Source organism: Hirundo rustica, chromosome 9 (genome assembly GCF_015227805.2).
Source record: "Hirundo rustica isolate bHirRus1 chromosome 9, bHirRus1.pri.v3, whole genome shotgun sequence".
In the NCBI taxonomy this organism is placed as follows: Eukaryota; Metazoa; Chordata; class Aves; order Passeriformes; family Hirundinidae; genus Hirundo; species Hirundo rustica.
Genome location: NC_053458.1, coordinates 20,380,908 through 20,452,996, shown reverse-complemented (window position 1 = coordinate 20,452,996; position 72,089 = coordinate 20,380,908).

Here is a 72,089-nt window from a genome sequence, read left to right as displayed (position 1 = left end):
GTATGACATTGTTTCTACTGTACATACTTTAAAAATGCCACGGACAATTTTTAATGATCATGGAAGTGCACACTTTGACGTGATGCCTTTTCCAGCAACAGTCTTGATGCTACACTGGCTGGCTGTCCTAGTTATAGGGCACGTGTCTGCTTGGCTCCTGGGAGCAGAGGGCTGCAGAGAAGGCTGAGATGCAATATCTCTTACTTCAGTCTTCTAAATGAATGATATAAAATCTAGACAGAGGTTAAGCATCAACTTTTAAATACAGATGGGCAAGCGGGTGTGGATTGGGCTGAGAAGTGTAATTGCAGCAAAAAAGACAATATATTACACAAAGTGCTAAGTAGGAAGAGAAGATGCCAACCTAAAATTTGGCTAATTTATAACAAATATCAAGATTTTCTAAAACTTTAAATAGAATATTTTTCAATCTCCATCTCTTTCAGAAATGGAGACTGTACAACTGCCAGATCCACAGCTTGACCTGCTATTATTTCCTTAGGAGCCTTCTATTTGAACACAGCATCCTTCAACCATTCAAGAGAAGACCTTGAACTCTGCTTCTACTGATAGCAGAGGTTATGCTGAGAATACTTTTGATAACACTTCTTTTCTTCTTGGGATGCTTCTAGAATATATCTGCTACCTGTTTCCTTGGAGACTGACATGCAGTCAGCACAATGGCTCTATAGCACCTGTAAATCAAACTTCAAAAGGAGACACTGTCCTTGTTAGAGGAAATGGTATGCATGGTGGGAAAAGAGGAGAGTTTTGCTTTCCCCTTGTCTTCAAGAGGATAAAATGGCTGTCGTGCTATAGAAAGATTATGTCAGATGGTAAAGGCTGGGTATTCTGTGTAGCAGCCTTCAGACTGACTGGAGGTTTTTATCAAAAAATACCATTGGACTGCATTTAATTTGTAGAGAACAAGGCTTTACTTTGCAAATAGATTTGTGCATGCAGTAGTTACAGAGATAATTGTATATTTATCATTAAGAGTTTAGATGTTAAAAGATACGTTAGTAATTCTGACCAGCTTGTGCATCTTTTTAGCAAATTCTTTTATCACAGATCCCATAATCTTCATGTTTCCCTTTTATTTACCCTTCCTACATGAAGAGATGGGGCCAGTACCCTGTGAGGAGATGAGCTTGGGCCTGGTTTCTCCAAATCAAACACTTTATCTTTCTCCTCTGTCCTCTGCAGTATGGTTAAGGGATATGTCCTAATGGTTTCCTATTCCTTTCCCTTATGTCAATGTTTTAAAATGTTATTAGTTTTGGCAGTTATAAATTTGGTCAACATTTAGCTTCCCAGCTCTCACACAGAAACAAAATTAAAGGACATATTTGCTTTTAGATTAGCTACCGATTCAAAAAGTGTTGAAAATAAATAATTGGAGCCTCAACTTAGGAACAGGTGGTGTATTACAAGGGGGGGAAAGGTTTCCCATTGGAACAGACACATGGGAATTCAGATGAATAACACTTGGTCAAATAATAATGATATCTATAATCCTTATTATTCCCACTTTAGAACAAGTAATGTTTATTGCCAGTGTCAACATCCAAATTTCCTGTGACTTCACTTTCAGTGTCAAGTTTCCGTAGAAAATCCACAGCTAAAATTTGCCAGCAGTAGATACAAGCAATTTAACAAATATATCAAATGTCCTTCACAGTCTGAGCAAATTTTAAGAGCATGATGCTCAAATATTTGATTAGATAGTTCTGTGGGATGTTCATGTGCTAAGCCTGCTGACTGAGATCCTTCTGACTGCTTACCCTTTGCTTTGTAAGGGAGGGGGACAGGGGAGCCCCCAGGGTGAGAGTAAGTGGTTATTACAGCTTTTCATGGTATTTCCAGGTGAAAATAGAGTCAACTATTGTGTGATTTTATAATGCATAGCTTCAAAATCTGCTAATTAACACCTACAACAATGAGTAAAGCTACAGCTGCATGACATTTGATCAGATGTGGTGCATAGCCATAGGGCAGTCCTAATTCTTGTGTTGCTTTCTGCAGTCTCCCATTATTCTTCAATGGTATTAGGACATGACCATCTTTTCTTCCCTTCTCTCAGGCCCCCATCAGCCACTCCTTAAGTCATCTAGGAGTTTTGCAGAATGAATCTGTTTCATCCCCTGAGAGGCTTTAGCGTGTCTGCATATGATGCTTCATGTCTGCAGACTGAATTAATCCTCACTGATTTTCCTCCCACACCCTGCAGTTTTCAAAGTGCCTCACTGGCACTGGGTGCAGGTATCAAATCTCTTGTTATCAGGTCAGCTTTGCCTCAGTTCCTAGGCTAGCAATGGTCTGGCTGGAGAGTATTGGACAGTAAATCTCACAATAGCCATGTTGCCTGTGAACTATGTGGAATGTGTTATAATTTTTAATCAACTGCTAAGGCTGTCCAAGGCTCTTTTCTACAGAGAGGACTACACAGCCGGTCTACCCATACATACTCTACATCTCCTGTGACTTGGTTTGGGGACACCTGAGCATGGTCATATGGCAGAGGTTTATCTGAGTGGATGCTTGGAAAGATCCTTTAATGTCCCTTGGATGAAAACAGCTAGGAAAAAACCCCAGAGCTCCAGAAAACCTCAAACATCTCATAAACATCTTGCAGCCCCACGATGAGGCAGTAGAAGACAGTAGGGTATAGTGAGATGAATGGTTTCTCAGCCTGATTTCAGCATGATTAGTGGCAGCCATTCTTGCCTCACAAGAACAACGAACAAAGCACAGCTCAGCCCCCACTGAATCACCAAGCTGCCCCTTCTCAATTACTCTCTGGGTGTCATTCAGTCCTACATACTTATTTCCACTATAATTTTATTTTTGTTGTCGGTTGCTACAACACTCAGTGTGCAAGCACACTCTGTTGCTAGGAACTCTGCTATGTGACACTTGCCAGCATTCTACAAGGAAGAAATAAAGGTGTTCATCATAAAATAGATATTTGGCAAATCATTGACATAGGCTGAAAACACAGAGCCTCAAACACAGCTTGTCTATTACAGTCGAATAAGGCATAACTGATGGTTTGGAGAACCTGTTATAAGTGGTGCACTGATGAAATGTGAAAAGCTCTCAAGAAATTAATTATATCACTCTCTGCCCTGATTTTGTAGCTACATGTATCTAGACTATTTGTGAACTTGTATGCACACTCTTAGTGGTCAGAACAAAAAATTCTATTATTTCCCTCCATATTTTTATGTTGTTAAGTATGAAAATAATTTGCACATTGTAACACACATGCAACTTCTTTAAAAAACTTTAATTAAACATTCAACATAAAAGGTTTTTGCTTTCCCTTCATGTACAGGCTAAACTCTCATTAGTATTAATAGAACTTAAATGTGTTCCATGATGAGAAAATGGGACGACAGTTTGTAGGGGAAAAACTTGAAAGAAAATACAATTCCTAATTATAAATAGATTTATATTAATATATATTACAGATATGCCATGAAACAAAAATCTGAAACCCACAGTTTATACTAAGTAAACAAATTATTTTAAATTGAGTACTAAGATAGTAGTAGCTTGTTTCTAATTTCTTGTTTTTCATATATTTTGTAGTACCCACAGATCTTATCTAGATGGACTCTTTGTTATATTTAGTGCTGTATAAGTAATGTAATGAAATTACTTACCCAAAGATATTGAAGTATTAATTTTATTTATAGCCCAAATCAACCCTATTGTCTACAACATTAAGTTCCTCCATAAGTATTTGCTATTGATTTCTTATAAGCTTCAGTGAAACATTAAATAAACTAATTTTCCTTACTGGGCCTGGTCATATGAGTTATCCACTAACATTTGTCCCTGTTTATTAATTAGCATCCCTAATGTGCCCTTGGATAATCATGTATAGAGGAAACAGCATCTGTCACTTAGCTCAAGTCAAAGTTGACAGAACAAATCTAGTTATTATAATTGTTAGGTAAATAGACACTTCTATTCTTGCAATTTTTCAATTCTATCCTGCCAGAAAATAGGCATTTTTTTTCATCTAACTGAAAACTAGCTGAGTAGGACTAATTCAAAACTGATTTCAAGAGTGAAGAAAATTTATAGTATATTTTACAGGATGTAAGAAAATAAAATTCTGGCCTGAATCAGGAATTTCTGTAATTTGAAAATACTCCTCTGTGATTGGAATAAAAAATCTTGTAATGATGGAATATTTCGGAAGAGTAAAAAATACTTTTCAATAGGTGATGAACAGAATGACAGTTTATTCCTATAGTAAGAGATCCCTTTACTTTTCCATATCTTAACATAAATTCTTTAATGTTTCAGATGCAGTTTGATTGCTGCTATGGTTACTGTTGTCACTTGTGTGTGTGTATATGATGATTTGTATAATCCATGAAAGGACAGCAAACCTGGATTCGTAATCTGTATGAAATAATTTATCAGTTGGCCACAAAACTTACCACAATGGAAATAAATACATGATACCACTTTGATTTTTGTATTAAAGAATTCCACAATTCTTTCCTTTGTTGTGGCTTATTATTCATATCAAGTGTGCAGAATGTGGATTTCTGAGTAGGGAGCTTTGACTCTCTGGACGCTCTGAGGGGGCCCAGGAGTCCCTGGGGAGAACTTGCAGGGATGGGACAGGGACAGCCTGTGCTCCTGCGGTCATGTGTGACAGACCAAGGGCTGTGTAGCAGTGAGAGACTGGTACCAGCAGCAGCAGCAGCAAAGGAGGAGCTTTGGCACTTTTTTCCCTAGCAATTGCAAGGTTGAACTCATCTGCCTGATTGCTGGACTAGATCCAAAGGAAGAGGAAGCCTTCACAGGCCATATGTTCTGTTTTTAAAAAACACCAGATCAACAATTGCTAAGTTATTCCTGTTTGAACTTCAGGGCCTTCTAGAGAGCTTGACATGTCTGGGTGACTCTTGCATGACTTCAGCTATCACAACTGATGAGCCCAGCAGAACCTCATAGTTAAAATTTCCCTTCCTACGCTGCATCCATGTTCTGCTTTTTGCTGGAATCTATTGGGACTCTGTTTCTTTTAAGCTCTTTTTTATCCCCTATAACTGTCTGACAAGATGGTTGCGATTGGGTGGTGCTGGTGGCACATACCAGCTGTGGGACCCCTCCACTGATCCTCTACATCCTTCCCTGTTTCCACTTGATCCCTAAAGCAAGAAGTTGTAAAAGTAGCAACAGAGGGACATTTTAGCAATTCTGCTCTACCCTGCAAGTTCAACTAAACCAGCAGTATGATCCACTTTAAACTCTCTTGCTTCTTTATGTGTTACAGGGCTGGGACAGAACACCAGAACAACAAAAAGAAGACTTCTTTACAGCCAGCCACCAGCTCAGCTGGTAGCAGAGATGTGCTTCACTTGATCATTGAAGCCAGCAGTGACTCGGGTCCATTTCTGAACAGATCTGTCCAGCATAACTCCAAAACTTCTGTTTTTCAAAAGGTTTCAGTATTAGTCATGAAAAAAATGGTAAGACAGAAAAAGGAAAGAGCTCTCATTAAAAGTGTTCATAGGACTGAAGTTCTAAAGTATTTGTATTCGTGCCCTCCCTGCTGCTGGTTGTCCTCTAGAATCAGGACAAGCTAATTTGCTCACTGTTTGCTGGGGACAGAAAGTAATATAAGTAAAGTAGAAAGTTCCAAAGAAAGTTCCATCACTGACTTACAACCAGTTCAGACACTTTTTACAAACTGTTTATGCTATTATTCCCAATGCCAATTGATTGAACTGCATAATTCTTATCAATGCTGGTGTAACTAATGTTTTCTCCTCCAGGCATATGTCTGTTGGTGTTGTGAGCCTTGGCCATTAATTTTTTGGGTCTTATTTCTTTCAATGAGTTGCATATATATATGTTTGACATCCTTTTGGAATTTTTTCTCAAAATGAGGAGGTTTGGTTTAAACGGATATGCAGATTGTGAAGCGCAAGTTAAATTTACAGTTACTGCCCTTTATTTTAATAAATTTGTCCTAAATACTTGGGATTTAAAAATTTCCCTTTAATACCACGTGGTTAATCAATCCATATAGCTGCTGGGTTTCAGTATAGCTACTGAAATCAAACTGACTTGCTTTTAAAAACGAAAATGTCAAGAAATGGATCAGAGGATGAACAAATGAATATTTTGAAACATTTTTCTGGGAAATGGGTTTATGACCAGAGAGAAACAGAACAGAAAGAACTTTCATACTTTTACAAAAAACAGTATTTAAATTATAGTTAAAAGCAAAACAAGTTGAAAATAACGATAAAAATAAATAAAAATTAAAGAAAAAGGAATGGGGGGGAATCAGTAAAGACAAAGTATTATCTAATCCTCTTGATTTTCTAGGATAGCAGCTGGTACAGGCAAGTGTGATTTTTACCCTCTTCGGTAAGCAGCGATTGCAGAGTTAATTAGTCTCCAGTGTTAGCAAGTGGGTGGCATTTACTTTTATAATAATACATCTGTCTCTGAAGTGGAGATAACACAGGTCATGATTGTGTACCTTATCTTTTGAGGCAGGAACAGTAAAGACTCTCTAAATGGGTTTAAGCAGAAAGTTAACTAAAAGCATTTTGGTGTGTCCCAAGAATGTCATTTGTTCTAATTATAGAATGGCAAATATCAAGTAGAAAGGATGCTGTGCTGGGGTGGTGGTGGTGACTCAGTGCTCACTATTCACTGCAGAGCAGGCTGTCAGAAAGTGCTACTTTTCTGACTCACTGCGTCTTGTAAATGAAGAAAGAAACACGAGCTATATTCATATTATATTCATCAGTGCCATGTTATTTAATTCTAACAATGTCTGGAGGATTTGCTCAGCTACTGAGCCCTTTGAAGTGTTAGGCCCTTGCTTAGTAGTAACAGTAGTAATGCCTAAGAGTTATTGGCATTTTAGATATAACCGTGGGTTTAAGTGCCATGCTTAAGCGATAAGAACAGTTACGGCAGAGGAAGTGTCTTATTATAACACAAACAAAATCTCATTTTTGGCTCTATTACATGAGTTCCAAATAAAGAGAGATGCGCACACACAAACATTAAAATGAGTTTAATAGAGGATTTGCCATAAAAATAATTCTAATCTGATTCCCTTCTGAATGCTTGGCTAATTAAACAAAAAAACCCCAAACTAGTCACCCAGTGAAAAAAGCATTAAATGTTATTCTTACTGAGGAATATTTTTTTCTAAAGAAACTTAGTTGTTATCTCATTTCCTTTTTGCATCAGAAAAAGACTTCTAAATCTGTAATAGTAATTTTTTAGTAATTTTTAATGTAATGTAAACACTGTTAACATGTATTTTAGGCTTTATATGCAAAAAAAAAAAAATTGTGACTATTATTTCAATGTTTGCTCCTATGTAGGGGATGTTGAGCAAGACAAGACTCATCACCGACATGAAGTAATGGATAATTCTAAAGTAATGGCTTCTTCTGAGCCTTTTAAAATCAACTTCCAAACCGTTTTGCTGAGTCATACCTAGAGTAACAGGGAACTTTTCCCTCTGATTTTAGAAACTATGGATAATTTTACCATAAAATTTTTATAGATAATGTGTGGAATTCCATTTAACTCTGCTTTTGAAAACGAGATAGGTTTATTTTAGTTTTTTGGGTTTTTAACAAAGCAGCTTTGTTAACTAATTGTATGTTATGTTGAAGAAGCAGTAAATGGCTGAGTTGTTAGTGATATATATTTCTTTAAAATTTTCCCTTGAAAACCCTATCAGCTCTCCTTAATTTTCTTTTTTTCGTATGCAATAGCTCTATTATTTTTGTCCAAATTTTAGTGTTGTCCACAATACCCAATATGCTGGAAGACTTCTTTGGAAGAGGTCTTTGGAACAAATATGTAAGCAATTGATTTCATTTTGAAAATAGAATGTATGGAAGGAAACTGCAGAACAGATGGAAGAAGTGCTATTACAGATTTGCAAACAGTGCAATCAAAGACATAGCTAGTTAGTGCCTGGCAAGATTTTGGCTGTGGTTTTTTTTGTCATTTGAGAGATCTCTTGTTAAGGATGGATAAAGTGTTTTTAAAAGAGATGTTAACACCAGCATATATAATATTTTTTTGTTGTTGTTTTGTTGTCTATTGTTCATTACATTCCATTGAAGCTGAATGTATTGGTTTGGTAACAGCAACATATTTAAAATACAGATGGTTCCGTGAATGGAGCCATTCAGCAGACTTGAAATTGCTGTTGATCTTTCAAAACTGACACTGCTCTATCCCTAATCAGTAATTTTCACATACAAGACTCAGTCTACAACTGAGGCATATTTTTACTTTCTAGTTTCCGGATTCTTTAGAGCCACTTTAGAAAAATAAATTCAGCTGCATTATTTTGTTTTTATTCATTATTATCTGTAATCATCATGTGCCTGTTGATCTGTGGAGCTACATTGTCTTATGGTCCCAATCACCTTTTATCAGTCTATTTTCTTTAATGAAGAAACAGAGATATAATTAACAGTGACTTAGGAAGAATACAGGTCACATATGCAGACACATACACACACACAGAAGCTAACTCCCAGCAACACTGGTTCTACAGACACAAAGGCAATAATGTATAGCAACAATCAGCAATTTCAGGCTTACCCAACAAATATGACAGATAACTTTGATCCCAATTTCTAACAAATACAGGGAAAGGTTAACAAGTATTTTGATCGTGTTGGATCAAAGCAAAGGGAAAATTCTCAATATGTAAGCAGTTAACTTCTGTGTATTTTGATTGTCAGTGATTTGGTCATAAATCATACAGTAATTTAATGTTTAGAAATAATGTGCTATCACCTTAACAAGCATAGCATTCCATGGTGTTGTGCAGTATTTTGATGTTGCAATGAAGTGTGGTTAACACTGAGGTTTGAGTGCATAATAGCATAAATAGGCTTTATTTTCCTTTTTAGCAGTAATTTCAGTTCATTTTTCTCTGCTGTGCTTATGATTATTCTACTGAAAAGAATGACAAAATGGTGGCACCACAGTATGATAGACTGCTAATATAAGGCTGCTAATATAAGGTGTCAGAAGAACTGCACTGAGTTGTGTTAGCCAAACAATTTCAGAAATACGCTGCTGGCCAAGGGCATTTATGGATGTGTAACTCGTGACTCTGAGTTTTTCAAAATGAACTGTGACTATAGTGTAAGTGAACATGTACTTGTGGATGAAAGCTGTTCCTCTACACAACTAGAAAAAAAAGCTGAAATTTAGTTCATAAAAGCTGATTTTTATGTGTAGTTCCCAGACCATAGAGCTATGGAAATATTGCACCGATTGTTTAGTACACTTAAATATATATATAAGACACGGGGTGGTGTTTCTCTTCTGACCTCTGCTCTGAACTCTTAACTATACTCTGTAAGTTTACTGCATAACTTGAAACCTTTTCTAATTTGGAATAGAGTTTCTTCATGTAGAAATGAGAAGTTATGGCAGATTGAGAAGAAATTCACATTAGGAAAGTAGTTATTTTCAATTTGCCTTTTTGGGTTATTTTTACTGTGTTAATAAGTTGAAAATGGGCTCAAAACTAGTTCTAGATCTTATGCTATTGAAATTTTTTTTGTTTTGGTTGTGGCTCTGTTTGGGATGGGTCTAAAGTTTCATTGATGTACTTTTTGGTTTATTTTCTGAGGAAAGAATTTTGATGCTGAGCATGGCAATCCCTGCAGTGGGTAGAGAAGGCACTTAGAGCACCAGTGGTCAAGGAATTCAGACAGGATGGTGTCTTTCTTCCACTTGGGAGTCTCCATGCAACTCTGCCTGCAGAGCTGTAACATGGGCACACCTCTGCCTCCAACTTCAGTTTATCTTTCCTTAAAAAGGCAAAACTATTATTATTTTACTTGAGCAGGAAGTGGCACGGTGGACTTAAGGGTTTCTGTGTTGTTCACTCTTCTTGATCTCAAGTATATATTTGAGTTAGCTCTTCTTTCATGTCTAGTTTATGAAAGAGCAACTCTGTGTTTGTATGCTGTTCTAAAACATCAGGAATGCAACATTTTCTGTTGCATGTAACAGAAATTATTCTTTTTGGAAATTGTAGTGCCTCAAGTGGTTCTTGTTATGGATACACTCTCTTCTCATCTTATGTCCGATCCCCTCATAATAAAAACATTCTAGCAAGAGCCTACTCCCTCAGAGAAGAGAAAATAGCGGCAGCTCTGTGAATTTTCCTGTAGTTCTGGGGTCTGACTGTTCTTGTCAAAGTGTTAGGATATGGTGATAACAGGATAAACCCCTGAGAGATGTTAAAATTCTATCAAATTGATGTAAGAGTTTTGTACAACATGTGTTTTTAGCATGTACTTCACATCAGCTTTTTTCCTTGTGCGTGGCTTTGTTGTAGATGAAGCATGTTCCAAGGCCCTGGTGCTGCCACGTGCTGCTTAGCCAGGAGCTGTGGCACTCACCCATGCTCACCCAGAGGCTGGCAGTGCTCGTGGCTTCAGCCAAATCACCCTTAGGAAAGGGAGATCGAGGCAAAGGTAAAAATCACACAGTAGCTCTTTACAAAGGTGTGCCAGCCTGGCCCTGCAGCTGGCTCGGGGCAGGGGTGGCAGCACACAGCCTGGGAGGGCTCTCTGAGCTCCTGGACACTGCTGCAGGGTGTGTGTCCGTACCCTCCTGCTGCCTGGGCTTCCCTCCCAAGGAGTGGGGGCCAGGGCTGTGGTTCATGTCACTACTCATAATTTTATTGCACATGATGCCTTGGTGAATTGGCAAATTCACACCTGGTAAATTCAGGCTGAAGCAGTGCCTCTGTTGCCCAGGAAAACCTGCAAAATAATTTATCCAAACAAGGAGAGTTCTCCTCTTTCCTCCCCCTCCCCACTCCAGTTTTTACATGGAATATAAACACTTAAATAATAAGTATGCTTTTTAAAAACATTATTAGTATAAATCACATGCATGTGCTGACTGATTCTGTTACCTCATTTTCAGTACAAACCTCTTAAACAGAATCCCAGAGCATGCATTTCTGCTTTAATCTCTCAGTAATCAAGCAAAAATATGTATTTTACAAGCTTTCACAGACAAATGCTTAGATTGAACTGTAATTTGCACGCTAGTACCTGAATGTGTTGTTTCTGACTTTAATGACTTACTTTTATACTATTATTCTAATTGTGTTTGCAGTATTTTATCAATAATTTTCCATTAATATTTTTATCATCCTGATACTGAAATTGATGGGACCTTACTGATATCTGGTACTTTGTCAACAGAGACTTTCCACTTTGTGATAATCACCATTGACTGATGACTTCTGAGAGTAAAAGAATACAGGCTTTACTAGATTTTTGTCAACAGTTCTGGTAAGGGTTTTGGGCTGTATCATCTTGTCTGACCATTGTAACTCCACTGATTTTCACTGTGCTGCTTTGACCTGCACGGTCTGGGAATTTTTGGTATTTTTTACCTGAACAAAAACATTACAGTGATATCTTAAACAGGTGGGTTTTGATTACCCTTCTGGTGATGCTAACAGCCTGCAGGAGGTCGGCTGTCAGAGCAGGGGACTGCTCAGTCAGAGGCAGCAGAATTCACTTCCACAGCTGTTTGCAGCTAGCAGGGAGAAATAAATGATTTTAGCCAAAGGTAATGCAAGGCAGAAGGCTAATGGCTATCTATTCCTCACCATGAGTACTGAAGGTATTACTGTGCTGAGTGCTCAAAAAAAATTCCCTTGCTCAAGTAAAACAATGCAAATTTTTTGAATTAACTTCAGTAGAGTTTGGTTTATTGACCTATGGCTTCGGAAACTTTTCTGCCTTTTCTGACTTTTTAGAAATTCTCAAAGGAAAAGTCTACATCTGCAGTAGATATAATATAAATTTTAAATAACTATTACAACACAAGTCTCTGTAACTGCAGACATGGATTTTGATGCTAATCTCTGAATATAATGAACTTTTGTCTGTTATTTTGCTCTCAGATTGATGCTTAGTTCCAGTATCCAGTAGGGCAGAAAAATAACTTATCAGCATTCATTAGATACATGAAAGTAGTGGAATATTTCTTGTTGCCCATGAAAGTGGCTTTCTAAACTAGGAAAGGATATGGGGAAGGAGAGAAGGCAAAACAGAATTCAAATTGGATAAGGAGCCTTTCACATAGGGGTTATTAGTTATCAAAAGCTATTCTTACATGATGGCTCACCGGTATTCTAAATTTAATACCATATCTGGGTGATCTCATAATTTCTTCTTACTTAATAATGTAACATATCTTATTTTTGCTGCTGGGACCTGGGTTTCTTAGTTGTAAAAGGTTTTTGGGGTGTCTTTGTCCAATTTTTCACCAAAAAAGGGAAACATTGTTTTTCAGGACTGTGTTTTCAAATTTAGACTGCTTTTCTTCACAAATCTTATGAGACAAGCTGGTCTGCAGAGGAAAGACAAAGTGAACAAAGAGTCTTTCCTCTGCTCTTTGCCTCCTCGACGTAATGGCAGTGCCATGCCAATTTCCTGTTTAATTCAGAGATGTTTGTAATTATAGGTGAGGTGCCACCCCTCCTCTCGTTCTACAACTGAACTTTGTTATAATTTGTTTTCACCTGAGGTGATTTGCTTGATCTGAGTCAGAATGGATATTTTTGGTCTCAGTTGCAGGAGCTCTGTGCTTTTCACCTGCATTTCCTCAAACCAACACCAAGGTAAAACTAGTTAGAACAATTGCAGCTGTATAAAACTCATAATTGTTTAGCATCCAGAACAACTGAAAAACTGAAAATCAGATGCTAGAATTGTGTGGGACTTGTGATTTCGTTTTCAGACCTTAACCCATGATCCATATTTTCTTAAAAGTCAAACCCAAGAATTTTGTGCTATTTCTAAGGGGTGGGGGGAGGATGTTTTTTCAAAACTGTAATATCTTGCAGATGTCCGGTGAGTAACATCTATAATTTCTATAACAAATCTAAAATTTTTCCATAACAACTATATAATAACATCCTGACCTCTAAACACACCAGTGTCTATCTTTGAAGAGCACAAGACTGATGGATTGAAAGAGGAAAATACGTTATTACTTTGCAGAATACTACTTCAGTAATGGTTAAATAAATTTCCTTGTATTGATCTGGACATGAAAACAAACACCAAGATGGCTTTGTTAAGCTAATGTATGAATTTAGTGTGTGAATTCAATTAACAGAGTCATAAACAAGCAGGGAAAGATTAGCTCACCCTCATTTCTAAGGTTATAGATGTAAGAAGCAAAAGACTTAAAAGGAATCTAATTTTTGCCCTTGCCATAGTTAAGTCAAGGTAGAGGAATTGTAAACACACCATGAACTTTAGACAATTCACTATATGTGGACTTCTGAAATAACATTATTTGTATAGGAATTTAGAGTTCTGACTTTTTAAGAGACCTTTGAACCTTAGAAATTAACTATGAAAATCCCCATGTTCCTCCTTACTGTTAAAGCGACTTTCTAAACTCTGTTTTTTTAAATTGAAAATTTCCACTTCTTAAGTGGAAAAAAAGTTCCATACCATAAACTTGATCCATCAGCTGTTAAATTAGTGTTGATTCCTCAGGTAAATGCTGTAATTTAAACCAATTATCTTCATTAGATTTTAAATGTCAGAAATAACTTAGAAGCTGCTTAATTGTTGCTTTTCACTAGAGAAATACTGTGAAATCATAGCTATGACTTCAAAAATATGGTATAAGAATTATTTTGACTATCTGGACTAAAACTGAGATTACAGGATGTGTTCTTTCAGTCAGTTTTAGGAAGGAACATGGAACTCTCTCCTCATGATATATAAAGGAAAATTTTAGTCACTGAATACTCTGTTTAAAGGATGCCTTCAGCTTAAACGAGCCCAGGTCTAGCACTGTTCTACAGATCTTACTCTAGATTCATTCCTACTTCTTAGCCTTCCAAAATATATATTTGCATATGAAAAAAATACATTTTTTAATCTAGAAAAGCTTTCTTTACTGTTTTAAAGAATTGTTTGCTGTATGAAAATTTTTTATGCAACTGAGCAGAATGAAATGAAACATAAGAATATTTTTGCTTTAAGGGCAAACAAATTTGATATTCTCATAAAAATTTTCCATAAAAGCAATGAAATGAATGATCATACAACTGTCACAGAAAGAAGGATTTTTAGTCCACTCTTAGTACATATAAACCCCTGTAGAGCATATTTGTTATGTTTCAATGGCTCCAGCACATTGTGTTTGGAGGGATTATTTCAAGGGAAAAAAATCTCATTTGAAAGGTTTTCTGATGTCAGGGATCATTGCCCAGTTAAATTGCTACTGATGAATGCTTGTAGCATACCCAGGAATTCCATTCTAATCCAAGTAGGAGAATTAGAATTTTAGCCTAGTGTTCCAAAGAAAAAAGAAAATTTACTTTTGTTATCATTTTTAGCTGGTATATTTGTGGGTCGTTTTAGCAGAACAAAATTTGGTCTAATGCAGAAGTCTAAATTACAAGGATCAGGTGCCAACTACTGAGATGTACATTTGGATATGGTAAATATACCTAAAATTAAAATATCCCTGAATATGAAAGAAAATATAATTGGGCTTACATTATTTATTATTTTGAAGTGCAAATGATGAGGCTGAAGAATCTGTATTAGTAAGCCTGGGTCTAGCCATGTATACAAAATAAGGAAGAAAAAAAATCTGAAAAAGGAAGGCATAGTAAGACAAAAAGTCCACATGTAACCAAGAGCTAACTGTAATACTATTAAATCTCTTTCAAAATATAACATCTCTGTTGAGGAAAATTTAAGCCTTCCCAGGATGCACAGTTTGTCTCCATTATCCTTTCATGTCAGTGATACCTTGGTTTGCAGTAGTAACAGCAAAAGTGCAGTGTTTTAGGACACTTAAATGGTTGTTGGCATGGTTCAGACAGAGATTTACTCGAGAGAATCAAGTGCTGTAGAAGTTCTTTGAGGTTTAGTTTCTGTCCTGTTTTACTTTTGGAGGCTCATTCTATTCTATTGTTTGAAGAGTCACTTGAAAGTGACTTATGCTCTAAATTCACTCTTAAATCGTTGGTCATGTCCCTTCTTTGAGATGCACAATCCAAATTAAATGATTCCTGCTTGCCTATTTGCCTGCCATCTATACTGCAGTAAGAAAACCTCCACTGTCTCACTGGTGGTGCTTCATGATGTATCAAAATCTTACCTGAGATATTGATGATTGACAAAAATAAATAAGATACAGGGAGCAAAGGAAAGTATACACCACTTGCCCTTCTAAAGAAACCTTGAAGATTGATTGATTAATGTCATTAGCTAGAAGGAATCCCATGTCTTTGTTTCCACTGTTGACATTTTTTAATTTCATTGGCTCTTACTGTTCTTACCTGCCTTGGTGCAACCTAGAAAAATATACTAGTTTTTTGCCTGGTACACTACTTTTTGAATGTTGGTTGCACATTGAGTAGAGTTTTTCAATAAGTTGTCTGTAAAAACATTTAGCTTTCCTGTCTAAGTGGTTACAGCACACTTTCTTTAGGACATAGAAAGTTATAAAGGTAAATTACATTATTGTTTCCCAGATTAAATTATTGCTTTGCAGATGGAATTTCTGCCATCTGCAATCTTCAACCAGAACAGTTCTATGGTTTTTTGACTCCTAGGCAACATTTAGTTCATGACAAAATATTAGCTTTTGTCCGAAGTTGAATCACAAAAGAATCATTTGCTGCTAGTACACTTTCAGCTCTGGAAACTATAACTGTGTGGATTTGAAAGAAGAGGGAAACAGCATTTAAACTATTTTTCCTTGGACTTTATTGTAAGCAGTTTTGTTTCTTAATAGCTCCTTGCAAGAAAGAATGAAAAAAGCCAACCACACAATTAGAGCTAGACCCTCAACCTGATATTGCTCTTGCCTTTTGAGCAGGCTTACTCTATTTTGCCATAAAGGTCTTTGGTTTTATCTTATTTCCTTCTCATTGTATTATTCAGTTTCTGATTTCTCTGAAATGCTGACTCTTTTCCACTCTATTAAGTTTAACAAAGCTATGCTTAAAGAAAGGCTTCCATCACGCCATGTTGGTTATAAAGAGGAGAGGAATCCCCTACCACAGGACAAAAGTCCTGCTGCTTTTGTTGAGCTGTAGTCTGTGCCAGTCCACACCCTACACTCAGAAAAAGCAATGCAGAAATGACAATAGTCAACCAACTCTTCAGAGTAGGTGATGGAGTCTGTGAATGTCTGTTCTGGTCAGTGGACTGAAAATGGCTCTGAGGAGAATCTCTGCTCCAATCTTGTCTCTGGTTCTCTGCAGGCATTTATTCACTTTTAGCTCCGAACTTAGCTGCCTGTTAAACCCCACTGTTTTCTGCAACAAATCACAGAAGAGGCGCAATCAGTAAACCCCTTTCACTCCAGTTGGCTGAATTGCTATTTGCTCTTAGGTTGATAGGTTGTGGGCACAAATCTAAAGTTAGGTTGATTTCAGGGTCCAAGATGATTTTAATTATCCTTTCCTCCCCTTCTTCTCCCTCATTCTCTGATATTTCTTGTGCTTAATGTACTTGAAACTTGTATCTGGGTATTTCACACTTTTTAGGCAGTTATTCTAAAAAACTTCCATTCAGTGCCTAAACTTAGTGATTCCTAATTTCCTCTACCTTTAAATAATTTTCACATTGACAGTTAAAAATTCCTCTAACAATACATTTATTACTCCAGGGGAGTATTTTCTTTGCCCAGGACTTTCAGGATCAGGAGCAGAAACACGGGGTTGGTGGCCACAATCAAAGGGTTGCAATAGCCCTGAGACCAGGCAGACAGAAGAGGAATTTTCAAACTGCCTCACCTGTTTTCATCTCAGTTTGTCTGTACCCCAGTATTTTGTAGTTGTTAATGCTTTTCATTTTATCTAAGGGATTTTATTAGAGCAAATCTTCAGTGATACCTATGATGAGAATTCTAAACTTCCTCTATTTCTGAACCAATTCCTTTATTAATACTGTGATACTTCAAAAGGTTATTTTATGAAGTTTTTCTGTTGGTTATATGCTTTCAGTCAAATGGTATAAGGAAATACTGCACATAGGGTCAAATTGTTTGTGTCCATGGGGCGGGGGGGGGAAGAAATATCACAGGGCTGATATCCCACTGTTCAGTTTATTATCAGGCATTCTTAATAGTTCATTGTTGAATGCACTTTCATCTTCTAATTTTTGGACATTATTGTGTATGAGTCATACTCTGCTTCCTGTTTTTGGTAAATGTCAGAGCATAACATTGGAAAAAAGTTGAGGATTCTTTGGTCCTGCTAGGAGATTTCTCAAGTCTTTACTTTCTAAAGATTTGTGGTTAATTGACAGTCTTTGAAACGGAAGCTCTGCAAATTGCTAACTAGAAGCTCGTGTTTCAAAAGTGTAAAGTAGGACTCAACAAGTGTTAGCAGAATAAAAAGCTAGTGATTGAACCACTGATGTGTCCTGGAATCTGTAAAAAATGTGATGTGTTGGTAAAGAGGAGTCTGACTTAATAATACATTAAGGATCCTTGAACTGAAATTCATTTAAGAATCAAGGCGCTGAAGTGAGCAGATGGATTCTGTTTTCATATTACCACCTGAAATTTTGTATGATTAATCTGAGAATCTTTGAAAAGTGAGACTTTCTGGAAGTATCTATTAAAGGGACTCTGAAAACCACAAAGTACTTTTGTAAAACTCTATTGGGGTATTTGATATTATTTATAAACAGTGGTTACAGTAAATCAAATGCTGCAAAGCACAGAATGCAAGCACAAATGGTGTGTGTATTAGACTTGGGTTTTGTTGTAGACAGTCCTGCCTGTCTGTTGGTGTTGTATCTCTTGTCGACCTGTTGTCGACTTCATCCAAAACCTGCTTATTTAGTTGAACTGAATTTCTCCTCTGGCCTGCTGAATAGCCAAGTCACACGGCAGAGATATTTAATGTGCTGCCTTCAGCCTGTTCCGTTAGGCTGAAGATTTACGCTTGATCCAAACCTCAGATGGTTGAGTGGATTTGAAAAAAATATCACTCTGAAGTCCTTATCTTTGCTTGGTTTTGTTCTTTACATTTTCCTTTGGTTTCTGGCAATCATTCTTCTGCACGCTGTTTGCACCTTCCTCTGCTGCAGAGCAGTGGGGATTCATTCTCCTGGAACCCACCGGACCAGCGGGCACAAAGACAGACACTCTGCAGCTCTGCAAAAACAGAGAGTGAAATATCGTGCTCCTTAAAAAAACAAAAAACAAAAAAAACCCAAAAAACCAAAACAGGGTAGAATTCAAACAAAAGAAGATATGAAGCAGTTTTTGTAAAAAAAAAATTGTAAAGTTTCCAGAAATGGGGAACTAAAAACCTTGTTCAAAGCAGGCTTTTCCAGGTACTATGTGAGTATCGATTTGCATGCAAGCGTGTATCTCTTATCACTTTATGCTATTCATAAAATCTCCCAGGCCATCACAGAACTTCAGATCTGGTCTTCCCGACCCCCATTTGTTCAAGCAAATGGAAGAGTGAACAAGACAGACCATAAAGATGCTGCTGCTGCCTATATTTATCATGTTTGTAATCAAAAATCTTCACAGTAAACTTGTGAAAATATCTCATGTTTCCTGGATGTGTTCCACATTAAGTGTAGTACTTCCTTTCATGTTCCTAAGACAAATTATTATTTAGTGTGACCTATGTCTTCCAGCTGTGATATTCTTTGCATCAATTCCTTCTTCAGAGATGCTCCTGTGACTACTTAATAATGGGCTAGGAGAGAAATTCTCAACTAGAAAGTACCAAAAAATTTCATTTCACTTATTCTATTTTAGTTTAGTCTTCCACTGAACTACCCCTTTCTCCAACAAGCCATCGTGTAGGGGTGAAATTTAATAGCTGATATGAAAACAAGCATTGGTAATCTTATGACAGCCCATGAGATTAGGAACAATGAAGAGATTAATTTGATGAGGTTTGTTTATATCTTCTCTGTAATACCTTTTCTGGGAAATTCTAAAGGTTTTTTGTAATCTATGATTAAATTCAAATCTATCTCCCACTGGGTTCCTGCCTTGTATTTTCTGTTTACTTAAATAACGTGTTTTATGTAAGAACTGCTTTTCCATTTTTTCTTTAACCTAAATATTTCTGTTGAGTTGTCACTGTGGAGTGAAAACGTACTTTGATAACATGACGCTACTTTCACCAGCATGGACTGCTTTAAAATTTGAATTTAGAAATGTTTTACTTTATTATGAGGAAATTATGAATGCTGTGCCACACAGTGCCAATGCCCTTCCTGTGTCCCTGCGGGCTGGAAGCAGGAGCTCAGCAGCGCTGTGCCCATCGGTACCGGAGTGGCTGAGCTGTCCTGCTTGTGAGCTGCACGTAATCTTTGGGTGTGCAGCTGTGGAAGCATTTCCTAACTGCTCTGGAATCTCTCCACTTCTGGATCACCCAATAACATCTTGCTTCTTGCTCAGCTGTGTGCAGAGGTTGGTAAGCATCCATACCTTCTAAAATAAAGGTTAAAAAAAAAAAAAAAAAAAGAGGATGAGAAAAATGGGTTATCAAATAGAAGAGGAGAACATAAGATGATTTTTTTTTTCCCCTGATGAGTTATGTCTCAGAAAGATATTTGGGTGATCAGTGAAAAAAAGAAAAAGTTTTGTGAAATTCCATTGATGAAATTTGTGTAGAAAATACTTAATCATGAGAGCTGCATTATACCTTAAGACAACCAATTAGCTACATCTCTTGAAAGACCATATTAAGTTACAAATAATTCTAAAATATGCATCTGTTGGTATGGTAAATTTGAATTTTTTTTTTCACGTATATCTTTGATGTGAACTAAAAGAAAAAAATAACAAAAAGAACCCCATAGTTTGCTTTTGATTGCTGCTTTCAGTGAGAAAAAGCTGTGGCCAGTAATGCTAAGTGAATGTTCTAAGTCCAGTGAAACAGGCAACAGGATGTGACATTAATTAAATTCATGAATTTTTAAAGAATGAGTTGATTCAAACATCAGTTTGCAGAATGACATAGCAAAAGAGTCCAAGAGCTCTTCCCTGAAGGGGAGCATAAACACTCAGTGGAGACTTTGCCTACCAGAGGCAGGGAGGAGGGGAGGGCTAGGCTGGGGTAATGGATGGTAAATGAAGTGTGACTTCCATGTACTCCTGGCCTCTGGTCCTTCAGCCTTTGAATGCAGGACGCTGTTTTCCATGACAAATGTTAGAAACTTGTTGGTAGCCCAGGGTGTTTTAGGTGCCAAAAGGCTTGCAAATGAAAGATGGCAAACCAAACATGAAAGGGAGCATGAAACTATTAAAGGAATGTCAGTTAATGTATACAAGTACAGAAATAAAACCAAAATTATGTTAATACCTTCCTCACTATTTTTCCAGGAAGTAGACCCTTACTCATCTGTCCTTTCTTGAATATGCTTTAATTAAAAGTGTTTAAATAAATAAATAAAAAAAAAGCCCTAAGCATATGTTGTGACTACTGATATTACTCTTAATGCATTTCTCCAGTGGCAGTCACAGCTGGATCATTGGTACATTTTCAATGAGACCACAGTTCTCATTCACCAGTTCTTGTGAAAAGGGGCTGCACTGATTCCCCGTATAGATTAAATGATTTTACAGCAGTTTCTAGGTTATAACAGTGCATATGTCTCTGCTTGTGTGGAGGCTGAATACTTTTTATTTCGTTAAAAAGAAAAAGAAAAAAAAAAAAAGGAAACTTTTTTGGAAAGAAATGCTTTATCTGACATTTTTCTAATATATAAATGAATATAAATAAATATATAATGAAATGCATAGCAGACTTTTCATGTATATCAAGGTCAACATTAATATTGATATTCTAAATTATTTGATCTCTCTCGGCTAAAATTTGTCTTCCTTGGCTTATGATTCTATAAAATAAGATTGTTTAGCTTTGAGGAAAAAAATTTAGTGTAGTCTGCCCATTGAGACAAAATGGGCTCAATCTTATATTTTTGTACCCAGCCTCCTAATTCTGAAAATAATAATTAAAAAAATCAATTATTAGCTGCATAAAGTATTTAATATATAAGTGGTACAACATATACTAAGTTTTATAAGCTCTCCTCATCTTATACTCCGGTGCTTCACAATACTCAAGGCAAAAATCTTTTGTACAGAAGTATAGCATATGATATATTTGTATCATATGAAAAAAAACAAAAAAGGAGAAGGAGCCATTTGAATTTCTGGTGAATACTTACTGCAACTCTAACAACTTTCCTGGGAGCCTATTAGCACTTGCATTCTCCACAACAGGACGTTTTATGACTTTGTTCTAGATTCTCATTTACTGGACTGCAGCTGGTTTGCTCCATATTTAGCAGTTTAACTATTAACTGTCACAGCTCCCACCCTGTCTGAGTATGTAACACTGAGAGCATTCAATAATACACTGAGAAATCTCCATTACTGAGCATAAGGATCATTAACATAGCACAAGTTTAACTAATAAAGTTGAAAACAACTAATAAATCTACCTGTTTTTATTGTCAATTAAAATCTGCATCCATCCTATGACATTCATTAAAAATTAAGTGGATAGATACAGTTAGAGATAATCACACATGCCACTTATCCCCGAGAACATGACAGGCTGTTAATTCATAACAGGACCTGAAAGCCTAATTACTTCTATTGCTGAAATTGATGGGCTTTGTATGCACTGCTTCATCACAGAAATTAATGTGAAACAAAATTTCCTCTAATTTATTGGCACTTCTGAAATAAAAGAATACTAGTTAAATATGCAGAATTCTGCATATGTGTGCTGTTGGAAATTTCAGTATTAATTTCTGCAATCTTTCATAAGCATATTTTAGCCTAGTGTTTAAGTATACATAATTATTTCATTACCTAATTACCTACTATGTTATTGACGATGTAGTAAAATTAATTTTTCATTGGTGAATATGTTCACTGACCATACATTCTGTGTTTGAGATATGGAATCTCAATAATGGTGTTAAATCATCCTATAGTGAGCTAAATACTTTATAAAACACACAGCCAAGGCTACATTAATATTCAAATGTTAATGTTTCTGCACCTGTGATGTTTTTGACATCCTTTGACTACCTGTTAAGTACAGTAAAGGTAGGAATGCTCCATATCTAACTTAGTCATTTTCTCATATTCCTGTAAATTCAGCAACATTGGCGAAGTTAATCTGATGGCAGCATGACTGATAAAATTCTGCTTTTTCGATACTAAGGACATGCAATAGAATTCATATTAACTTGCTGAAGTGAGTGCACTCTAAAATTATGTTGGTGTTTTCATTTTTTTACTCTCAGCTTAGTGTAGATTTTTGAATGTATTTTTTACATCTCGTGCCAAATATTTTCCAGCTCTTTGAGGTTTTGTTTCTGGAGTAAGTGAATAATTTGCTAGAGACATCACTGTCTTCCCCGGTAACTATCAGGAGTGAAGAGTCTTGACACTGTGCTGTGTAGCAGGGATTGCGTGGGCATTTTGATATCTGTTGTAATAAAAACTTTAAATTAATGGTGGTGTTTAAGCATTTGGGCAAGACCAATTGGGCTTCTCTTCTGAATAACTTGGGAAGTGCTCCTCTTGCCCTTTCTTCTATTCTCTCTGGCCTACAATGCTGTAATTCACAAAATGAGTGTCCATGTTTTCAGGTTTTACAGTACACTTGGAGAACCTACACTTTACAGCTCACAAAACCGACAGTTGGAAATAAAACACCTTGTTGAAATAAAAAATGAAACAGGTTGATTTTATATTTGTAAAAGTTGCCATTTCCCATATTCAAGCTAGGCCAGATATCTCTGTGCTAGGATATCCAGGCTGAATGGAATCAAGGCACGTGGTTTGGTTGTTGTATTGCATATTTGTATATATAGATATATAAATATTTATAGATATATAAAGATGTGCTTTTGATGAGATAGAGTTGCTTCCCTCCTCTTTCTAGCAGCACTACCTAATCTGCTTTCAATCTTTACTTATTTATTACTGTGGTCCAGAAAGCAAAAAATTCACTGTTACTCTTATAGTTTTATCCATTCTTCCGAGAGAAGGAATTGAAGGTTTATTATTGAAGGTAGTTAATTTATGAATGACGGCTAAAGGTGGGTTGGCTGTTTTTATATAAACAAAGGACCCTGAGGATCAGTGGAGGTTTTTCAAAGACCAGTCAAACACATCTTGTGGGTGGTTAATGAGTCACTGTAGTTGAGTATTACAGGACAGTGGTGCAGAATGCTTGATACTATGGTGTCATTTTCTTGAGTCCCTTTAGAACCATGGAAATGGCTTAGAGTATTGTTTCGAGAAAAATGATTGACTCTTTCCACAAGTCAAATCACTTTTCTTCTCCCAGAAGAGAAAGAACTTGGGGCAGCAGCTTGTTCTCAGATGCTGCAAGAATCAAACTGAGTATTAAAGGTGGAAAAAGATGTCTCTAGGTTCAGGGGAGGGACAGAGGTTTGATTTTTCTTTGTACATTTGGTTTTTAAGACTGTAAAAAAAAAAAAAATCAGTTTGTATTACCAGAATAATTCACTAAAAAGGAGATGCAGAAAGGCAATCCCATCCTGGTTTTATTTATGTTGTAAAAATTAGTTGTGTTCATACACTTAGGGTAAATCTCAAAACTTGTCTAAGAATATGCTATAATTCAGTTGGCAGTTTCACAGATAATTGAGTAGACAATAAAAAGGGAGATGTTTTCTCAGTCATATTTAAAAGGTGTCTTTGATCTGTTGGATTTTAAATAAGCAGGAAGATATTGCTGTGATTAGAATTAACTTTATTCAAATTTAATAAATATTGATTTAAAATGTAAAAGATTTGACATTACCCTCTAGAAAAATCATCAAAAGGATTTATACTAAAAGCTCCCTAACACTTATGATGGAAATATCTTTAAGAGACAACGTTGTAATTCTAGGGAGAAGAAGGATGAAATACTTGTGCAGAAATCTAATGATGACTTGATGAAATTTCTAAAATGTGATACTACTTTGGAATTTGAGCAAAGATGTTATTCAGTTTTGAGGGGGGGGGTGGGTGGGAAGAAAGAAACAAAATAGACTGTTCTGGAAAAAAGTTTCCAGTATTTCAGTATTTCCCTTGTAAAAGATTCACAGTAGTGTAGGTTATGATATCAAGAGAATTTTTTTGATGAAAAAGAGATAGAAAAAAGGCTTTGTAAAGATAATATTGATTTACCCATAATTTGATGTTTTTATTCAGATTGCTTTATCAAAAAATATATATGAAATTTTTTCAAAGTAAGAATTTGCAATAAACCAGATGTATTGTTAGGCAATAATAACAAAGTATAGAAATATCAAAGGAAAAGGAAAACCTTCTGTGATAGCTGACAATTCCTTTTTCCATTTAAACAAATGCAGATGGCAAGAGATTTGAGTGGGAAGGATGGGTCCTCAGTAATGGCAATTAACAATTTGGATTATTATTTGCTGGATTTGCTATTGACTGCTCCTCTAACCATGAGCAGATAATTTCCCATGTTCCAATTTCCCTTTTTTTGTTCCCATTTCCATGTTACTAAACCACAATTATTCTGTCTCTTCTGTTCTGTTTCATTTTATAGGTTACAAGTTTCTGTGCAGAGGGAATATGCTCTACAAATATGATTGATTTAATGGAACCTGGGAGTTTGTAAAGGCTATTCTGATATCAACAAATAATTATAGTTTCAATAATCTTTGAAAAATACGTACCAAAATTTAATGCTTTAAATTTCACTATAATTAGTTTTACTTCAGTGTTTCTGTGAAAGGAACCATATAATAAGCGATTAACTAAGACATTTAGTACTGAATTGCTTTTTCACGGCTCCTCGCTTCCATTAGAGAAAAAAAAAGTGATTTCTTTGGCTTCTCTTCTCTGGATTCAAAATGGATAAACTGTATTGATAATTCTTCATAGCTTGTAGTGGTGGGTTACCACTGATTGCATGGTCATTAGCCATTGTAACTACGGTGGTAATGCTAAACTTAAGATCCTCCTATTTTGTTCCTAGATTGCCTTTATTACACAATCCAGTTTTAGAATATGCTTATTTTGTCCAAACTGTGAATATTTTATCCAGAGAGCAGAAAGATTTTTGAAATTATTATAACACTCCTTCACACTGCTTGAATGCTTCAGTAAGTCAGATTCAGGTTCCCTCTATTGGCACTACATTCTGTTTGCTGTTATCTATGAAAAATAATGTTATTTATGAATAGGATTTCTTGGTGAAAGCAGACTCAGCACTTTCTGCTAAGCCCACAGTCTGCCCAAAAAACATTTTATTTCCACTGTAGCTCAAACTAAATCAAGACACTGCAATGTTGGAAATGAGCATATCTCTAAAAATGACCATGTCTTTAAAAATACTATACATTTGTGTGAAAAATATTTTAAATGGAATTTTCTAATCTTGTAGCCTCAGAGATTTGACAGCAGTAAAACTCTTCCAGCTACTCTTAAAGATGCTAAATTGCAGGTAGATCCTGGAGCTATTGTTAGATACACAAAAGTAATGACATTAACTTGATAAATACTCATTTTACCACAGAAAGTGAAAAACTTTCTTGGAGCCAAAACAAAAGCAAAATTTCTATGCTATTATGACAAAAAAATCTGAAAAAAGCAGTTGCTCTGAAGAGAAAAAGGTGTTCACAAGTACTTCTGCACTTCCTGCATTAAGACCCTGGAACATTATTCTTTCTTGCCCTACATTCCAGCCTGGCTGCACTCAGAAGTTAAAAATCTCACCATAAAGATCTATTTCACCAGCATCTCTGTCCCCTCATTATAGTAAGGTATCTTTTTTCTTTTTTTTTTTTTTTTTTTTAAATTTTCTTAAAATGAAAAAAGGACAGTGCATTATTCCTGTATGGCACACTACTGGATTTTCTCTTCTGCTATCAAAGCCTGTCCCAGGCCCTCCAAGTGTACCCTGGGACAAAATTTATTTAAACTTCATAGTCTCTGGTTTAATACAGCTGAGTGCCAAACATTCCTTCCTCCTTTCACAACCCTCTTCTGTCAGCTTCCTGTCTCAGAGTTTTAGTTTGAGCTTGGAGCTCAGCTGATGAGATCCATACTTCTGCCTGGAGTTGTGTGACTCTGGGTCTGGGTCTTCAAGTACTACCCAAGTAAGAGTAATTTGTTTAAATTTACTTTAAATGTCACTCTCCCTTGACAAGAATACTAATCAGGTTAAATGACTGTGGGTTTATGCACAAACCCACTGATTATATACTAATTTCTGTCCCTTTGCTGAAAGTCAATATCTTCAAAGTTGAGGTTGAAAAGTAGAAGACTCTTAATAAGTAATGAGAATTCTCTACCTCTTCCTGCAGTGCTCCCATTATTCCACATTATTTAACTTCTTTTTTTCTGGAATATTAATCCATACAACTAACAATTTTTTCTGATGTAATCTTCTGGAAATGTTTCTAAGTATTAATAGTAGGCTTCAAATTGTAACCTAGGGGATTTTATTTTCTCTTAATTGTCATTGATAATTGCATATGTGTGGACCAGTATCAGGTCTAGCTACAGCTGCAGATGTATAAAGGGGTATAATTTAAAGGGACTTTATGATTAGGAACCATTTAACTGAGGATACAGTTTCCAAAATATTTGTAGGGTGAAACTCATTTCTGTGTTAGCATATTTCCATATACATTCTTTTAAAAATCATGAATTGGTAAATATCTTAATTCTCTGCCTCAAAAAGATCTTAAAATTTTGTTCTTGATCAAAATGACACCTAAAGAGCAATGAATGTGGAGCAGAATCAGTAGATTTTTCACCTTGAAGGAACGATGGCATAAGCTTGGATCTGTACTGAGTAGCTGCACGTGCACTTTGGTGTCTACGGGCAGCAGTGTGGCTCTATCATATGCAAATGCAGGAGATTTTGTGTGATAAGGGTTTGACCTGATTGGGATGCAAGAAAAGCCAGCAGCAGTGCAGGAGTCAGCGTGAATTACAGCTGGAATGAAAAATCAGGCTGGCATTGGAGAGGGCACAATACAAGGTTGTTCTTCCCCGCCAAGGGCCTCTGCACTTGGATTGGCCATGGAGCAGTGCAAGTTGTGGGGAATGTTGTGCATAGAGCCAGTCGGGAGAAAAGCCCCACACGAATGGAGAGTTTACAGCTTATTACTGCCTCAGTCTCAATGGCATTGGGATTTGTCATCTGTTAGCTGGGGGCTGCTAAAACAAGGCTCTGTCTTTGGAAAAATTGTCCAACGGAAGAAGGTAAAAATGTAGATTGAGGTTAAAGAGTTTTTCAAGGAAAATATTCTAGAACTGAGATATTTGCTTAGATGAATTATCTACCTTGATTTGCATATTGGACCTTATCCAAAATTTCACTTGTAAACTAAAACTTTCACTTCACTAAAACTCCATGAAGTCCATTCTAACCTTAATCCAGCTGGGAAAAGCTGTGAGGCTAAACCCAAGGACTTTAAACATTTTTGACATATGAAAACAAACAAACAAACAAAAACCCTGACCCCCCCCCTCAAAAAAACCACAAAAAACAAAAAACAAAACAAACAAACACAACAACAACAGCAAAACAAAACAAAAAAAACCCACAAAAAACCACAAAACAAACAACACACCAACCAAAAAAACAACAACAGAAACCAAAATCAAAGAAAACAAAAATAAGTCACCTCAGAAACACAGTGTTGGTCTGACACGGAACATCAATGTTGATGCACTTTGGTGAAAGGAACACTAAAGAAGAATCCAGCAAAAGGATAGCTACTGCTTCATTACAGTAAAAGTAAAAATAAAAAAGCAAAAACCCAAACAAACATAAAATAATGAATTCTTTCTTAGTTCCAGTGAAAGATTGGACTTGTTAGGGTAAATGACAGCATTTCAGGAAATGCTGATTTTGATTCACATCATTATGACATTTATCCTAGTTAAAAGTCAAAAAAATCTGTTAATGGCCCTTAATAATCCTGTTATTTTCCATCACAAATTAACACAGAGCTTGAATGTAAAGGAAATATTTCTGCAACAACTCAGCAGGAAACAGTAACAGCCTACCTTAGAGTTCCAGGCTTGCAGAGAGTAAAGCACTGACTTAGACAGTCTGTTCCTGTTTGAAATGTGTTCTTTGGGAATTAATTGGAAAGCACATTCAATGTCCAATAATGAAAAAAAAATTCCAACTCAAGAGCTCCCATCATAGTTTGAAGCCACATTAAATTCTTGGGTTCTGTTCTCTTTCCAAGGCAAAGCACTCTTGTATTTTTGCCAGTAAAACCAAACTAAGAGATTCTTTACCATTTTTTGAAATTGTAACCAGTACAAGCTATTGCTCTGTGATTTTATATGAATTCTACTGACATTAAGCCTGATATCAGTGGGAATCATTGCATCAGCTCAGCTGGGACCAGCATAAAGCCCTGAGAGCATCTTTGAATCTATCATAACACAATGAAATATATGTATACCCGAAGAGCCTCAGAAATGTTTCTGGAATTCTTTTATTATGGGTCAGTCTCTTCACTATTAAAGATGAGTATAGAAAACCAGGAGAAATTAATTTTTTGTGCTTCATGCTTTTTTTTTTTCATTTTATTTTGTATTAATGCCTGTGATAGTTACTGAATAAGACACAGGAGGGTCAATCTGTGTTTTTCTTCAATAAATTCTGTAGTGGTGGCACATTTTTCAGTGTTAGTCAATGAAACTGCTGTTTCAGAATAATATTTTTGCATGTAAAAATGGTGCTTACAAGGTTAAAAAACCCTGAAAAATTAAAAAATCCCGGCCAGCCAACCAAACAGAACCAGATAAAGAAAAACCCAGAAGTGGGGTTACAGATAGATACCAAATCTATTACTTTTTTAACATGTAAGTAATGCAAACAGAGTGATAACCTAAAATGTTCCTCCCAGAAAATCTTGTTAAGAGCAAGGAAATATGTTATACCTACAGTGAACCTTTGCAAACCCAGGGTTAAGGAACAAGAATCACCTCACTGTCTTGGTCCACTCACATTCTAATATTGGGAAGCTAGTGCATAATCTTCACTCTCAAAGAGCAATAGACAGACAAGTTTTGATAGCAGGCTGCATTGGAAATATATTCATTGCTTGTATTAAATAGGATCTGATTTTAAACCTTATATTGAATGTAAGTGTCGAAAGTGACAGCCTTTCCTTATTTCAAACAAAGAGTAGTGTCCTTCTGCTAAACAAAACAATATATATATATGAAAATAATATTACTTTTCACTTTGTTTTAAATTGAACCAAATTTAGGTTTTGTTTTCCTACACTTGGATGTTGTAAGTACTTAGCCTGTCGGTACTACAGCAGAGGGAAATACCACACAAAGGCCTTTTTTGTTGTTCTGCTTTCTGCCTTCCCAAGCAGTCTGCCTTCTGCATGAAAATGGCTCCAGTTTCCTCGGCAATATTCTTAAGAGAGCTCTTTCCCACAGGAATAGAAGAGCATTTAAACACATTTCTATCCAACTCACATTCTGCAGATGGGACAGTTACCTACGATAAGTGAGGTTGGGATTTGTCCTACAGGGAAGAAGAGAAAAAGGGCTGTGTAGCCGGATGGGTTCTTTGATGGGGTTGGTCTGTTTCTGGAAGTACTTTGTAGCTACGCCTTGCAAAGCCTTGCAGCACTGTCAGGTACCTCTGGGGAAGCACAAGTCACTCCTTCCATCCTTCTGGAGCAAGTGAGGAGAGGCCCACGGTCAGATGTTCCCACTCCCACGCCTGTCCTGGCTGGGGCTCCTGTGAAGGTGCCTTGCTGAAGAGAGATGAAGATTCTGCTTCTTCCCAATGATCCCAAATGGACACAACGCAGAAATTCTGGCTCAGTCTGTGCCGTTTCTGGCCAGTTCAAAGGTAAAAATGTCAGCGTTGCAGTTTGAAGCACATTATAAAGGAACAATCGCTTCAAAATAAGCGGAAGAGACTACACGCCTGATTTCTCACTCTTCCTTCACATGTAGCCCATAGTGGGCAAAATGAACTTTAATTTTAGGTATGACGTGCAACCTTAATACAGAATCAGAGTTCTGGGAAGTATTTTTGGCAAGTGCTGCACCGTATCAGTTTCACACATGCACAAGCTTTGTTGCAGTGTTCGCAAAATAGATATGGATCTTGCCTGGGATAATCAATCTGTTTAACTCTTCATCAGCTATGGTTGTTAAATTGTGGGTTATTGGTAATTTTACATGCCTATTGTCATAACAACAGATTTGACACCAACGTGTGCCGGACACTTGTACTTTGCTTTTCTCTTTGGGGCATTGAAACAAAAGAATTTAATTTAATTGTAATTTTGGGCTTTGGACAAGCAATTAATTTCTAAAATTGTGCATTAAACATAAATCATGGTGTTATTCTTTCTTATAACCCAGACACCTGATTGCTTTCCTCAAATCTGTGCTAATTGCATGTTGTCACTACTTAAAAAAAAAAAAAATAAAGAGTTTGTCAAACTAATTCTCTTCAATAAAATACAGATAGATCCAGATTTTATCATCTATCATTTATGCAGAAAGCAAAAACCATATGGCAGTAGAATAAAATTCCAGGATATAAAACCAAATGAAATATGTTTACTATATTTAATTACCCAGTGATTCAGCAATGGTTTACATTGACTTTGGTCTGGGCCTGACAGGGAAAAACATTACATATTGAAATAGAAATTGTAATTATTATTACCATGATAGATATTGATCTATTTTCAGGTCTTGTAGGTAGTGAATCATATTTGACTTTTTTTGAATGTAGATAATTGTACTATTCATATGTTAATACAATTTTTGTTGTATTTTTTATACACATTTAGTCCATGACAGTATGAACGAAATTTTGAATATCAAAACATTGGTTAAGGAAAGAAAAAAATTCTCAGAAAAAATAAAATTAAGAAGTAGTTGTTGTTGTTTAGACTGGGCCTATTGCTATTTTATTTACTATTGTTTATTAGTTTAGACTGGGTCAGGTTTTTTTGGTTTTTTTTGTTTGCTTGTTTGCCTTTGGACAGTTGGTTATAGGAGTTCTGTATCATTTGGATTCCAATTACATTATTATAATAATTGGAAACATACATTAGGTATGGGGACTACATACATTTAGAAAAAGAAGAAAGCAAAAGTAGCTTTACAAGATGCAGAGGAGAGGAGTTCTCTGAATTTCCTATGAGGATTCTTTTTCCCTTTCCTCTAACAGCGCAGGAAAAATAAATAAATAAGGTGTAGTAGAGAACAAATAAAGTCTAATTATTTGCTGGATCATATGTCAGAAAACATACAAATGTGGTTTCTAATTTTTGGTTGGATTTTTCTAGCACTTAAGCCAAAATGAGTGTTCCCATTTTCTTCAGTGGAAACTAGAATAAGCCCAGAATTTTAGGTTTATTAAACACTTTCAGGAAAAAAAAAAAAAAAAAAAAAAAAAAGAAGGATGCGGCATCAGGTACCATCTGTGCTATTCAGCACAGAGAAGTAATGTAAGATGAAAATCCAGGGATGGGAACATTTTAATCAATGTAGTTAGTATAAACGGTATTGGAAACATGCAGTCAAGCACTTCACGGCTTGGAAGTGGTGAAACAAAAGCTGCAACCTTAAAATTTCCCCCTTTTCTGCTTGTTTTGTGTGCCTACATAGTAATGGTATCCCTGTTTATGTGATTACTTACAATTTCCCCAAACAAGACTCCTAATGCGATCAGTATTCTATTTTATGACTAAGATATAAAGATAGATGAGAGATCTGGGGTCGTACCAGGACATCAGAGATCCTCAAAGACTTTCATTTTAATTGAAAAGATGGACATTTTAATCTCCAAGCCTTAATTCTGAAAGCATATTTTATAGTAGTAACTGCCTTATTGTTCAAAAGTACATATAGAAAAGGTGTTTCAAAGTTAAAAATATGATTATTTTCAGTAGAGTTTACATATTTGTGAACTGTCAATCTGATCAGATCTTGTAGAATTTTCTGTGATGGACTAGATTTTTTTTAATAATATTTCCATTTAATCTTGCTATATACCTGGCTCTTGTATTTAAATAGTCATAATATATTCTTGTGCCTATGTTAATATCTTTATTTGAGTGAGGGAGAAGCATACAAGATAAAAAACATGGATGTTTCTGGTGTCATACAAAAATTTAAAAATTAAGTCTTTGAAGTTGATAAATAAAGTCACACCCTCCCCAAGAAGCCACCTGTCATTCCCAAATGCATACCCTTCATTTAAAGGAAAATAAGAAAAAGAAACTGTATTTACAACAAATTAATTCACTTCTATATTATTTTTCTCCTATGGAAATCGTTTGATACAGAGTATTAGTCTGTTAAAAAAGGATTGTTTTGATGTGAATGATGTTTCAGTTTTTCAAACATAATTATGAACTGGTTTTTGAAACTAGAACTGCAAATTAACACAGCCTTCTAAGTAATCAGCATTTTCTTGACTGGAAATGAATGCTGAATCACAAGTCAAATAGGGTGAGCTTCTGACTTCTGTGACTTGAATCACTTTTGACACTTTTCTTAGGGAACCAGTTCCCCCATTTTATTATTTAAAAGAATTACAAATGGTCTTGAAAAAAAAAAAAAAATCACACATTTGTTTTGGCCTTATTTGTGACTTAGAATTTAGCTGAAAGCAGAGATGTGTTTTGTTCTAAACACATCTTGGCAAAGAATTAATTTTCAAGATTTTTGATAGTTCATGGAAGAGATCTCATGAATAAATGTCAATTTTCATAGTATAATATTAATTAAAAAGCACACAATACGACCGAGGATGCTGAATATGTTAGCTAAAGCAGCAGTCATATAGAAACACTCATTTGAGATGACTGTGTGATATAGAAGGTCTATTTGTTGGTCAGTGCACATAACCAGCAGCAACAACAGTTTATGCTATTTTTATTGGCTGTTTTATGGCATCAACACGAAAATATCCAAAGAGGATTGTGAGGTAATTAAAGCTAGGAACAGCTTTGCCATGGAAATTACATTGTAGCATAGCTAAGCAGCAGAAAGATTGATTGTTTTGTAACTTGATTTGATAGCCTATTTCTGATCTTATTTAAGTTTGTTTTTTAATCCATTTTCTCTGGGACAGTTATCAAAGAGAGAAAATTGGACTCTGCCAAACTTCAGATAAAAAGTTCACTGGGACTTATCCTTTTTCTGAGCACCTTCTTACAATAGAAGATAATTCTTGGAAACTAATAAATCAGTTTTGAAACTTTATCGTGAAAACTTGGAGCATTATCTGACCCTTAATCTGTAGCAAATTCTTTTTCCTTCCCTCCCTAAATTTTCAAGCTGAGATTTTACCTGCAAGGTCGACTTGAAAAGACACAGCAGTGTGAAACCCAGTCCTCTGATATTAGGAGGGAAATACGCACACGTGAAGGGTTTGTAGAGAGCTCCATCCTGCAGATTCTTCTTGACTGGTTCAACAAAATACAAGTTCTAGACTGTTACTGTAGCACAGGCTATAAGGAGGCTTTTAATGATGAAATTACTTTGATATACAGTAATCTTTAACAGTGTGCATTTTTTAGAACAAAGTGATAAGAAAGGAATAATAATAAATTGGAGATAGAGATTTCATTGAATGCTGACAGTTGCATCGTACAGAATAAAACCATTTCATCTTATCTAGTTTGCTTGGAAGACTAGGAAGCTAAAATAACTTGGAAAGATCTTTTAAAATTGCACTTAAAATTAGCCTACTAATGAAATAAAAATATCAAATTTTACTGCGGAAAAAGAGCCAGTTCAGGTGAACTATGAATATCGAAGCACCTTGGAATACGTAGAGCAGGAAGCCAGAGCTGGCAGCCAGAGGGCATTTTGACATAAAGGTCCTAGGATCTCTAAGAGATGGTATTTTCATTGGTGAGACCTTGTGCTGCCAAGAAACAGGAAAAGGGAAGATCCAGAGCAAATTTATTCAAAGTTTAGGTCCCTATCAATGTCTGTGACTTGAATAACCTTATTATAGAACATAACAATTTTGTTAACTCAGATGACCCTCCACTACTGCAAATACTTAGATCCCTGATAAGAAGCAGGGCTATAATACATAGGTTCTCTCTTTTTGACTTTTAATTCCATAGAGATTTAATTTTATTTTACCTGATTTCCTACATGAACTACTTCAATATTCTAAGTTGTCTGGGTAAAGTTCCAGAATTGATCTCTTAGCCTCAAAGAATTACCTTCCATTGTGAGAAGGTATTCCAGGTAAGAATAATCCAATTAATTTTTCATCTAAAGCTTGGCAGTCTCCAATTCTTACAGAATATTCTCCAGATTTTCCAGTATCCTAACTAATAAGAAGGCAAAGGAAGTTGTCCTTCTGGTTAGGATAAAACAAAATTCCAATACTGATATAAATATTTGGTGAATGTCTGTAGATTATAAAGCTTTTGAGTAATCTGCTCAGAATAAGAAATAGTAATCTGAGGACACCACTCTGGCAATTGAGAAAAAGATTGCATTTGATGTTTATGAGTCAACATAGACAGAACCCCCTTTTGATTGCCCTCCTTCTCTGAGGTTTCCTGCTTCTGGCAGATGGTGAGGAGGAACAGATCCATTGCTTCTTGTGATATGGAGGGTGGATCCATTTTTCTGTGGTATTGCAATCTTTACTTTTTCTTCCCATTATAAAACCACTGTGAAAGCAAAGGAAAAAGTCTTCCTTGCAATGAACTCCACAGCTTTTATTTTGTTAGCAAGTTGTCTACTACTCAGCTCAGACAGCATAACACTGTGAGAATTTAAAACTGTATTCTACAGCTACTCCAGTGGGTTGTTTTGATATGCCACATTAAGATTTAATTTATGGAAGGACGTATAGGTATATAGGCTTGTTTTCCTCAGTTTGTGTCTGGAAAAAAAGATAACTAAAAGATGGTTGGAAATAGGAAAAAAAGCAATACTCACATCTGTTGGATTTTTATTCTTATCCATGCCTGCACCCCAAATTTAGTAATCCCAAATTCTTTATACAAGCCTATTGAAATGGCCTTTTCCTCTCTTTCATGTTTATAGGTATGCTCATATGTATACATGAAAAATAATATAATCACATAAAAACATGAACAAATTTTCCAAACTTTCAGCTTTTAACAGCACAGAGTTATTAACTTCTTTTAATGGTAGCTTTTTCTCAATTTCTTTTACATAAATATTTTTTGCTGCACTTTATTTTCCTTTCAGTTGCATACTTTAGCCTTTTAGGCTTGTTTGTTTGTTTGTTTGTTTGTTTTTCCCCACACCCTCTTCATGCAATAAGTATACACCTTCCCTACCCCTTAAAAGCAGAATGACAAAATGTTAAGAGTTTTATTCCCATCTATTTTTTCACAGCTCCATTTGAAGACACTGGCCCTGATTTACTACAGTGTGTAGGCACTTATGCCTGTTCAGCTAAAAACTTGGGAATTAATTTAGGCATTAAATAACATCTATGTGTTTTGTATCTGGCTGGGTGTAGGCAGCAGAAAGGTGAATGGTTCCTGTTTGTATAGTGCTTTTTGTATTTGCATAAGAGTAATATAAAAAATGGCAGTAATAGCAAAACCTGTTGGTTTACAAAATAAACCAAAATATTCTAAAAATATAGTATGTCAAGGCATAACCTACCATCTGTAGGCTTTTTTTAGTCTAGCTGCTAGTCTAGTCTGAACACTACAGAGCTAGGTTGCATTGACATCCATGGCTTGAAAACAGCTTCTCTGCAGACTATGACTTTCAGAGTTATGATGACTATCAATTGGTTACATCCTGCTTGCTCAATACTGAGTATTGTGCTCAGGAATAAATAATTCATGCAAACAGTACCTTCAAGAGGAACCAATGCCATATTTTTTTTTTAACCTGCAGGAAAGATGTGTTTTGCAAGTTGCCTGAAAATATTTGTACACAAATGTTTACACATCGAAAGGCACAGTGAGAAACATCTGTCTGTATAAGGAGAGCCACTACCAGAATGAATGAAATTCAATCTTGACATTTCTGACAGTCAGAGCAGGATCAATTCTGTCACATTTTTATTCCATAATGACCTGCCATCATTGTTCTTCCAAGACTGACAACAAAAATGATCCCCTTTGAAAAAATGGCTTGAATATGTGAAGTCCCCATTTAGACATCCCATGCACCCGAGGCAATTGAAATTCGTGATTTCTTGTCATAGACTTTTTAAAGGTAGCAAACCCTCCGCTGCAGTGCGTTGCCTCTGCCACCAGCACCATGGCAAGGAAATATTAAGCTTTTTAATGATACTGTAAGGTTTAATTATGTAGCTGGCATGTGAAATCTATGGTGACGGGTGAAGCAGGGAGGGAGAGGAGTGATTTTCTCTTGATATCCATGCTACCATCTACAGCTACTAAGAAATTTCAGTAAAATTATTTGACAATAAAGAAGGCTAATGAATGTTCTAGAATCCACATAGCTAAAATTAATATTATGTCAGGTACTTCCTAGGATTTGGATTATTAATAACCTTCTAAGTTACAATAACTTTCTAAAAAACTTTTTGTTCTCAAGGTCACTCAGAACTCATTTTTATCATCAATTTTTTTATGAGACTGAAAATTCAGTTAATGAAATCTAAGCTAAGAAATGAAGAAATTTCATAATGATCTTTGTCTCAGATGTCAACTTTTTTCAACACAACATGGTACTTATTTGAGTTCACCCTTTTTTAGCAGCCTTGTTTTTCTCCTTTAGCTGTTTCTGAGAGTGCTCTAAGTCACAATACATGTACATCTACACTTCCTTTCTCCTAAATATTTTGTATTTTATTTTTAACAGGAAAATTTGTAATTTATTGTAGGTTGATCACATAAATCCTGTCAAAGGAAACTATTTTTAACCTCATAAGAAAGTCAAATCTCTGGAGTCATTAAGGGACGATTCAGTAATGCTGAATGTACCACAGTTTGTTAAATTCTTCTTCCATGCATCCCCGCTGCGTGCTGATACATTTCACCTGTGTCAAATATGGTGCAGACCAAATTTTTTTGTTTAGTAAAACAAAAATAATTATTGTAATAATAATTTCAAAAATGCGTTTTGTTTACTTATGGTGAATTTTTGGGTTTGAAAGAATAGCACCCCTGAGACTGCCTGCTCAAGTTGTGGTTTATGATGATTGAACTAACAATTATTTAACCTAATCAATCTTCTTTTTGTTCTGAAAGATTCATTCAAGGCCGTTGTTTCTGATGGGATAATAAAGTCAGTGTTCATTAATCTAGTTTGCTATAAAAATTTCTTTGCACGTATTTTCATATCTATTCCAAGGGAACTAGTAACTTTAATGCTCTTGAGAACCTGATCCCTCAAGGTGCAGATATCAGAGTGATTTGTAAAGTGGAACAGACAAATTAATACATTTCAGCCTTGACAGATATTGAGTTTGTACCAACATCCTGTTCCTGGCATATGTCCACCCCAACCATTCTATTAATTCATTTCCAGGAATTATTCTTGTTTCAAAACTAAAATCTATTTTCAGTACATTACTATACTTTAGCTCTCTTACGAGAGAACAAAAATATCATATTCGTGTACCAGCATCTGCACTTTAAAACAGAAAATAAATTTGAATACAATAAAGCAAGCAATATACCATAGGTCTGATTGAAATGTAAATTTATTTGAAAAAAAATATAATATTCATGTTGTTCTACAATTGGGACAGGAAATCTCAGTGAGATATGACTACCAAAAAAGAGATTCTTTTACATGTAAATTCTATTGATATGTTGGGGGCTCCTTTATGAAATGTTAGTTTTATAGAATGCATACAATTTGAAAATGCCATGCTATAGCTAGAAGGTGTCACATATCCTGAGATGTGGTCTGAGAATAAGTGTTGTCCTCAGGTTAGCATGTAACAGGTTATGACAAACCTTCTCAATGTCCTGGAAGGACAGACCCATTTCCTGGCTGGAATATTCTCTATATTAAAACCTGATTTATTACAAATTAGCATATATACCTTTTCCCTTATATTCACTTATCCTGTCTCATCCTGTATCATTGACTCCAAGAGACATATTGCACATTTCAGTTAAGTATGCTTTTTTGTGGTCTTCCCTGGGAAAGGGCATAATAAGTTTAGATTAATTGATGGCTTTTGTCTGATGGCATTCCTGACTCTATTTTAAAAGTAAAATAAGGTTATTTACAACCTCACTAATACAATATTTTAAATTGTTTCCTGTCTAGAGATTAGACATCCTTTATTGTAGCATTCTAGGATTTATTTACTCATCTGACCCAGGGAATATTGTATGTTGCTGTACATGATGCATGCTTCTGTTTGAGGAACTCATAACGAGTAATTTTAATCATCTGAGAAGCATACAAACCTCCAAAAAATGTGTTGTCAGTAATCTCTTATGCCCTTTAGCAAAGAGTTTATTAATCTCTTGGTCTGTGCATTGTAAATGCATATGGATGGACTAGTGTGTGAAGGGCATCACATACTGGAGCTGATAAGAAACCCTGATCTGTATCACAGAAGGATGAAGCCACCTCATAACAAAAAGCTACATCACTATATGTTTTTTTTCCAAAATATGTATTTTAAGTGAAGATTGCCTGTTATTTCTTCTTCTGCATGTCTTTTGTTTCCCTAAGATTTTATAGTTCAATGTTTTGCTTGTAGACATAGACACTTGTAACTATAGTTCTCCCTGGTTTTCACATTTTGAACAGTTGCTTCCATTACAGCTAGAAGAGGTGCATTCTCCCTTTTACCTACTGCTCAGTGTATTTGTGATGTATTTTGATGCTATCTGACTGGTTTAGGCAAAGATATTTGTAAATAAATGTTTGTCCTTAGTATATTAACACATGAACAGCAGTGTTTGTGATATTTGAGTGTGATTAGCTCTTGAAAAATTCATCAAATATATTGAGATCTGCATCACTTGTTAAAAATTCATAAAAAGTTTTGAAGGGTGAAAAATGGTTTGACAAGTAGGCAGGCCACAAAGAAACTGACACATCAAGGGAGGAAGATCAAACAGGAATAGAGCAGCATATTCATACTGGAGGCTGAGAGCCTGGCTGCACTCCAAGGAGGTTGAAAGAACAAGTAGACATGAAATATAGAGAAAGAAGAGAGACAGGAATCTCAAGGTGGGGAAATGAAAGACCATTTGACATTCAAAAAGGATTTTTTAAACATCTTTGACTTGCAGTCAATAAATTCATCTCTGCTTTGCTTATTTAACTAAATGCAAAACTTTTCTTATAATGGAAATGTACAAGGCATGAAATTTCCAGGAAATTATCTCCTATCTAGGAAGGGATACTCAAGGGATTTGGCAAGGGTCTCAAAATAATCATTGTGGCTTTCATGTGGGGTTGTGAGTCAAATAGGCTCTACAGTGAAGTCATCCCTGCTACCTGATAGCTGTGATTGAACCTTGAACCTTAATGATTTATGTCTACTACTCTAAACATAAACTGTATCCTTCAAACCTTGCCTATTAAAAGATCCCATTATTTTTATTGTATTTCATTAAAGGTGCTGTCATATTTATATAGAGAAAATCCATTGGTTATGTGTGTGTGAATATCCCTAAATTTGAAATTACTGGGAAATGAGAAAGAAAATATTTAATTAGTTACATTATATTTATTTCTTATGTATTAAGCAAGCATTTAGCACCATGTCATAAAAGAGCTATCTAGGTAAGTGTCAATCTGAAATATATTTAATGATGTTTGACAATGCTCTAGTCAATGGCTGTACCTGCCAACCTTCAGGAACACTCATCCATTCATAACATTTACACACATATGGGATGTGAATAGGACAGAAAATGGGTCTTTTGCCTTCCACACTTCCACATATCTGTTATGCGATTGATGCCATCCATCAAGGAATTTCAAAGGGCAATTGGTAAAAGAAAACATAAGACATTCATCTCAAGAGGCCTGATTCCATTTTATTAGATTCTGCCTAGGTTTTTCTCATGCTTTGAAGTGGAGGTAGCAGCAAGGGATCAAGCAGTAAAAGCCTTTTAAAACTTCAGCCTCCTCTCCAGCTGGGTTTTGAATCAATTCTTTTTTCACTGGGCCAGCAGTTGTGCTGCATGAGTGTAGAGCACTGCAGTATTAAAAACTTGATAAAACTTAGCTTGCCCTTTCTTATTCCAGAGAAATTTTTACAGGACAACACAGAAGACAAAGCACCAGTGAGGTTACAAATGTCAGAACACCTGGTTTGTTTTGGTTTGAAGAATTTAAGGTGGGAATCTGGAAGAATATTCCAATATTTTACTCTTGAAGGTGAATTTCCCCCATGTTCTTTGAGATTCTCATGCATTAGTGACTGTGTTTGTCTGCTCTGGGCAATTCTCGATGTGTACACTAGGATGGGAATAAATAATTTTATCCCTGGGTAAGTCGGAGAATCCTATTATGAAATGCTTTTGAAGTTCATTTCTGTGGAAGATCTAAACGAGACAGAAAATTTACAAGACCCTCGCAAATTTGGAATGAGGCATTATAATTTTGTCTTCTTTCTCCTGTAAATCTCCCAGGTACTGCTAGAGAAAACAAGGCAGCCTGCAGTCCCAGAAGCTATTTAAAGAAGAAATGTACTCTCTTTCTGACAATAACAGAACAACGAAGCCATATATCTCAAGACAGTTTGAAGAAATCTGCTTTTGTGTATTGTGTCTAAGTATTAGAAGGTGGAATCCTTCTAGTGTGCTTCGTAGTTGCTCTGGGGTTTCTTTGCTGCCCGGCCCCAGGAGGTGCAGGTGCGCTTTGCGCCTTGTCCGAGGGGCCCGGCTGGGCGGCTCCGAGCCCGTGCCTCCGGTGCGCTCAGCTCGCCACCCCCAGCTGCAATTAATGCCTGGTTAATTGCCTGCAGCTGGGAGGGCGAGATCCCCGAGCCTGCCTCACAACTGGGGGCGATGAGCAGGGGCTGCTGTGACCGAGAGCTGGGGCTGCTCCTGCGGCCCGCGGTTCTTCACACGCTCAGGTGAATTGTTTTTGCTGACCATCAGGGAGGTGCTCAGTTTTAGTCCTAGTGAAGAACGAGTCCCCATGTCTGTCGGAGCCCATCTCGGCTTGGCCGCTCCGCCTTCGGGTGATGCCCTCACAGCTCCGCGGGGCCTCCGCCTCTGCTCACCTCTCTGGAGTTCTTGGCTTTTCTCGGTGTGGTGGTTCTTACGGTATGTGTGTATGGATGTTTGTATAAAAAATATAAATACACTGAGAATATGTATATATGCATTACACACAGAGGCAGCTTTGGATTCCCAGGGCTTTTTGAGCGTGGGGGCGGTTTTCCTGTGGGATGCCGGCGGGAAGGCGGTGATCTCCCGGCCCTGTGCGGTCCGTGCGTGCCGTGGTTCTGGGGGCGGTTTTCCTGTGGGATGCCGGCGGGAAGGCGGTGATCTCCCGGCCCTGTGCGGTCCGTGCGTGCCGTGGTTCTGGGGGCGGTTTTCCTGTGGGATGCCGGCGGGAAGGCGGTGATCTCCCGGCCCTGTGCGGTCCGTGCGTGCCGTGGTGCTGGGCCCGCTCCCGGCGCTCCTGTCGCCAGCACCGGCCCGCCCGAGGCCCGCAGCGCCCCGAGCCCTTGGCGCGTCGTAATGGCTCTTCGTGTCCTTATTGTGGCTCGACAATGGCTGTTGTGCCCGATCATTATCTCCCGTTATCTCTCTTAGCGATTCCTGTCTCTTCTGGGCCTTTTATCCTAAATAGGTTTTCCCGACAAATCACCTCCACTAATGTGTCACTGGGAGCCGCTCGGGAGAGCCGAGTCTCGGGAGCTTAGCGGAACCCTTGCGAGTGCTTTTCTTGTAATTAACTCAGCTGTGTGCCCGGTTACCATTAGAACACGATGATTGGTAGGCCGAGGTATTGTAGAGTGCTGCAATATTTTTACAGATTCTGATTTATTTTCCTCTGGAGGAGTGGTCCTGTTGCGTAGGTCATTTCTGGCTGGAATGACAGAAGCTGTGCTCCGGTGAAGTGATTTACCACAGGTACAACCATGTGTGTAATGTACTTCCAGCCTCTTTGTCACGTATGCTGCGTGTCGTGAAATATTATTGTTGAGTGCTTAATATACCAGTGCACAGCGGGAGATAATATCAGATTAATTACACTGGTGGTGTATATAAATCATGGCTTTGAAGCCGCGGTTGCTCAAGTTCATGTTATGCTTTATACTCTGCTTTTAAGGGTATCAGGTGAGCTGCTGCCTGCACCGCTCAGGTTAGTTGCTTTCTATAAAGATCAAGTATTTGCATATCCCAACTTTACTAAGGCTTCCCATCTTTGGGATTAAAAAAAAAAACAAAAAACAAAACCAAAAACAAACAAAAAAAAAACCCCACAAAAAACCAAACTGTATAAACTTGTTGTAGAAAAATATATTAGGCTACTGCAAAGCTGGAAGCAAGACTACTATTAAAATGTAGTTATGGATGATCATGTTGTTGGGCTGGCTGTGAAGTGTGTGGTGGTGGTCTTCTCTTCCAATGAGTTTCATTTCTCACCGTTAGAGCCCTCTGCTGCATTTGGAAGGCTTTTTGTTCTAGTTACTCTCTCCATAATCTGCATCTGACCTGCACTTCAAAACTCTTCATGAACACTTTGTGTTCAGCTCTCCTTTTCCAACAGCAGTTTCTGGTTGTTAGAATCTCTTTTTCCTATCGAAGATGTTGAGATGAGTATCTCTTACTGCAATTCCTTAGGTTCCTTTTTGCTTTTCCATTCCTTAAGATTTTGAACAAAGCTGGCTCCCCAGAAGCTGTGAGCTTCAAAATACCTTCATATCCCTCCCTCCCTTGTTTTATCCTTTCAAGAACTGCATTAATATTCCAAACTTTCTAGTACTCCTTTGATACGGAGTTTAGGCTACTGAAAAGGGACAGATAATGGGATTTAGGTCTTAGCTAGTGTCTGCTAAAAAATCAGTATGGAACTTGTTCACTGGAGAAGGAGGAACGTTTTGGATGTGAGAGGGAAGTCAGGCCCTTTGTGTAGTGCTTTGTTGCATTCGTTAGCTGGTCTCAGAAACGTGCTAGAAATTGATACACATGTCAGTTTCCTTCTTAAAGGTGTTTCTGTTTTGTTACCAACCACACAAGACTAGCATATTTAGAAGAATTTACATGTGTAATATGCATTTGATGCACGGGCTTTGTAATGCTCTACTCACAGCTTCCTCTTGCTAAGAAATTTTAATGTGTTTTTTACATGGGCTGTTACACTGGCCCCTTTATCACCCTAACAGAAAATTTCAGGCATCCATACCTAACCCTTGTGCTTAGCCCTGCAAATAGCAAACACTTGTGAGTCAGTGTTTGGTTAAATCTAGTCACAACATGTATTTTGCAGTACACGTAGTCTTTCAGGGAACCCTTAGTGTGAAAAGAAGGGGTGAAAGCTTCATACTTTGCAGCAGGCAAGGTTTTGGACGTTCTGTGATCTGCGTGTTCATGCCTAACCACTTCATCTGTTTGCCACTTATCTTCATCCTCGTAACTTTTGGTTTTTTCTGTTTTTTTATTTTGCTTTTTCTTTTTTGTACTTCCCAAAAAGACACGACACTTTTGCAATTTATATGACCAAAACATGACCTGGTCTGGTCTGTAACTATCAGTGGCTCCTTTAGGTGAAGATTTAAAAAAATAATAACAGCCTGTATGTGTTATGAGAGTTTTCTTTCTGTTGAAGTCCATAATGGCCAAGGCCATTAATAACAAAAGTATTTTTCTTTTCAGATTTGGTAGGATCACATCCGAATTCTGCTAAATCGAGTTTGCTTCTTTCAGAAATTTTTGTGCCATAATTCCCTGGAATTTAGATGATATGAACCATCAGACTCAGTGCAGATTTTTTTTTTTTTTGTTGAGTTCATAAAACAAAGTGTCTTCATATTGAGGACAAAATTAAGCCATTTATGCAGTCAATATCAATGATGTAATATATCCAGAGGAAACTTAAAAGTCCAAGACCATCACCAGTCAAGAGAAAGAGTAGGATGGGAGCTGACTCCTCAGTACACGTAGCTAGAGCTTCTCAAGTGTTTGGTAATAAATTTTACATGTTTCTATGCATTTAAACTCTTTTAACACACTGAAATAGAAGCTTCACAAATGTCAAAACTGGGCATCTTTGTTGGAGATAGTTTTTTGTTCTTGAACAAATAAAAGGGTAAAACAAGCCTTATAATGATTGTTCAGCATGGTTTGATTCTGACTCAGGCCTGTGAGTTCTTTTGGCATTTTTACAGTGTGTTCAAAGAGAAGCTGTCACGCTCTCTTCTGGAATTATTTGCAGGTAGAAAATACTGGGACTACTTTAAGGGTCCTATGGGATCCTTCAGGTATACATTTGATTTTCCACTGTTACCTGTGGATTCTTGATGCCTCTTGTGAAACTCCTCCCAGAGGGAGGAGGGTTAATGGCACAACCTGATTCAAACTGACTTGTCTGTAGAGGTTGTTTGGTTTTGTTTTTTTTTTATCATCTCACGTGAACAGAACAGATGACAGTAGAACAGCTTGTTCTGCTCTTTTTTCAATGAATAATAAAGTGTTGAAGTTTTATACTCTTTAAAACAAATTCAGGAAAAAAATGGCATTAGCGATTTTGAAAGTTCGAACTGGTTGTGATGTTTCAGATCTGCGTACGTGTAAGATATATGATGAAGTATTCTGATGTTTATTCCTTTTTGTGCGGAGCTAATCCTGGCTCTCCAGTATGAGGACTCACTGGTATTTTGTGCTTAGGATATTTGATGTTGCAAATGCTTGCCTTTGGCCTTAACTTCTGTAGCCCTGCATAACAACATGCCAATATGAGAATCCTTTGCATATTGGAATTTACCTTGCTGCTTTGATAATTATTTTTATGTAAAACTATTCTAACTTTTCTGTGCAATAGGATTTTTCTTATACCACGCCATACTTAGGAAAGAATCCCTTGATGAGAATGCAAAACTATTGCTTCATGAAAGATTGCTTCATTATTTCTTGCTGGTATAAACTACCAATTTAACTTTCCAGTTCCAAACCCAAATGATCTGGGTGCCTTGAAGCCTTTTGTTCTGGAAATGAGGGGTTTTTTTGACAGGATGGTGTTTGGTACTTTTGTGCAAATTTGTGTTTTAACTGCTTTTTTTTTTTTTTGATTTTTCGAGATACAACTCCTCTCCTGTTTGTTGTGACCTTTTCTGTTTCATTGAGTTTGCTTGCATTCCAGTTTCCACTCTTCAAGTGAGAGTGTCTGTTTTCCAATGCTGATGCTTCATTTCAGCATCGCTGATTACTGAAGTTATTTCATCTGTCAATATACAATGTATCTATAATATCCCTCAGACTAGGACTGGCACCTCTGATTTTTTTTTGTCATCCTGCTGGTGACTTTGTCCTTGTAATGATGTTGCTTGATTTACTATTATTAGCTCTTATTCAGGCTTCAAACTCTATTTCAAAACTGTCTTCTTTTCTTTGAGCTCAGGAAATGACTGTTTTGGGGAGTTTGTTTCTTTTTACAGGATAGGCTGTAAAATTAATATGCCTAACGTGTAATCAGTGCAGTGAAGTGAGTTTTTTGGGTTCAGTGTTTTTAGACTTTTGTAAGATGTCATTTTTGTGAACATAAGTGTTGCTGTAGCATGCTAACAATTTGCACTTGTGTAGAAAGAGTCACTCCAGGATGGCCTTGTGTGTCTAATTGTGAATGTTCATGCATGGAGAGAAAGGTCAGCTGTTCTTGTCTCATCAAAATGTAGTAGTTGATATTGCAGTGTTAGTAAGTGGGTGCCACTAAACCGTGCCAGTAATAACAAAAAGATGCATAGTGACTTCTTGTGTAGAGCAAGCACAGTAATTTGACTTGACTCTACGATATGTGTCTTGTGTTAGCAGAATGCAAGCACTTCCTGACAGTAGCTGATGATAACTGCAGATGTGGAGCTGCTGAGGAATAAGCTTTCTTCAAGGATAGAAGAGCAAAACTAGAATTCCTGGAGGTGAAATCTCAGACAGCCTGTCTGATGTGTTCAGAAAATACTGTTTACTCATTCAAGTTCCTTTAGCTTGGCGTTGGAGGCAGCTTTATTTTCTTAATACTACTCTTGAAATTAAATAAGTACTTTTTTTAGAGAGTGCTTTTTTTTATACCTAAGTCGTGCAGCATTAGTATTATTGCCTATGCAGTTAAAAAATGCAAAAGCAAAGTTACACTCATGCTTTGCTTCTCCCTAAATTCTTCTGTGTCTGCTTGAGTTCTGTTACAGAAACATTCAAATGGGGCACATTAGGATTTTTTAATGATAAGAATGTCATAGAAGCAAGTCTGTTACTTACATGATAAAAATTATGATTCAGTCATAATTTATTTAATATTTGAAAGAAAAGCCTTAGTGCTAGTATGGAACTTAGCAAAAAATCTGTTCTCTTAGTTTGAGAGCTGATGTTTTTTTGAAGAGTGTACTTTGAAGTATTCATCTAGTGCTTAAAAAACTTAAGCTTTCCTGGTCTGTAAACTGCATGCTGTTTCTCTAAATATCCCAATATACATACCCATGGAGCCATAGAATGGATTGGGTTGGAAGGGACCTTAGGATCATCTAGTTCCAACCTGCCCCGTGATGGGCAGGGGCGCCTTCCACTGCATCAGGTTGCTCTGGGTGCCATCCAGTCTGGCCTTGAACACTTCAAGGGTGGAACACCCATGGCTTCTCTGGGCAACCTGTGCCAGGGCCTCACCACCCTTACAGTAAAGAATTTCTTCCTAATGTCTCATCTAGACCTACCTCTTCTCAGTTTAAGGTTATTTCCTCTTGTCCCATCACTGCATGTCCTTGTAAAAACCTCTTTCAAGGTCTCTTGTCAGTTCCCTTACTGAAAGGTGCTGTGAGCTTCTCCTAGAAGACTCTGAGAGGGCTTTTTCACTCCAGACTAAACAGCCCCGTTCCTCTTAGCCTGTCTTCTTAGGAGAGATGCTCCAGCCCTCTGAGTATCTCCATGGCCTCTTCTGGCCTTTGTGCTGGGGAGCAGAGGTGGGAGCCCCATTCCAGGTGGGGTCTCCTGATGGCCTTAGAGGTCTTCTCCAGCCTTAGTGATTCTGTGGTTCTCTTGTTCAATGTGAGGAAGAAGAAAGACATTGCTGCTGGGAAGACAATGGCTCTGGAAAGGGAGGACGTGTTTAAAATGCATACAAATAAGCATTTATTGGAAACCAGGAGTCTTAGCTGTTCTGTGTTTGGTAGGCATTTCTAAAACATTAGAATGAAGTAACTTTGTCACAGGGTGATTGTTGGAATTAGGATGTGAAGGTTGAAAATAATTTTGAGATCTAAAAATTACTTCATGCAGTAATTTTAGTGTTTCTAGTGCTTATTGTTTGGCATATTTACAAGGAATTAGACTAAGAAATTAAAATCAAGAACTTCCAAAAGGCAAGAGCAGGGCTGAGAGCTGCAAGAAGCTTGGAAGGAGTCACGTCCTAGGACAGTCCTGATGGCACTTTTGGGGATGAAAATAGAGCTGAAAGTGGTTGATTAGGGTCAGGTGACAGAGCTGGTCCAGGATGGAAAGGTCAGACAGAATTACTTAAGAACGTAAAAATTATAATTGCCAGGGGAGGCAGCACTGTTCCTCTGAGTAACTGCTCTTTGCTCACTAAGAAGTACTGCCAATTTTCCTGCACCAGGGGGTACTCAGATGACTTGTTTGTTTGTCTTTGGAATTAGGTGAAAGTACTGAGAGCAAAGAAAACCTGTGTGTTGGGAACAATAATACTGTTTCCTCATGACCTTCCTTCATCAATGCTTCACACACCCCATACCTCACATATCATTATAACTATTGCTTTTTCATCAGATTTGCATAATTTGTGCTGTGGTGGACAATCAACAACTCAAATTCCCATCCGTAAGACAAAGTTGGATCTGCTCATGAGCAGAAGTTGCTTACTCAGCATTTCAATTTAGAAGTGTCATTGGCATCAAGATAGTGTGACTATACTTGAAAAACTCAAGGTCTTGTACTTATCTAGTTTTCCTTAGCCATCAAAGTGTTAGAATTTTACAGGGACAAAGCACTTGTCTAAACAAATGTCCTGTGCTTTCAACATGATGTGGAAAAGATGTTTGGCAAAACCCATTTACCATTTAAACTGAGGACTAGTTTGGGAATGAAATAAGTGTTTTTCACTGTCAGTATTTACTGGTTTTTAAATGCACTAGGGGTGATTATTCTCCTCTCAGTGGATATTAGGTGAGAATAAGTGGCAAATAAGACAAAGTAAAATGTTTGTGTGGAACCAAGCCAAAAGTGTGTGTCTATTTATAATCTTTAGCTTTCTGCTCTGCAAAGTCAACTGTTCCTGTATTTTCTGCAGAGAGTAAACCCGTGTCACTTTAGGGGTCTGTTTGAGTCTCTTGCAGGGTAGTTCTAATGGCTAGATTTCTTTTTTTCACTGAGTAATTGCTGTAGCTTTTCAGCTCTGCAGTTACAAAAGAAACACCATATTGCAGACTAGGAAAGCATACCATGTTTATAAAAGTATAATGTTATAACTTCAAAGTTATCTTTCAATGTCCTTGGAATTTTCTTTTATCATGTTTTCTTATTGTTTGTGCTGGAAATTCTACAGTATGTCTTCAAAGACATTTTATATCATAGCTCTCTTCTGTTAAGAGAGATATTTGGGCTCATTTATAGTTAGGTGACAGTCAGCAGTCAGTGAACATGGTAACGTCGCTAACCCAATGTCACCTCAGATATAATCCTTGTAGACTCTTATGAGAGACAGGCAGAGCCTTTAGAAATGTTTTACAAAGAATGATTTAGTTTATGGTGTAAATAAACACTTGAGATTGTAATAAATAATGAAAAAAAAATCACTGTTACAGTGTTCTGTATCATCTGGTAATATTTTGCTGCAGTTATGTGCTGTGTTATTGGCATTTTTTTCAGTTTTGAGGGTTCTTTATTTTAGGTCAAAGGTCATGTCACTCTGTCTCAGTCAGTGGTTAGCCAGTCAATTTTTTACAGCAAAAAAATGATTACCCACACCAGAGGTCAAGAGTACAGAAGTATTATAGATCATGTTGCCCTGTCCTAATCAATTGAACTATATTAGACAATTCAAGGTTGTAATAATACTTAAGGATGTAAGGGAAGTAGAATTTTGGACTTAAGCTACATAACTGGGATGGATTATTCTGTGTTTAATTCAGGAGTATCAAGAATGTGTAAGTAGACTGTCACAGTGTCCTGCTGTAGACTGTAATTGCACACAGGTATTGGCCAAAGACTGATAGTCCTGCCAATACATCAGTTTGTCCCCACTGAAACTCCTGCTAATCTGCACTGGCAGGAATTGGGGAATTTGACCCTTGGTTGTTTAAGGAGTCTGTTACTTAGGTGCACTTAGCTACTCTGATGCTGATGTGCAACAGTAAGAATTACTATTATATTTTGTTCTAATATTCCTTGAAATATTGTAAGGATATTGATTGGTTTCCATTGTTCTGATCTTTAAAAACCAGGTTTCAACAGCTTTCAAAGAGCTCTCTAAATTTTCTCATCTCCTTACGTGGACAAGTTTTGTAGCACTTTGTTACTTGACTTTTGTGCATAAAAATCTTTGAAAGAATACAAAAGTAGAGGTTTCATTTTTAGGAATAGTCTCTTTTTCCAAGATCCTTTGTTTCACTTTTAATGCAGTCTGTGCAGCACAGTTTATCTCTTGCAGCTGACTCTTAAAGATAGCTTGCTGCAGACATGTGTAGATTATCTAAGCTTTTTCCTGCTAGCATTTTCATACAGCTTTTTATGTCACTGCAAAGTCTGATTTGGATTCAAATCTAGTAATTACCAGAGTCAAGAAAGTCATCAGCTAACTGTCAGTTTTACATATGTGTTTGCTGAGGCTCACTTTCAAAATGAAAACTACATTCTTTCCCAGATATCCCGCTTGATAGTAATTTAGAGAGAATTAAAAATAGATGCCCTGCTTAGAAATGAAGTAGCTCCAATGTCTCTCTTGGCTTTACAGAACAACATGCACATGAAGATTCTTTAGGCAGACAGAACAATTTGCATACATGTCACTTCTTTTGAATGGGTAAATTTTAAATAATCTAGTTAATTATAACCACAGTATGATTTTTTTTTTTCCCCCTAAAATACTTGTTGTTCATATCTTAAATAGGTACTGGCTCTGATCTCTTGCCCAGTTTGCTGTTACCCAGTGATCCACTTAATTCTTTTGCTTTGTCAGGTGTATTCTCCCAGTGTGTGCTTTAAATCAAACCTATAGCATGTAGTCTTCCTTACGTCTATAATACCTTTGCTGACTGTATTTGAGATGACCCTCTTCTTTCCCCTGAAAGATGGCACCTATGAAAATCAAAGGTGATACCAACTTTGGCTTTTCATAGGTTAGCTTTTCATGGGATGTTGGAAGTGTGCAAAGGGATGTTACAAACCAAATGGCCAAGCTGCTGTTTACCCTGTTCTTTGCTGCCAGCTGTCTCTCTGGGTTTCAGTATCCATCAGAAAAAGCAGAGCTCTCTTAATCGCTCCCCAACACCTACTTCATGTGCAAGCAATGGATAAGTTTGCTGACATGAGTTTCATGTGGTGGTCATGTATCTTAAAATACAGTTTTGAATTGTATGAGAAATTTATTAAAGGGGAATAATTACTTGTGGAATCAGCAACGGTCTTAAACCTAAATCTACCATAATGCAGAAGAGCCCAGTTTTCTTGGTTTGGGTTTACTTTGACATGGTCTGGAGATAAAGTGGTAATTGTAAATCCATCTATTATTTGGGAGGGTAATGTCATGTTCCCTTGAAACAATGTAACTTTCTTCTATAACTGGAGTTATATTATAAGCAGATATTATTTCTGTCTATCATTTGCTCTCCCTCCTCCTGTGAATTCAGGATGTGAAGACTGAATCTATCTGCAAAAAATCCCAGTGTAGATCAGAATTTTATTCCTTGTTATAATGTTCAGCCATTGTTCTTCCTTTTGTTTGTTATGGTGGGTTATGTGTAGGGTTTTTTTTTTTTTTTTTTTTTTTTTTGGTACAGTGAAAGATTCCAGCATGCCTTCAGGCCAGGCCACCAGTGAAATTGGATAATTTGATTAGCAATGAGTGCTTTTGGTCACTTGGATAATTCAGATCTTTTGCTTACTGTACAGGCGTAAACATAAAAGCTTTTAAGCCTGACATTCCTACAAAAAATGATCTCATAATATTTTCAAGAATTGTAGATTTTTTTTTTTTTTATTTCCTAAGCGTTAAAACTTAATCATGCAGGCAAACGCGGAGTATGCTTGCATGTACGTAAGGAACCCATTTACTGAGTCACTGTCATTTTAACAGCAGGGACCTTGGCTCCCTGAGGTGTTTCTAAAGCATTTCAGGCTCACTGAGTCAGGCTAAATAACACCCAGCTGGGTAAGAACAAATACCTGTCAGATAATCCAGCTAATAGCTGGTGTAGTTATCAGTGCCCTTCTCTACCTGCTTCCTCTTTCCTGCCTTTCTTAAATGTATGATGCATTTCCTACAACATTGTGTTTAAAAGCTTCAATAACCCCATAATGGCAGCTGATGGAGACCTTTTATATGTTGATTCCTTTTTTTCCTTGGTTTTGGAAAGATGGCAAAAGTTTGCATGATGACATCTTGATTAGAATGTCTCTTTGTGTTCAGATGTATTTCAGCTGGGTTTTCCCCTCTTTGGAAGTGTTAGTCAGTGTTAGTAATTGCTTCTGGAATCCATGTAATCTTTTTCCCCAGTGGGAATACAACTCTGCAAACCGAGTTCTTCTGCGAGTGGGCTGGTTTCCTAAATACAGCTTTATGTTGCTACCTTTGGGGTCAGTCATCCAAAGGCTGGCAAGTGAAAGCTGTAGAGTATGAGCATCACCAGACTGCAAAGCCTACATTTGTGATTCTAGTGACTCTGTATCTTTGCCCTGGAAACTGGCCTAGCAGTTTATGATCACCTTCTTTTTACAGTTGTTCCAAGTATGTTTCCTTGTTCTCTAGATACGCAGGCAGCTCTAATTCTGGTGCTTGCTAAGTACTGAGTTAGTTGTTAATCTTGCTGCTGTCCTAGAATAGTTCTGTATAATGCATATTTCTATTTTAATCCACTATATTTTGATTCTTGCTCTGTCTGGGTGCAACATGGTACTGTCAGCTTTGATGGCTTGATCTTCAGTGTTGCTGTAAAGCTCATTCTTAGCTAATCCGATTGCTTAATTAGCTGAATATCATTAACCTCGTAAATTCACATAGAGGTTTTTCAGTTACAAGCTGTCCAGTGTAAGTGTACTTTGGAAAACTGGCTTAACAATTTTCAGTCTTTCTTATCAAAATTTCATCTAGGCTGACAATCTGTCGAGGTTCAGTCTGAGTCAGATGAACCCAGTTAATACTTAGGCCTGACTATTTCTCTGCTCTGTTGTGCAAACCTGTGGCATGCAGCCCTTTAGTTTGGTGCCTGGCTTGCAGTGCCAGAAGCAGCTTTGAGAGGACCACAGCAAATGCACACAGGCATTGAAGGGAGGGAACACCTTGCTGTGATCCCATAGAAATCCTCTGGGAAGCGAGAAGGTGGCATTAATGGGTTCCAAGAGAATGATCAAATCATATTGCTGTGCTGGCAGAAAGGAGGTGGCAGTAGGGAGAGCTGATGGTGGGTGTAAGTTAAAAGGCATCACATGACACTTGTCAGAGTGGCAGGCATATGTTACAGCTGATGGAAGCAGGGAGAGGAAAAAGCAGTCAGGAATCCATTGTGTGTACATCATATGCTCTGAAGTGCCCCGTGCACCTTCTCCGTAACTTTTCTGTTGTAGCTTCCCTTATTTTCCCACCACAAGTGGTGCTTTTCCTTCCTTGGTGCCTTTCAGTCCCAACAAGTGTTCTGTGACCTGGCCTCTTCACAGCTCAGTTCAGTCAGGAGTTCTGCTATACTTGTTCTTCTCTAATGCTTGTTGGTTATGTCTCAGCTCCTCAGAGGGTTTTAGGTGGGTTCTGTAGCTGAGTTCTCTCCCGTATTTCTTCCTTTAAATACATGTCAGCAAGTGTTTTCTTAGAGTTGTGCTTTGCTTATTGAAATCTCTTTGAATTTAAATCTTCCTGAGAGACTTATTCTGTAACAGCAATAATGCAGGAGAGAATAAATATGTCTCTGGAAAACTGAAATTTGATAGGCAGTCCCTCGGGAAAATGTCTTATTAGTGTTTTGGAATATAATTTTTCTTTACTGTGACAGAACTGTGAACTTAGAATTGGAAACAGAAACAGAGTTTGTAGGACCTGGAAATTTCACTTCTTAAATCATACTGGCAAAGGAAGCAGGACTGGTTTTTCTGGGAGACAGTGTTGTGAGCAGCTGCAAGCTGTTATTAACAAAAGGGCCTAAAATAATTATTAATAAAAGAGTCTGCTGGAGGTAAAACTGATAGGGCATGTGACTTTAATTTTCAGAATCAGAAGGAGTCTAATTGGGTAGTTTGGGCAAATCAGGCCAACAGTTATGCTTATGATCATCTGTATCTAATCTGCAGGCACTGTGATGCTTTAGAGTTTGAATATTTTCCTCTGCTGGTATTAAAGAAAAAAGATGCAACTTGTAGGGAGAGGTCCAGGATGGGTGATTAGATGTTACAGGATGCTGTTCGTCACTCTGCTCCAAGTCACATTCTAATAATATCGGCATATTAGGAGCTAGGAGCTTCAGCATCATGGAATTCGGATGAAATATCTCTGACAATCTGACAGACAAGGTGACAGCTAATAAACACCTAATGCCAGGACAAGTCACCTGGCATCTGCTGAGGCTGGCTGGGTGTGCATGTGAACATTGACTCACGTGTTAAGACTTCCTGCTGATGCAAACATACATGTATTGCAGCTGATAATGAAAATAAGAGTTCATGTTGCAGAATACAGTTGTATTTAGCATGTGAATACCTTGAACCCTCAGTAGTACAAATTGACAGTATCTTCACTCCTGGAAAGCTGCTAGTTAAAGACATGCACAAAGCGAGACATGAAGTTTGTCTGGATCAAGGCTCTGGGCTCATGTATTCACCATGCTTGGTGAGATGCAATTTTTAACTTTTTTTTTTTTTTTTTTTTTTTTTTACCATTTTCTGATATATTCTCTGAGACACATCCCCATTCATTTGTCATTTGCCGTCTTCAGGATTTATAGATGCATAGCGAATCTTAGGAAGAGAGCATTGGAAGATGTCACTTAGATCAAATTTGATATTTCAGTAGTTAGTAATGCTCTACCACAGTTTAATTTCCAAGTAAGAGGCTGGTGCATTGACTACAGGCCACAGCTCCTTCAGGGTTGTGGCTGTGCTTTTAGTCATGTTTAACTTGGTCCAGTTGTTGGGCTCTAGAAACAAAGAGCAGGATTATAGAGAGATGCACAGCTCTTACTTACAGGATAAACCTGCAGAAAATCTGGAGATTACAGTCAGGGTTTGTGCAGCAGGGAGGTGTTCACTTCCCCAGTGCAGTGCCAGAAGGTATCCTGTAGAGAAATGGTAATTGTGTTGTGCTGTGCCTCAGGGGTGGTCAGAGGAAATAGAGACATTTCCCTGCTGATACAGCTGCTTTGCACAGAAGTTTAATATAGTAGAGGTGTCCTATCTGTTCCAGGGTGATGTTGCATCATCATGCCCTCTTTGACTTTTGCTATGCAGTAGCATAATTTTTCTTTTGTTTGGCCTTTTGGAGATGTTGGATTGTCTTGTTTTGCCACAAAGGGTTGAGTGGATTTATGATATGTTGGGGGGAAAAAAGTCAGGTGAATAATTTAAGTTTGTAATTCCTTTGTTGCTAAGAATATGAGTTTATATTGATTTAGTTAAGTATAATGGCTCAAGGAGATAATGAGTCGGTGGTGCCTGGTCTGCAGTGGGATAGAAACCCATGTACATGGCTCTCATTTCGCCCTCTATTACTGTTAACCACAGAGGAGCTTCGAAAGCTTCAATATCTTATTGTGCTTTTTGTAATCTTACATCAAAGTCTACTTCCTGCTGTGCTAAGTAATACTTTGTTTTATCCAGATAAGAATCAGGTATACTCATTGCCCTTATTCTCTATTCTTTCTTGACCTCTTTGAATTTTAGTCAGTAGCAGAATTATTTCTACATGCTGATAATGCTGTTGTCATTTTGCCATTGACTTATTATTTTTACAAAAAAACCTGAAATACCGGAAACTGAATCCTTTGTACCAATTTTCATTTTAAAGCCTTGAAGTATTCCCTCGGTTTTTTGCAGATAACTTGTAAAATATTTACCTTGCAGAACAACTACTTGCAAAACCAAAACTAAGGGCTGGGTTTGGGGGTCAGCTGCTGCATGGAAACACAAGTGTGTTCACAGGAATTTTCCACAGTGCTGTTAAAGCTGTTCTGGGTGCACAGAGACCAGGATGCCATAGTTTGCAATATTATGCAGGGTTTTTCAGGTTTGCAAAAGAAGCGGAAGTTCCCAGATAGCAGTGGTGAACTGACTGTGCCCTATGTGTCTTTGATGAAGGCGGTTGAGTTGTTGGCAGGTGTCTTGAAGACTCATTCCAATGTAACTGGGCATAAGCCTTCCTAGAACTCCCTGTGTCTCTGCAGTGTCCATTCAGGAGCTGAAATCAGCTCTAGTTCCTGGCCTGGATTCCCTGCAGATTGTTACAATTTCTAGGCTTTCTCATTTCAAAGCATTGATAAATTAAACTTTTGATACCGTAGAACTTTTTTTGTATGCAATTTTCATTGCGCTTTAATAATTGTTTTTGAATTTTTTTTCATCTTTGCAATGCAAGGCCACTTGGTGTTGCTGCTGATGAGCTCTAAGAAGCAGCCAAGAATAATAAGTTTGGAGAAACTACTTGCTAGCTCAGTACCTGAGACTGCAGACATGTCGCCAGGCAGTGTGCTGTGAAATATTTGGGTGTTTTTGAGCGTTTTCCCACTTAGCATAGAAGGCTGCAGACAGCAGTGGTGTTGCGGAGCTGCCCTGGCCGTGTGTTGGCTGGGGCCCGTTTGCTGTGTCCAGTGGCCGAGTGCCTGTGGCCTTTTAGGGCTGCTGTGGCGCAGCCCTGGGGGCTGGAGGAGGCACGTGGCTGCCTGCCTGGCTGTGCCTGGGGTCCAGTGGGAAGGAACCAGGGTGTGATAAGGAAACTCGTGAAAACAGCCTTCATGTGGTTGAGACTGAGCAGGAAGAGTTGTTGTTCCCCACTGGTTCTGCTTAGGCCATGGGACACGGCCGGCTTAGGCACGGGACAGGCCTGGGATGGGGAATGTGTGAGGCTGTTTTTGCATAACACCCGTACTTGTGCAAGGCCTTACTAAACAGTATGGATTACAGCACCGTCTGAGTGTTGTTCGCTTTTACCCACAGTAAGCTTTTGATTAACTTTAGAAACTCCTCTCTATTGAAGAATGTTGAGGAAATAAACTACTCACAGTATTCACTCTTTGCATTCATCTAGTCTTTTGGTACAACCACCAGTAGTTTAACTGCATTATTTCATCTGATTAATGACCTAATAATTTTCTAGTTTCTAAAGAGATGTTTCTTTCATGTTATTATTTTTTTTTTACTTTTCTTTTATGAAATAAGCTTGCTGTAGTTTAAATTTTCTCAAATATCTTGTATTGAAATCTAATAGTTATTAGAAGTCATCAGTTCTATATTGTCCTTTCAGGCTCCATTGTGAAATATGTTTGTGCAATACTGAACACTTAATCATCCATTACAACTTTTTATAATTATATAAATGTTTTTATAATATTTTTTATTTTATGTGCTATCATGAAGGCATAGATTTGTGGGAGGAATTTCAGCATTTTAAACTAAATCTTTCTTAACCCCAAATGAGTTCTTGAAGGATTTAAAGATTTGGATTATCAGAATACAAAAGAATGAAAGACAGGGTGACAAATACTAAGGATTATAACAAAGAAGTGCCATTTTAGCTTTTCAATTCATTTAGCTTTATACATGCTGCTGTGAAACAGATACTAGTATTGTATAATAATAAGCATATTTAAAGAAAGACTCAAGCTATTCTTTTCCCATCTATTGAAACATTTAAAGGTGTGCAGGTTTTTAACTATTGACATAAGAATTTTAAGTGAGTTGCTGTGCTAGAAAATTACAAAATAAACAATTGTCAAAGCTCTGCTCATGTATTCCTTCTGAGATGTTCAACGCTTATTTACAAATGCAGCTTGGCTAGAGCTCTGTCTTTGTGGAAAATGTGGCCCAGTGCGGGGCTACTGCAGTGGGAAACTTGTTCAGTTTGTGTGCGAGTAAATTATGCAAACCAGTTTTGTGAAGACAAGATTTCTATGTTGTGCTTGTCATCTGAAAACAAATGAGCGGAAAACAAACAAGTGTTTTCTGATTAACTGTCTGCACTTCAGTCTATGTTCCATATTCCTTTGATTTGAAAAGCTTTGCAGCGACTGTGTTCCTACTCCCTAGTGAGTGGCAGACCTCCTGGTGTTTATGTGTTTGTTACTGTTTATATTTTTCTTTCTATTTTGGTTTGGACAGTGCATGTCAGTCTTTCTTCATTTGTAATTCCATAGCTTTCTGTGAGAATGAGAATCAGCATCTAAAGAAACATGAGAATGAGGTACATGAGGTACCTCGCACGTAGGCACATATGCAGGCTGTGGAAATGGGCCAAAGGAACCTGGTGGAGTTTGAAAAGAGGTGCAGAGTGCTGCAGCTGGGAAGGAACAATCCCATGCCCCACGCAGGGAGCTCTGACAGCTTGGCACAAAAGGACCCGGCGTTCCCAAAGGCACCGAGCTGAACGCAAGTCTGTGGCACGCAGCTGCTGCAGAGGTGGCTGGGGTCCTGGGCTATGTCATGCCAAGGATAGCAGGCCAGGAAGGAGATCCTTTTCCTCTATCCAGTACTGCTGAGCCGCACCTGGAGCACTGCATCCCCTTCTGAGCTTTTCAGTACGAGAGTACATACTGGAGAGTCCAGTGAAGGGTCAGAATGGTGATGGGCTGGAGCACCTCACATGTAAGGAGGGCTGATAAGAGCTGGCATTATTGACCCAAAGGGGAGAAGGCTCAGGGAGACCTTATCAATCTATAGAGATATCTGGCAGGAGGGTGCAAATGCAAAGTGGTGCCTGGCAACTGGGTTAGAGGAAATGGGCACAAAATGAAACATCTGGTTCCATCTGAACATTTGGAAACACTTTTTTTCACTCGTGAGGATGACTGAACTTTTGAGCAGGCTGCGCAGGGGAGTGTGCAGAGTCTCCATCCATGCAGATACTCCATAGCCCCCTATGGAGCTATGGACAATCTGCTCTAGGTGACTCTGTGCAGGGTGGTTAGACCAGATGACCTCCAGAGGGTCCCTTCCAACCTCATGGGGCCATGAGATTGTGATATGTGAATCTGATATCAAGGCTCTTGCAGAATAAATGGTAGGCAGAGTTTTCTACTTTTATTTAATTTCTGGAAATAGGTAACAGTTTTGCTAAATGTTCTAATCAAATGTTATTTGGCGTTCAAATTAAAAGTTGGTGATAAATTTCTGTAAGGATTATTAATGCTCAGCATGTGTATCCTATTATGCTTCAGCTGCAGAACATATTTTAGCTTTTAAACATGCTCTATGTGTTGCAAAAACATGACTTGGATGAGTTTGATGGTGTCTGAGCCTCCAGATGATAGCAATGATTCCAAGTCCCTCAGGGGCAGTTATGCAAGTCTTATTAGCTGTGAGCAGTAATAAATACTCTTAATGCATGCAACCAGCTGGAATCCTGAAAAAAAACCATTCAGGGTATTCCTGCCTTAAGCTGATAAGAGTGATTGCAATTCCTTTATATTTGTGTTAGATTTAGTTTAAATAAATTGATAATATGTTAGTCACAGCACCAGGAGTTCTCCACAGAATGAAGGACCCTTAAAAATATTTGGACTCTTACTCTGTGGTGGAAGCTGTTCTGATTACACTGCTATCAGGAGTGCAGCTGGCAGGAGTAGTTAACGTGAACTCTAATAGAGAATATTTGCTGCAGCAGCACCTTCTTCTCCAGACTGTGCATGTTGTGTTTCCGGCACCTTGAATTCCAGGATGTGCTCTCTGACAGTTTAACATGAAACAACTCAGAATTAGCCTAGTGCAGCTTAGAAACAGCAAGAGACAACATTTGTAAACAAACTGCAGGAAAGAGCTTTAGGAGCCAAACTTTGCAATGAGCTTGAATGCATGAGGGAATCCCTGCGTTACTTCTTGTTCCAGTTGTCCCCTGTTTGTCAAGAACTACAGCTGTGTCTTTAATTTATGTGTGTTTCTTAGATGGAAAGACATAAAGGGGAAAATACGGTAGTAGTTTCAAGGCTCATCAGCTTTCCAGCTGTTTTGAAGAGTCATGGAAGTAGATTGCAAAAACTATTTGGAGCAGGGAGTAGTAGATTTCAAGTTAACTGCAAGTGTCTTCAGTTTTAATAATAAAAATCAAACCTGAAAGTCCCCTTTAGTTGCTATTTTTGGTTCAATGTATTCACTCTCAGGATGCATTTAATCAAGGCAAGATTTTAGAAGATTGAGCAAAATTTTATAGCACTTGAGTATTTATTTTCTCAAAAGGTTTCTGCTGATTTTTACTTAAATTTTGGTGGTAAAGAGTGCATTGTTAGAGCTTCACATTATGCTCAAATATTTATGTTAGAGTTTATGTAACTATATAAAAGTAATGATTGAAAACAGTCTTTCTCTGGCTTAGTCAGTAAATGCCTACCAAGGGAGCATCTGTGGGGAAGAAGGGAAGTTGCAGTTTCATCCACTAAATAGGGCATTTTCCTTTATCAGTTGCTGATAGGACTAAAAGGGGTAAAGGACAGGACTTCTGCCATTAGTGTAGGCTTGTATTGTCCTAAGCAGGGTCCCAGGAAGCAGAATGGAATAAGAAAATGTGTAAAGTTCCCACATGGGAGATGTTCCCTCTGCTCTGCTTAGGGACAGCTGAGACTGTCACGCCTTTAACCCTGGGTGGTATGGGAAAGGAGAGCATAGCATCAGAGGATTAGCTGTTGCTAGGGAGTTCTTTTAATAATTATCCATACTAGTAATGAGACATTATAATGTTCATATTGGCAAGGAGGTTGCTTCAAGTCCTGTAATAAAACTGCAGTTTTGACTATTTGGCTGAAAAAATACTGTTGAAGTACCAGGATGTTCCTGAATCTATTTAAAGGATGCATTTTATGTTGCAAGGTTCTGAGTAACGAAGTGCAAAAGACATGTGACAACATACTGAGGAAAGTTATTCCTGACCTGCACTGAGAAAGCTTAGTAGTTATGACTAACTCTTGCAGCATTTCCAAAGGTATGTGAAATAGCTAGTCCATACTTGAAAGGTCACCCTTTCCTGCCTTCATGTGTGTTTTTAAATTTTTATCGTTATTTTCCATTCAGATTGGAAAATAAAAGCTGTTATGCCGTTTGTTTTTAATTATTGTAAAAAGGAAAAAAAATACTGTGAGCAATTTCTAAGGAAAATAACTTACAGCAGTTGACATATCTTGTGTCAATGAGTACTTTTAATGTTGTTAGAAGTGGTTAGTTTATCTTGACAGCGGTAACATGTTCAGTATGACTATGTAACACTGCCAAATAACAAAGGCATTGCTTTGCCATGTTGCCAGCTTCTAATTTCAAGCTTTCAGTGGGAACTAATCCCCTCTTTCCCAGTAGTGCAACCAAAGAAGAGTTACGAACATCTGTGTGAGAAATCTAATGTGAGGATGCTCAGGTCCTGATGCAGCATGACATCAAAATATGTGCCTGTAGGACTGCACAGCAACAATCAGTTTGTGAAGTTATGATAATGTGATGTATTAAACTTCCATGAATTGGTGTCTGGCTAAACACATAGCACTATTAAACAAGACTTGGAAACTAAACAGTCAAGTAGTGCATTAGCATTGGCTGAACAACTTGCAAGCTCCCTCTTCTACTAATAGATTGCTGAGAGAGACTTGAAAAGTTTGTAAATCTCATTACTACAAAAACGAATTGAAATTCTGTCACTCCTCATTTCCTCTCCCTGTTCTCATCTGCACAGCACCTTCCAGTCATGGCTTCCAGTAGTTTCCCAATGACAGCAGAACGGCAGCAGCAATCTCTTAAACTACTTTAACCTTTACAACATTGTACTTGTTTGGAGAAGGCAACCATTCCATTTCTCTTTTGCTCACAGAATATTAAGGTTGCAGACAGATGAAACAAAAGGAATGGCCAAGAACTAGAATCTGAAAATTTTGAAAAGGTCAGTATAGCGTGGTTTAGGACTGTCTGTATGCTTTCTTCTCAGTGGGTGACAACTGACCAAGTACTAATAAACTATAAGCTATATATACATTTTTAAATATCAATACAAAAAGTGTCTCAAAAGTCAGTTTAAGTGGCACTGTTTGTTGGGTTTTCAGTTGTTGATGCCCAGAAGTTATTAAATTTATTAAAGTCATTTTGATTTCTTTACTGCTATAGGGTTTACTGCCACTTCATTCTCTTCGCACATGCATGTTTTTATATGGCAAATGTGACATTGTAGCAAACACTTTTGGGGATTGCTTTAAAGAGTATGTATGGAGTTTCATTCAGCTTAGGTTTACACCTATGCCTTTACAAAGCATTGATTCTCAGAACAGCAAATCACCAGCAGGCTGCTTGCCCCTTCAGATACTGGGCTTCAGTCAGACAGGTTGACCCATACAAAATAAGCACTCAGTGTACATATTTAAATGAGAAATGTTTTAGAGGAAAGAAAAAATCAAGAACAAATAGTGTCATAAAACTGATGGACGCTGAAACCGCTCTGAAGATATCTCTCTGCAGCAAGTGTCAGTTATATCTGATGGATACCTAATGCCTCACAGGCTGGGGAGGCTTTAGTCTTTCTAGATACTGTGCCTGGCTACTGACCTGTTTATTAGAACCATTATACTTTTACTTTATCTAGCAACAGTGAAATATTTCCTTTCTTGTGCATGGTGGTCTGTGAAAACAATTTGCTTCCTTCATTTTGGCAGCTCTCTTTCTTTTTGTTTAGACATGGTCCTCTTTTCTCCAGGTAAAAACTGTCCTGGAGCTATATGCATTTATTTTCTAATGATTAAAGTGTGATGCTACCAAAGTTTACCATTTGAAACTTTGAAGTCTAATGTTAAAGTTGGTCTTCCAGCCTTTTATTTTCAACAGACAGAAAAATATGTCTTCAGGAGGCAGTTTGTTGCATTTCCCTGGGGGTTGCTGTCTCTTGATTGGCATGGAGCTGGATCTAAACCAGGAGCAATACTCTTCCTGGACCTTTTGGGATGGTTATAAACATATGAGAGTAGTTTCTGTAGCCTAGTATGAAGGTGGCAGAGTAGAAAAGAAATGAAGATAGTGTTATGGACACCTTAAAGCTAATAGGCATAGAACATGTTTGTAGACCCGTAATTGTTATTACTCTAGATTCTTTTAAACCTAGTAGCTGAAACAATTGTTAATTAGTGACTGTTACTCCTTTAGATGTCCCATCTCTGAGAGAACAGGAAGCGTTATATACTATAATTAGTTCCATGTCACTTCATCGGTTTGCAGCAGAGCATATCATGGGAAGGAGTTTATTGCTCCCTTAGAGTTAGCAAAGCAGTCCTCTGACAGTGTGAAAATCTCTGATGCATAAAGAATTATTACATTCTTCCCAGCAAACTCTATCCAACCCTGCTAAACTGCTGACTTTATTTTGGCTGCCTGACCTCTTACCTTCTTCAGTGTCTGCTCATTTCTGTGTTTAGATGAAACGAGAACAAAGCCCTAATAAGAGAAGGTCATTAAATGCAGATGATCTTCTATTTAAATACAAACATCCAAGACAATAACCCAGCTCCTGCCAGGAAAACCGTGTTGTCAGGGAAGAGGTTACCTTGGCAACAGGGTCACCCAGCAGGGCTGTGGTGCAGAGTGATGGGGCAGCACGTGATGGCAGAGCCTCAAAGATGATGAAAAGAGCAGGAGGTCAATCCCTCACACTTCTCACTGACTTCGCCCAGCGCAAGGTGAGCTACTCCAGGAGTTTCATAAACCTGGCTTTCTGAATACAAATGATCTGTCTGAATCATCAAGGGCAATGGAGGACTTTACACTCCAGAAATTATCATCAAAGACTTTTTTTAAGAGGGAAGGACTATTTTTGGAGCTCATTGGTGGCTACTTGCTCATAGCACTGAACTGTATGCTCCCTGAGAAGGATCACAGACTTCAGGTGTGGACAAGAGAGATGCAGGGTGCAGCCCAGAGTGCAGGACAGCTGAACTGACAATGGGTTCCAGTTTATGGCTGTTGGTGCTAGACAGGTGTCCTTTAGGATTGTGTCCGGCAACCTTAAGATGAGTTGAAGCATCGGCATTTGACAGTGAGCACGAGACAGGCCAGCAGTGTCCATAATTTATCAAATTGCTCCAGAAGGTTAGGAAGCCAGAGGAAACCTTGAAAGCTCCTGAGGTTGCTCTGGTGCTCAGTGTGCTGGGTAGGTTCTGAGGCAAAGAAGTGCAAAGGCTGTGGAGAAGTTGCTAAGCACAGCTGTCAGACTGAGTAATTCTTGATCCTCACAAGATGAGTAAGAGAGATGGAGACAGAAGATACAGAGGCCAGAGTGGAGTGTTGAAAGCTGCATAGGCAAAAAAAAAATAAAATTAAAGGATAGTTCCTATCTCAGGAACAAAGGACTGGCTTGTAAACAATAACTTGCACTCTTCCAGCTTGCTCCTTTTTTTTCATACTGTGAGAAAAATTAAATAGGGATACTATTAGGCAACCTACTTAAAGCAGATAAATCAATTCAGCACTGTAATTAACTGATGGATCTTAATCACTCCGTATGGTTCTCTTTTACCTGCTTTTATTTTCTTTACCAAGCCATTAGTTTTGTCTGTTGCTGTTTTGATTGCTGGGCCCTGTAAGAAAACCGCTGCTATCCTTAAGGCACTTTTGGTGCAGGGTGTTCAGTGAGGTAGACTCATTGTGTTGTCTCTTTGTAATTAGCATGCCTACTAACCATGTCTGCTGTCTAAACTGCTCATTGGAAGCTAATGAGACAGTGTAGTGGTGTTATTCTGTATTCTGTGCTCAAGTCTAGGTCTGTTTTTCAGTCAAAGGATTGCCAGCTTCTTCCATTTTGAAGGCAACATTCTGCAAAAGTGTAAATGACACCACCTCCTCTCTCGCATCGTGCAAGACTGCGTGTCTAACTGCAGTGACAGAGAATCGAACTTGTGACTTTGTTAGTGAGGAAATGATGTTCTTGATACTTTTCTCAGTCCTCCTCACCCATCACCTCAGGCAAAACTAACCTACTCCTCCACAACTGTTGTTAAATGAAGATATGGCAGAGAGACACGGTGCTGATAACAGAAGAAGCAAACACTCTTTAGGTGCTGCTAAATTATTCTATGCTGCTCTTAATTTTTAGATCTATTTCCTTTTCGTGCTGGAATTAGTGATGTAGCTAAAAAAATCACCTCCTGAAATCTACATATTCTTAACTAGTGCAGTGAATATTTCTTTTTCAAGGATGTTGGAAGGTAATGGCCATGATAGTAAAGACCTCCAATGTGTTTGAAATTGCTTATTTTCATCTCTATACTTTTACTTTTGCTACATATTTTGGGAACAAAGAAACTATGTGACATTAATGTTAGTCATTTTTCACTGAGGAGAGTTTTAACCATTCATGCTAAAAGTGTTTGTATTTTCTTATTTTCTTCACATTTTTTTGCTGAAAAAGCTAGCTGAATATTGAACTACACTTGCTATATGTGCAAATTGGATAGAAGCTCAAGTTACTGTATGTGCATGACTGGGATGTTTGGGAAACTAGAAATCATTGAGGAATACTGTGAAAGTCACAAAGAAAAAGTGAATGTGAATACTGGAAGCTCTAGAAGGAAAATTATTACTAAGGAGGTAGAAGTTCAGGCTCAAGTGGTTAGAGCTTTTCTTCTGAATTTCCACCTCACCTTTCCATCTCGTATGTTTGTACATGCTAGTCAAGGCATATGGCATAATCCAAGCTCTCAGACACACCTTCCTGTTCATTTGTTCATCCTGAGAATTCAAGGAACATTGGTAAGCAAAGCAGCAGCAAGGACTATCCAAACCTGACAGCTGATTTTGTCTAAGTAGTGTCTTCAGCCTCAGTTTGTGTCAAGGAAAAGCTTATGAATTGAAGAATTCAGTCTGAAAAAGGGTAAGACGTGACTGCAATTGCAGCAGCAGGTGTGCTACGATTAAAGATAAGACTGGTTCTTAAATGTGGGTGTAGAAATAGTCTGCTCTTTCTCCAAATGAGCTGCCACTGTTATCTCAGTTATAAAGATGGTAGTCTCTTAAACAGCATTTAACAAAACTACTAAAGCAAGATAATATGATAACAATTTATTGCTAAAATACTGATTGATATTTTGTAAAGCTGTAATTTCCCTGTGTAAGCACTTTTGTCGAATTCTAATTAAATACGTAGACATTCTCTTGCAAATTTAATTTAATAATTTAACAACATCTATTACTTCTCTAGTTTTCAGTAATTGCTTGACTGTGTTCTCCAATATACTATTCACCCAGAGTACATAACTTTCTGATAATTGACTGCTGTGTTCCTGTGCAGCCAGACTAAACAAAGCATGGCACTGGGATTTGCCTAAGTGCCCCAATAGTACCACTCACATAGAGGCTGCCGGGCAAACCTGGTGCTGAAGCTGCCGCCACAGTAGGCACCACCTGCTGCAGGCTGCCTGGTGAGAAATCTAAAATGGAAATAACCAGTGAGTCATTGAAAACCGATATAGTCATGGACAAAGACCCTCTAACCCTTTAAAGTTAGAAAGTGGTATGTTTATTCACCGGCGGATGGCATGGGAGTCATCTCCGAAAGGCGTGGCCACCCCGAACAAGGCTCTTTGCTCTCTATTTATTTTCCAAGATCTTATATACAATACATGTGCATAACCCCAGCACCTCCCATCCCCGCTCTCTATTAAAATGAGGCTCTCAGTCCTTCACGCGTGCGCAGTTCTTCTCTTGAATTGGGTCAGTGGTCTCAAAGGATGACGTCAGGAGAGTCTTCTTCAGGTCTCTGTGACCCTCTGGCACTGCCCAAGGTCCCCTGCTTCGTGATTGATTGATACCAAGTCCAGGTGCTGGCCATTGTTCTTAGTGGTTTCAGTCTGTTCTTATGACGGTTCACTTACTCCACTTTTTCTATAAACAAGCTCATAATATAACAGTTAGCTCTAGCTTGGGCATCTGTGCTGGCTTGAAGGCAAAACCAGCGAGAGACTCCAAGTCAGAAAAACAATTTAATAGGAGAGGAAAAAAAAGTAAAATAAAATAAAACACATGCAATGGTACAAAAGATCACTGACAGAGTCAGAATACAACCTGAAACCGTGGTGGTGGCAGTCCAGATGAAGTGGTCTTGTTGAAGCAGTGTTCTTGCAGAAAGGTCTGGTAGCTCTTGTCCTCTGGGAATCCAGTGGGTAAGGCTGCCTGTGCTGTCCCAAGGCCCCGATTATATCCAGGTGGGAATGCTTGGCTCCTCCCCCTGGGCGGAGCATCTCACAATGGACTGATATCATTTTATCAGTTTTGCAATGGGTCCTTGATTGCCTATTAAACAGAGATAGCTCCTGGGGAGAGTTATCTATGAGTCATGCAGGACGGTATTGATGGGCCATTAACAGAAGATAGTCTGGAGGGAGGAGGCACGGGAAACAGTGGTGCACAACAACATTTCATGTAGATGGTGATAGAATACATACTTTGGGCACATTTTACATTGTAACCTAGGACATAATCCACCCCTTATTCTATGACCATCTACATTATACCTAAATTAATACATTCTTACAGCTAGATAGATAAATATACACATATACAGAATGAAACCCTACACTCAGTTCTCACTTAAAATTAGGTCTCCCTGTGGTACACAATGGGTTTCCCCATCTTTCTGCATTACCCACCAAGTGGAACCAGGTCCTTGTGCAAAAACAATCCCACGGATGGGTTTGCCTTTGCTTGATGTGGGATTAATCCAAACAGTTTTTCCTAAGATGCCTTTCATGTGTACCACAGGGACTTTATCTCCATCCACTGTGTGCAAGGGTTCAGACTGGGCAGGACCAGCTCGATTGATTGACCCTCGAGTGTTGACCATCCAGGTGGCCTTTGCTAAGTTCAGTTCCCAGTTTTTGAAAGTCCCCCCACCGAGCGCCTTCAGGGTAGTCTTAAGTAACTCATTGCACCGTTCAACTTTCCCGGCAGCTGGTGCATGATAAGGGATGTGATATATCCATTCAATGCCATGTTCTCTAGCCCAGGTGTTTATAAGGCCGTTCTTGAAATGGGTCCCATTGTCTGACTCGATTCTCTCAGGAGTGCCATGTCTCCACAAGACCTGCTTTTCAAGGCCTAAGATAGTATTCCGAGCAGTAGCATGAGGTACAGGGTAGGTCTCTAACCATCCAGTGGTGGCTTCTACCATAGTTAGCACATAGCGCTTGCCTTGGCGGGTTTGGGGAAGGGTGATGTAGTCAATCTGCCAGGCTTCCCCATACCTGTACTTCAACCATCGTCCACCGTACCACAGAGGCTTTACCCGCTTGGCCTGTTTGATTGCAGCGCAGGTCTCACAGTTGTGGATGACCTGTGAGATGTTGTCCATAGTAAGGTCCACCCCTCGGTCACGGGCCCATCGGTATGTTGCATCTCTCCCCTGATGACCAGACGCATCATGGGCTCAACGGGCTAAGAATACTTCTCTCTTGTGTTGCCAGTCTAGATCTACCTGTGATACTTTCACCTTGGCGGCTTTGTCCACCTGCTCGTTGTTGTGATGCTCTTCATTAGCCTGACTCTTGGACACATGTGCGTCCACGTGTCGAACCTTAACGGTCAGCTTCTCTACTCGGGCGGCGATGTCTTGCCAAATCTCAGCAGCCCAGATGGGTTTCCCTCTGCGCTGCCAATTGGCCTTTTTCCAGCGGTTCAGCCATCCCCACAGAGCATTAGCTACCATCCACGAGTCGGTGTAGAGATAGAGTCTTGGCCACTTCTCTCGTTCGGCAATATCTAAAGCTAGCTGGATGGCTTTAAGTTCTGCAATTTGACTTGATCCACCTTGTCCTTCAGTAGCTTGTGCAACTCGTCGTGTGGGGCTCCATACTGCAGCCTTCCATTTCCGGTTAGCGCCTACAATTCGACAGGAACCGTCAGTGAAAAGGGCATATTGTTTTTCAGTCTCCGGTAACTCGTTATACGGTGGGGCTTCCTCGGCACGTGTCACTTGTTCTTCCTCTTCTTCAAAAGATAATCCAAAAGTCTCACCTTCAGGCCAGTTAGTTATAATTTCTAGAATCCCAGGGCGATTCGGGTTTCCAATACGGGCGCGCTGTGTAATGAGGGCAATCCATTTGCTCCATGTGGTGTCAGTGGCATGATGCGTGGAAGGAACCTTTCCCTTGAACATCCATCCCAGCACTGGTAGTCGAGGTGCCAAAAGCAGCTGCGTTTCAGTGCCAATTACTTCCGAGGCAGCTTGAAGTCCTTCATAGGCGGCTAAGATTTCCTTCTCTGTGGGAGTGTAGTTGGCTTCAGATCCTCTGTAGCTTCGGCTCCAGAATCCCAGTGGTCGGCCCCGAGTCTCCCCAGGCACCTTCTGCCAAAGACTCCAAGACAGGCCATTGTTCCCGGCTGCTGAGTAGAGCACGTTCTTCACCTCTGGTCCCGTCCTCACTGGGCCAAGGGCTACCGCATGAGCGATCTTCTGCTTGATCTGGGCAAAGGCTTGCTGCTGTTCAGGGCCCCAGTGGAAATCGTTCTTCTTGCGGGTGACCAGGTAGAGAGGGCTCACAATCTGGCTGTACTCAGGAATGTGCATCCTCCAGAAACCTATGGCGCCTAGGAAAGCTTGTGTCTCCTTCTTGCTGGTCGGTGGGGACATGGCGATGATCTTATTGATGACCTCAGTGGGAATCTGCCGCCGTCCATCTTGCCACTTTACTCCCAGGAACTGGATTTCTTGGGCCGGTCCCTTCACTTTACTTCGCTTAATGGCAAAACCAGCTTTCAGCAGAATCTGGATGATCTTTTCTCCTTTCTCAAAGACTTCCCCTGCTGTGTTCCCCCATACAATGATGTCATCAATGTACTGTAAATGTTCAGGAGCCTCACCTTTTTCCAGTGCAGTCTGGATCAGTCCATGGCAGATGGTGGGGCTGTGTTTCCACCCCTGGGGCAGTCGGTTCCAGGTGTACTGTACGCCCTTCCAGGTGAAGGCAAACTGGGCCCTGCACTCTGCTGCCAAAGGAATGGAGAAGAAGGCATTGGCAATATCAATGGTCGCATACCACTTTGCTGCCTTGGACTCTAGCTCGTACTGAAGCTCCAACATGTCTGGCACAGCAGCACTTAGTGGTGGCGTGACTTCATTCAGAGCACGGTAATCCACAGTCAGTCTCCATTCTCCACTGGACTTACGCACTGGCCATATAGGGCTGTTGAAAGGTGAACGAGCCTTACTGACCACCCCTTGGCTCTCCAGTTTCCGAATCATCTCATGGATAGGAGTCACAGAGTCTCTGTCGGTGCGGTATTGCCGTCGGTGTACTGTTGTTGTGGCGATTGGTACCTGTTGTTCTTCAACTCTTAGTAGTCCCACAGCACAGGAGTCATCTGAGAGACCAGGCAAGGTACTCAGTTGTCTGATGTCTTCTGTCTCTACAGCAGCTATCCCAAAAGCCCAGCGATATCCTTTTGGATCTTTGAAGTATCCATTTCTGAGGTAGTCTATGCCAAGGATGCATGGGGCCTCTGGGCCAGTCACGATGGGGTGTTTTTGCCATCCATTCCCGGTTAAACTCACTTCGGCCTCCAATACAGTCAGCTGCTGGGACCCTCCTGTCACTCCAGAAATAGAAATGGATTCTGTTCCTACATACCTTGATGGCATCAGGGTACATTGGGCACCAGTGTCAACCAAAGCCGTATATTTTTGTGGGTCAGATGTGCCAGGCCATCGGATCCACACAGTCCAATAGATCCGATTGTCCCTTTCCTCTACCTGGCTAGAGGCAGGGCCCCCCTATTCCTGGTCATGGTACAGGTTGCTTTCTTCCTGTAAATATGTTCCTGAGGTCCCTTCAAGTGGATCAGTCATATCATTCTTCTTATACTGTCTGGGGTTCTGTGCCTTTGAGACTGGAGCAGCGTTGGCTCTAGATGAGCTCTTCGTGGTAGGTGTCTCTCTCTTCAGTTCACGTACCCGGGCTGCTAAGGAGGAGGTGGGTTTTCCATCCCAATTCCTCATGTCTTCTCCATGTTCCCGAAGAAAAGACCAGAGGTTACCCCGTGGAGTGTATCCTCTCTCCCTGGCTGGTGGGTACCTGCTCCTAATGGCAGAGACTCTTGTTGGTTCTGGCGAGATGTGGTAAATTTCTTCCTTAAGTTCCTTTTTTAGTTTCTGATGGCCCTCTTCAATCAAGCTCCGGACTTGCTCAGCCAGCCTTGTTTCCACGGATGAGACATGGGTACGAAATGGGGCGGTGACAGTATCCTCGTAAATTCTTAGTTTATTGACCAAGACGCCCACCTTGTCTTCACCTTCCCTCCATTGCAGCGTTGCCAGGTAACGGGAGTACATCTCTGGTCCAAGCCGTGCAAATCTCAACCACATCTGCGATGTGCACTGGACATCATCTGGGCTTTTAGGAAATCTCTCGTCTTCTGAGAAAATGATCTCCAGCACAGCCAATTTCCTCAGGCATCGGGTACCTTGTTCCATTGTGCTCCATTTTCCTTGGTGCACCTGGAGGTCTTCTTTACAAAGGTATCTGTCCCTCACACTTGTTAGCAGTCGCCGCCAGAGGCTGAGAGTTTGTTGGGTTCTCCCGATCCCCTGGTCAATGACCACATCCCGAGACAGCGATCCCAGTTGCCTGGCCTCACTTCCATCCAGAATGGTGTCATTGGCTGCAGCGTCCCAGATGCGGAGCAGCCAGGTTAGGATGGACTCGTTTGTCTGGCGGGTGAATTCCCTCCGCAGGTCACGCAGTTCACCCAGGGATAGAGAGCGGGTGATGATCTCTGGCTCTGTCTCTTCTGCTGGGTGCGAAGGTCCTGCCCCATCCTCATCAGTCATTATGCGGACTGATTTGCTCTTTGATTTCTTCTTCTGAACAGGGGCAACTGCCACTGGTTTAGGTTGTTCTGCTTCGGTGACAGTTTGTGTGGAGATGCTGATGGCACTTTTGGTTTCTTTCTCCTCTGTGACAGCTTGTGTAGACACTGACACTGTTGCTTTGTTTTTGGTTCCTTTCTCCTCTGTGATGGTCTGAGTAGATGCAGAAACTGTTGCTTTGTTTTTGGTTCCTTTCTCTTCTGTGATGGTCTCAGTAGATGCAGAAACTGTTGCCCTGTTTTTGGTTCTTTTCTCTTCTGTGACAGTCTGCATAGATGCGGTTCCTGTTTCCTCTACGACAGTTTGTGTAGACACGGATGCCGTTGTTTTGCATTTGTTTCTTTTTCCCTCCTCCTCAAGGAGACGCTGCACCACCCCATGTAGTGTTTGATTTCTAAACATGGTGCAGGCCGTGCAGAGAAGGCAAAGCAGAACTAACAACAATATTATGCTGTCCTTGGCACCTAGAGAGAACTCAATACTTTTGAAAACTGCTGTGCCATACCTAAAAGACTGGAAAAAATCATTCTTTACCCCTCCCCACAGGGGCTGGGTGCGATTATTGAGAGCCCAGATGTAGCATTCTGGACCAGGACAAGAACACAAAATAGAGTATATATTCCGAATGATGCTCATTGCCTCAGAGGTTATCATACAAT